This window comes from Salvia miltiorrhiza, unplaced genomic scaffold (assembly GCF_028751815.1).
Source record: "Salvia miltiorrhiza cultivar Shanhuang (shh) unplaced genomic scaffold, IMPLAD_Smil_shh fragScaff_scaffold_140_2, whole genome shotgun sequence".
Taxonomy (NCBI): Eukaryota; Viridiplantae; Streptophyta; class Magnoliopsida; order Lamiales; family Lamiaceae; genus Salvia; species Salvia miltiorrhiza.
In genome coordinates, this window is record NW_026651416.1 from 129,563 (window position 1) to 197,500 (window position 67,938).

At 37.4% G+C, this 67,938-nt stretch overlaps 6 long non-coding RNA genes across 6 annotated transcripts; all 6 read left to right on the forward strand.

The window, feature by feature from the left end:
* The first annotated feature begins 2,853 nt into the window (after positions 1–2,853).
* On the forward strand, positions 2,854–5,084 carry LOC131002474 (uncharacterized). The gene is made up of 3 exons (XR_009094308.1): positions 2,854–3,093; positions 4,248–4,311; positions 4,854–5,084. It is a non-coding gene; the product is annotated as an uncharacterized LOC131002474 (long non-coding RNA).
* A 5,994-nt stretch (positions 5,085–11,078) lies between these two features.
* Positions 11,079–14,280, forward strand: LOC131002475 (uncharacterized). Its single transcript, XR_009094309.1, has 3 exons — positions 11,079–11,271; positions 12,760–12,840; positions 13,438–14,280. It is a non-coding gene; the product is annotated as an uncharacterized LOC131002475 (long non-coding RNA).
* A 5,995-nt stretch (positions 14,281–20,275) lies between these two features.
* Positions 20,276–22,926, forward strand: LOC131002481 (uncharacterized). The gene is made up of 3 exons (XR_009094312.1): positions 20,276–20,468; positions 21,958–22,038; positions 22,636–22,926. It is a non-coding gene; the product is annotated as an uncharacterized LOC131002481 (long non-coding RNA).
* Positions 22,927–23,019: 93 nt separating this feature from the next.
* LOC131002479 (uncharacterized) lies at positions 23,020–33,382 on the forward strand. Its single transcript, XR_009094310.1, has 3 exons — positions 23,020–30,562; positions 30,880–30,958; positions 31,536–33,382. It is a non-coding gene; the product is annotated as an uncharacterized LOC131002479 (long non-coding RNA).
* Positions 33,383–38,426: 5,044 nt separating this feature from the next.
* On the forward strand, positions 38,427–41,234 carry LOC131002482 (uncharacterized). The gene is made up of 3 exons (XR_009094313.1): positions 38,427–38,619; positions 40,109–40,189; positions 40,787–41,234. It is a non-coding gene; the product is annotated as an uncharacterized LOC131002482 (long non-coding RNA).
* Positions 41,235–47,639: 6,405 nt separating this feature from the next.
* On the forward strand, positions 47,640–50,236 carry LOC131002480 (uncharacterized). The gene is made up of 3 exons (XR_009094311.1): positions 47,640–47,818; positions 49,309–49,389; positions 49,987–50,236. It is a non-coding gene; the product is annotated as an uncharacterized LOC131002480 (long non-coding RNA).
* Positions 50,237–67,938: the final 17,702 nt, after the last annotated feature.

The window sequence follows — 67,938 nt, forward strand, 5'->3', positions numbered from 1 at the left end:
TTATCCCCTGTGCCTATATATAGGTCCTCTTTTGACCTATTCAGGGTTCCTTTTTCAGTTCCCAAACTTTATTTTTCAGTTTTCTAGCTTTCAGAATTTTATTGCTTTCTAGTTTTAAAGGCTTGGATCAAGACTGAAGATTCAAGCTGCTACAATCGTTTTTCATTCGGTTTTTATACAATTTAGTTTTTATAATTGCATTCTTCTTAATTATGTTTATGTTTTATTTTATCATGTCTGGCTAGTTTCGTTTAGCTGATTCTAGGGTTTCTAAATAGTTGATTGAATTTATGTGATTTATTTGTTAATACCTTTGTGCCTTCCAGTTTATGATTCATAATTCCTGGTGCTTAATTTCTTGTGAATTATCTGATCAATAGTTTGCATGTTTAGCTATTCGGTTTGAGACCTAGCGGAGATAACTGTTTAGCGGATTCAGGAATGTATGATATGATTTTAACCTTGAGACCTAGCGGAGATAGGTGGATCATAGGGAGCTATTCTTATGAGCTATTGGGAGTTAGTAGATTTTCTTGAGACCTAACGGAGATTGATAATTTACTAATCTACGATCGTTGCTGCTCTAGCGAGAGTGATTGATTAATTAAGTGATCTCTCATCATAACTGGATTAAACTGGATTTATTATGTGGATTTAGTTAATGAATTTACTACCCTAGGATCAGTTGTCTGTTAATATTCGAATTTTCCTACGTGTTTTTAATTATTGTTAATTGCGTTTTAGTATAAGTTAATTAAACCTTTATGCTTTCGTTTACCTGCATACTGTGAGAGTCTGTTTAGGAAATAGCTAAAGTAGTTTCGTTGTGTCAGTCCCTGTGGATACGATACTTGGTTACCAATTTGTGCTACAATTGCACCGTGTTAGTTGCGGTAATTTGTTGCTAATAAAATAGTGATCAGTAGACTAGAAGAATAAAGAAAGATGACAACGAGCCCTTAGTTTTGAAAGATATTTTAATGGACTAGATTAGGATATATATGATATATTCTAATAACCTAATTAATTAGTTATTAGTTGGACTATTGGACTAATTAATTGTAGACAAAAGAAAAGGCCCGGCCCTATTAATCTAGGGTTAATAGGCGGCTATCAGTCTTATAAGAATAAGAATATATTTCTTTTGTCTGACACGTGAAAACACAAGAGAGAAAACACACAGAGCAGTATAGTATTCAATAAGGATTTCCTAGCTTTCCGTGATTGAAACTTGCACTTGGAATTGTTCCTGCATCGAATATGCATACACGTGGATACCTCTAGTAGTGGATTCAACTGCAGGAAACGTCACGATCGTTCTATCACACAACAAGTAAGTTATTCTAACTGTTGTGTGTTTTATCTCTACACATGAATATAATTATAAATCTAGATCTTATCCTTGATTGTATTTCCGCTGCGTATCATTAGATGATGTCAATGATTTCTAACAAGTTTAACTGGATTGACCTTCAACAAATTAGAAGCCACAACAACAAATTCGAGAACATTCATTCTGTAACATACGTCCTGTTTCCTATGATTCAAGTTACACAAAACATATACCCAGATGTCCGCTCAATTAAACTCAAACACATATAATCCAACTGGTATGGATCTAACTGATCCCAACACCATTCTCTCCGAGCGAGGCAGCAGCAACGGCTCCAGGCGGCGGCGTCAGGCGGCGCTGCTTCAGCAGCGGTGACGTAGGGCGACTCCCTGTCGGAGCGACTCTGTAACACCCCGTACTTTTATGAGTAGTAGTAGTGTCGAGACACTACAGAGAGTACTACGGTACTGAAAGATGAGATTATAATTAAGATGAGATGGAGTTATGATGATAAATAGAGATATTGAGCATTAGAGTTACACTTTTTGATGAGACGAGTTATTATGTTAGATGGAAGTATGAGTCTGATAGTATTTTGATGTTTGAGAGTGTTTGGTTAACTTTGGGAATGAAAAAGTTGATGAATTTTCGAGTTTGCTCTTGTCTGCCCTCATTTCTCTGCTATGCCAGAGAATTCGGCATTCCGCTGGCAAGCATTCCGCTGGCGAGCATCCCGCTGGCGAGCATTTCGCTGGCGAGCATCCCGCTGGCGAGCATTCCGCTGGCGAGCATTCCGCTGGCATTCGGTTCCTCTGGCCAATGATTTCGCTGCTCTGACTAGTGATTCCTCTGCTCTGACAGAGAAATCACCATTCCTCTGCTCTGGCAGAGAATTCATTCCTCTGATGGAGAGTTCATTTCTCTGCTCTGAACCGAGAATTCTTTTCTCTGCTCTGTTGGCAGAACTGAGATCGAGTATCTGTGAGTTTAATTGACCTATTGTTAATAGGAACATCTGATTAAGAATAGAGTTGAGATAAGTGAGTGAGAAACCCTATAGAAGGGAGAGTCGATTTGAGAGATGATTGCTGATTGCTTTGATGTGAATTGTATCCGTGTTTTATCGGAGATGGTTTGAGTGATTGTTTACGTGACTACTTGTTACGTGTGGTTGTATGATGATGTGAGTATGATTTGTTTCGTGTTATGTTAACACGGATTATTTTCGAGATTTTGGAGAACGAGATTATTTTTAAAATCGGGAAATATCATACAGCTATTATTATTTTGCATATCAGTATTTTATGAGAAATATTTTACTGAGACATGCGAGGTGATATTTTCGAGTACACTATTTTTGGTGTTATTATTATTTTATTTTGATTTTTACCACATGCTTATATCTGAAATGGCAAGTGGATAAGGAGGTTGGCAAGGGATTAGTATGTAGAGTTATGAGGGAACCATGCATTAATTGGGAATAGTGCTTTGTCCTTAATCACTCTTCCTTAACAAGGCAAGCATCCCACTTCTCCCTCACACTTCAACTCTCGGCCACCTTCAATCTCTCTTTCCCTCTTTCGATTTTTCTCCAAAGATCACCATAGATGCACCTACAAAGCTTCCTAAACACACATCAAGATCAAAATCATCCACCAAATCAAGCTTAAACACTTCCAAATCTTGAAATTTCCAAGAGAACCGTGGAGCTTGATCATGAAGGATGAGAGATAAAAACTTTGATCTTTGTTAATCTTGGGGTAAGTGATCTTTAGTTGCATAGATCTAGCTTCTATGATGTGCTATGTGAGTTTAAATGGAAGATTGAAGCATGAAAACTTCAACTCTTTGTTTTTCTTAATTTTCGAAAGTTTGGAGGAAATTCATGAGTTCTTGAGTTGATTTGAAGACTTGAATGGTTATATGAGTTCTTGAGCATGCTATGATGTTAAGTGATGGTTTAGATTGATGATTAGAAGTGATGAAATGAGTTGTGGTATGAGTTTGTTGTTGAGAGTTATGATGTTATATTCAAGTTAGAGATGTTTTTGAGATATATGATTTTTAAGTCCAAATTGGAGAAATTTCGTAGGCCTACTGATCTACTGTGATCGATGGTTTGTCGATGTCTAATAGCTTTGAAAATTTTATATCAAGTCCCTACATGAGTCTTGAGTACCCTGGTAAACTTTCAAGCCATTTCAACTTCGTTTGATATTTCTTTAAAATACAAAACCTAAACTGTGCATTATTACCGAAAATTTAAGAGAACATGGGAAAGAGTCATTTATTTCAGTAGCTTCCTATGTGATCTAGCTTTCCAAATTTTTATGGTATCAACCTTATTGTGTTAGCTAGATATACACCAAAGTTGAGCCCAGTTTGACAACGTTTACTATTTGTCAAAAATGGTAACTTTTGGTTGCACAAAACTGCCAGAAATGATAGATCGTGGTAAAAACGTCATATCTCTCAAACCACTTGGAGTTTTCGACTCTATTTTTTTTTAAATGGAACTAGACTCGAAGATCGTTCTTTTGGTATGAGTCTCGAGTCCAGGAGATGTCGGAGTTAGAACAGTTTAAATTTTGAAGTTAAGTCGGTGTAAAAACAGAGCATGTTTTGATGATGTTTGTTTGTGATTTCTTATGTGCCTTATGTGATTGTGTTGCCTATGTGTTTGACTGAAGTTAGACGACCCTTATATGAGAGATAAATCGAGACTTAGAACCATGATTTTCTTGAAACCTATCCTTGAACTTAAGGATGTGAGATGAGTGGAGAATTTATATAGAGTTGAGTAAGGAGATAGAATATGAGATAGAGTATGAGTTAAGGCTTGAGAATTTGTCAAAGAGTTTCTAATCGAGATTCATTGTATGACATGAACTTTCGATGATGATGATCCCTGAAGACACGAGCAGAGCAAGGAAGTAAGTAACTCCACTTTGATGGGAGATTTTGAGTAAGGTCTTCAGGTGGGCATTATTTTGAGTATACAGTTTAAGAGCTTTTCTAAACTGTTTTAAATGATGATGAAATTATGAGATGTTTTGATGTTTTGAGATTATGATGATGTTTGAGAATTATTGACTTGCCAATATTTTTATGATGATGTTGAGCTTGTATGTTTACCCTCTACTGATGAGTTGAGATGAGACGATCGGGTCCTAGGCAGTTGATAGCTATCCTGCCAGGGCTAGTGTACACTGAGGTGACTGTGAGCCGTCTTCGGGTCGGCCGGTCACGGTGCTTGAGAAGGAGGCCTACTTCTCAGTACCTTGATGATGATGAAGAGTTGTAGATGTGGTACATACATGTCGAGTACTTGTCTGCAGACACTTAATTATGATGTTTATGGTTAAAACTGCTTGCACAGGTTCTTTTAAAGATATAATTCCTGTGTATTGCTGGAATGTGGCAAGTTCAATTTATAGCTCTATGAGCAGTTTTGTTTTTCGGCGATATGTCCACTGAGTATTTATGTACTCACGCCCTGCATGTATTTCTAAACGTGCAGGATAAGCGGAGGGGGAGTATGGTGCGATGCTGGTGGGGAATGTTTGGGATTGACGTTTTCTTTCTCTGTCATATGACTGTTTTGTAGATAGAGTTTTGATATGAAGTTATGTTATATTAAATCAAGCATTTTACTCACGATTATGTATCTTCATACATATAATCGGTTCACCTTTTGTTATCACACTCTGAATATTTTGACTCTACATAAAAATTGAGCTATACTTGTTTTGCTTTTCATGTTGAGATTCCTGATGTTTATCGAGTTACGACGATGTTGACGATTATTCCCTTTTGATGAATTATGATGATCTTTCCTTAGCATGTTTCTTTGTGAGCTTCCGCTGTTGATCTTTGTATTCTTTCTATCTTTCCCCTTTCTGTTATTAGTCGTATCGATACTCGGTCCCCGCTATTACTAGTGTCGGAATCGGGTTGCGACAGACTCGGCGGGGCTGCTCTGGATTCGAGAGAAGCAGCGACAGCAGCGTCGCGTATGTGTGTGTACGCTGTCAGCGAGACAGAGAGGGGGAAGGGGGAAAGAAGAGAGAGGGGCACCGGGGGCTCAGGCGGACGACGCCGGCTCGTGTCGGACCTTTGTCGGTCTTAGGCAACGGCGGCAGATATAGAGAGAGATGAACCGTGCGTGTGTGTGCTGTCGGTGAGATTGAGAAAGAGAGAGTGACCGATATTTGAGAGAGAGATGGAGAGAGAAAAAAAGAGGAAGCTTAGAGTTTAAGCCCATGTTTGGTACTTTGGTTGAGTGTTTTTTAGAGGTTGAAAAAAGAATCAATTAAGTGAATTATTACTTGTTGTTTGGTTTGGGTAATGAGTTACCCATTATCCTTACTTGAGGGTGTAATCCAATCACTCAATTTGTTACCCCTCAAAATAGGGGGAAATAAAATAAAGATAATCCCTTATTAATAATTCATTTTGTTAAATCAAATACTCAATAAAAGTAATAGTTATTGTTACCATTCCACTCCTTTATTTAATTTCATTCATTTTTCATTTCTCTATTTGAACCAAACGAGCATTAAGGATAATGGAGCGCGAAGTCTGGAATAACAGGGTCAGGGCAAACCCGCCTCATACGATGAGGTTAACCTCATGCAAGATTTTGCGATTGGAGAAATAATGTGTGGCATACAAACGACGACATTTGTTAGGGTTGTGTGGTAGGTTTCTCTCTCTCCTCGACACGATGGGTTCGATTTGTATTATTATAAGCATTAAATTCCATCTCAGACTCGAATACACTTAATTTAGAATCATGAGTACAACTAGCTAGCAAGCTAGGTACCACATGAAAGCTGAAGATGATTCTCCATCATAGAGTAAGTATTTAGAAAGTAAACTGATAGTGAAATTGTCTCTTCTTGTCCATGATTACGACTACTACTATTATTAATTACTGTCATCATACATATATACACCTCCATTATGCTTGCTTGATGCTTCTCATCTTTTTTGGGAGCCCTTTTATATCATATTTGATCTTCACGGTAAACTTTTATTTGACTAATCTCCAAATAATTTTCCGATGATTTGTTCACATTCTAATCAGTTACCTTGTTAACTAGTACTACTACTACGATGATAAATATTGGATTCGATTTTTCTGTTATAATCGTAACCAAATCGAAAAAATTTCGATTAATCGATTAATCGATAACCGAAATTTATCGAATCGGTTCAGTTCGGTTATTGATTATAGAATACTCTAAAATTTGGTAAATCGATTTAACCGATAATCGATCAATTAAAAGTGATTAACCGAATTAATACATATATATATATATATATTATATATATATATACATATATTATATTTTAATTAAAATTTTAAAACTAAAACAAATATCCTAAATTATTAACTCCGTATGATCTGGTATTCGAGAAATTTTGGGAATTTATATGAAAGATTTCAAGGGTTCTTCCTAGGTTTTCTTTTTTCTTCTTTTAATAAAATTCCAATTTAATATGAAAGATTTCTTAAAAATGTAAGTATAGAATTAGAATTAGAATTAGGGAACAGTGTTTATATGGGGATTGACATTTGCAGGGATGAACGAACCATTTGCAGGGATGAACGAACCAGGCTGCTTTCTTTTTGGTATGAGCGTGATGAACAACACCATATGCATCATATTTTGCTACAATTTTTATTGTTTTTCTGTTACGTTTGTTTTACTCGATTTTATTATTTATTTTATTTTAGAGATAATTACATATTAAATCTCAAATTTAGGATATGGTGTTAAATTAAATTTATTTTTTTGCAATTAAGATTCAATTTTATAATTATAATATGTTAGATTTTTAATTGTAAATCGATTAATTCAGTTAATTGATTAACTAAATCGATTAACCTGATTCGATTAATCAGTTAATTGGTTCGGTTATCGATTATAGATTTCAGCATAATTCGGTTACGGTAAATCAAAAATTTGATTCGATTAACACGTAACCAAACCGTTTACCAACCCTAACTACTACTATTAATAAAGCTTATTTGTATTCAAAATCTTTTTTAAATTTAATGCTTTATCAATAGTCTTTGGCTGCAGACTTAATAGTACTCCCTCCGTCCTCCAAATAACTTACTAGGAGGGAGGGGTACAAATTTTAAGATAAAGTTATTCAAATTATTTTAAATAATGAAAAAGTGTTCTAGTTAGTATTGGAAATAGTGAAAATGTGTTATACTCCCTCCGTCCCGCTAATAATGGCACGCTTTCCTTTTTGGGTTGTCCCGCTATTGATGGCACCTTTCCTATTTTGACAAAAATAAGGGGTCACTTGAGACTTAATTAATTCCCTAATTGTCTACCTAAATGAATCTCCCTAATTACTTTGTAACACTCTCTCTCTCTCTAAACTCACGCCCCTTCCATCTCTCTCTACCCCTCTTCTTCATCCCTCCACCACCATCTCCACCGCCTAGCGTCGCCGCCTCCCTCACCTTCCGCCTGCTCCGTGCCGCCGCATCCCTCACCTTCCTCCTGCTCCGCGCCATTGCATCCTCTGCGCCTGCTCCACACCATACTCTTCTCCACCACCTCCTCTTGAAGAACAACCTCTTTGTAAAACCTAAAATCACCAGCGATTGCAATTCACAGAAGAGGCAGCTGTGATTTTCAGAGATGGCGGCGCTACGACGGCTTCTCTACTTGGACGTCCGGAATTTTGTTCGCCGTAGTCCTTCCTTCCCGTTGCTAGTTCCGCCACTACCTCTTTAAATCTGGGTTTGTAAGCTTTGATATTCAATTTCTTAAAATCTGGGTTTGTAATGTTGTGAGAATTTCTTAAAATGCTTCGAGACAGAGATGGCTGGGTTGATGAAAATCGGGATGTGTTGCTGCGAGTGGGATGCGGAGAGGAGGTGGGATTTGAGAGAGGCAGTGGAGAAGTTCTGGAAATGCTTCGGTCTATTGATTTTGGGTGGAAAATGCAGATGTGGGTTTGTAGATTTGTGATTGTTTTGGTCATTTGCAGAGATAATTTTTGGAATTTCCTTCAAGTTTTTACTGAATTTCTGGAGATGCTTTAAAGCCTTAGTCTTTGGTGATTGGAGATGGGTTGATCCGGCCAGGAGCTGTTCTTGGCGGTGGCGACTCCGGCGGCAGAACTTTGGAGGTTGGAGGAGCAAGGAAGGGATATACTAATAATGATTTAAGATTAATTAAAAATAATGAAAAATAACATTAAGTATGTGGTTTACTCTTAATTTTAGTCTCCTTAATACCCGTGCCGAAAAGAAATGTGTCATTATTAGCGAGACGGAGGGAGTAATTAATATTAGAGTGGTGAAAAAGAAAAAAAGTAAGGATAAATGGAATATTATTAGTGGTGGGTTAGTGTCCCAAATTGAATAGAAAGCTATTTCAAGGACGACCCAAAAAGGAAAGATAAGAAATTATTTGAGGGATGAAGTATAAGTTTTATGACTGACAAACTAATGTGAGCGCATATACAAATATATTACTCCCTCCGTCTCACAAAAATATGAACAAAGATAAATGCACGGATTTTAAGAAATGTTAGTTGAGAGTTAAAGTAAGTGGAAAATGGGTCCCACTTTAAAAGGTGTTGTGAGAGTAATGAATTAATTAAGGAAAAGTAGTGGTGGGCCATGATGTACTAAAATAGAAAGGTGTAACGCCCCGCTTTTCCCTAGCTAAATTTAGAGTAGATTTTAAACTTAGATTTAAGATGATTCACGCCGGATTGAGAAAAAGAATTTATTTTAATTCCAACAAAAATTATTTACAAAAGCTTTTGTAAATATTTAGTTATTAAATTTAGAGTGGATTTTGAAAATAGCCACTTTTATATAGTAAAAATAAATTTTACCCACTAATATAAAAACTTAAAAAAATACCCACAGTTACCATTTTACCCTTACATATAAAATTTTTACAAATACCCACGAATTCACAACCAGTGAATTCACAACCAAAATAAATTTTGGTTGTGAATTCAAGCTTTAAAACTCGAATTCACAACTGAATAACAAGTATTGGTTGTGAATTCAAGTTTTAAAGTTTGAATTCACAACTATAAATAGTGTTAGTTGTGAATTCACGTGAATTCACAACCCACACTATTTCAAGTTGTGAATTCACAACTGATAAAACTTGAATTCACAACCAACATTTTTTCAAGTTGTGAATTCACAACCAATTAAACTTTAATTCACAATCAACACTATTTCAATTGTGAATTCACAACCAACGCCGATAATTCAGTTGTGAATTCAAGAACATTTGCACAAAATTGAGCGATTTTCATCAATTTATTCAATCTGTGATCCAATATACTTAGCATTCAATCAAAACAAAGCTTATACAGTTTTTGATATTCCATTAAAAATAAAATTAATGTTGAGCAACATTGATCCCTCCGCCGAGTACGCGGCGAGCAAGCGGAAGCGGCGGCCGGCGGGGACGCCAGATCCGGACGCGGAGGTGGTGTCGATTTTCAGAGAGGGAAGAGTGGGAATAGGGCAGCGGTACCCCAGCGAAACCAGCGGCGGAGGCATCGGACCTTCGCCGGTCCAAGGCGGCAACGACAGAACAGTCTCTAAATTATACTCCATCGTGAGGCTCAGATCTGTTATCATCAGGCAAACGGAGGCCAAACACGCCATGGCTGCGACACCGATTGCACGTGAATTCACGCGCCGTTCGGGTCGCCCCGCCAAGATACGGTTGGACAATCCGATTACCCGACCCAATAGCTCATACAAACAAAAAAGGAGGAGAAAAATAATCATCACAGCCTCTTCAATCCGACGCAAAAACTAGCAAGTTACCCGGAGGGAAAAAAAAGAAAAAGAGACAACGGCCACCCCCACACATGTCCCTTCCCCTCGCTCGTCTCTTTCCCGCTCCGATCTGAAAATCGGTGACTGAGAAAGGGCGAATCAAGCCGGCTCCAGAAATCAACCGTCCACTCCAATTTCCCCAATTAACAACCATTCATTCTAACTAATTTCCCCAATTTTTATACAAAATTGAAAAATACAAATTCGAAATAAATTTTCTCATCTGCTGCGCCGATCTCCAGAGCGCCGGAGATTGCTCCGAGAAGTCGAGGGGCGGCGGAGATCTGATTATATTCAGAACTAGATCTGATTATAAGTCGATGGTGCGCATGGCGGCGTCCTTCGCCACCGCCGAGGTCAGCGTCGCCGACGCCGTCGCCGTCTTCCTCCACTCATCTCCCGCCGAAGCTTGGGACTGCGAGTCGCCGTCAGCTTCGACGCCACCACCGCCGCGCAGCTACTGGCGAGAGAGAGAGAACAGAGCGACCGAGAGAGAGGGACGGAGAGGAGAGAGTGAAATGTGGGTATTTTTTTAACTTTTATCTTAGGGGCAATTTAGTCCATTCAACAAAAAAGTGGGTAAAATTTTAAGTTTTAATTTGAGTGGGTAAAATTTATTTTTGTTATAAGAAAATGGGTACTTTGATATATTAGCACTTAAATTTATATGCATTGCATATTTATTTAATTGAGCATCGATCATTTATACGAACTATTTTATTTAGCGAACACTGAATGATTATTACAGTTTTCATAATACAACCCTGAAAACTTTTTAATTATCAAATCACCTACGCCCTACAACTCCTATCCGCCACTCTACTGCCATCATCATCATGACTTTTTCAACCCTTACCATCAATACCTATTATTACACCCACCTACTCCCTCCCTTCTCCCACCTACTCTCCACACCTCTCTGCCATATCTCAATTATATCAAATCATGGAGACTTTACTCATACCAAAGAGACTTTACTCATTCTACACAAAAGACATGTTGCATTCTTCTCATCTGCATTCAAGAAGGCAAGAACGCACAAAAGAAGCCACCAAGCACCAAGCACCAACCATCATTAACCCTCAAGGTTTTCATCTATGAACTAACTCCCTTGACTAATTCATTTTTATGCATGATTAAGGCATCATATTTTCAGTCTAGCTAATCAATCACAATTAAAAAAAAAAAAGAATCATGTTACATGGTAGCCAACTCATTCATAAATGTGCATTATATGTTGGTATATATATAAATGAACAAATGATTTCAAGTGCTCAGTACAAAATCTGGGAATCAAACTTTAAGAGAAGGGAATTCTTTGTGTATTTGAGTCTCGTTTCTTGTTGTTGAGCGTCGAACTCAGTCGGTCTCGGTGTGGTTGCGGGCTGAGAGAGTCGAGAGGCAGAGGGAGGCTAGGGCTCGGCGGCGGCTCCGCCGTTGTTGTCCGGCCGAGGATGGAGCATGAGAGATGAGGGCGTGCGTGGTGGTGGTGGAGGTTCGCCACTGCCGGAGACGAGGGAGAAGAGAAGGAAGGGAATGGGGTGCAGCTTGGTGGCTGCTACTCGCTGGGAATTTGAGGGCGGCGATGGTGGTGCCGCTGCTGCCCGGCCACAGCTGGAGAGAGAGAGGTGGTCTGGGCTGGGTATTGCTGAGGGTGTCGGCGACGGTGGCTCCGGCTGCTGCTGTCGCCGAGAGAGAGACCGAGGGAGGCGGCGGCGCTCGTCGTCGCCAAGGGGGATTCAAGGAAGAAGTGACCAGAGATGACGCCCTTCGCCGGAGACGCGGCCGCGGCTTGGCAGCGGCAGGGGGAGCCGGAGGAGATTCGAGGGAGAGAGAGAGACGGCAGCCTTCCAGCCGTGAATTCGCCGGAAGAGAGACTGCGGCGGCCGAGCTTTGAGAGAGATTTTGGCGTGAATGGAGAGAGAAGAGAGAGTGAGATGGGAAGGATGCTGCGCAGCTGCGATGTGTGTGGTGTGTGCGTTTGTTTGAAGGGAGAAAAGAAGGAGAAAAGGGTTTGGGGTGTTGGGTTTAGTTTTGGGCCTTGGTTTTCAAAATTTCAGCTGGGCCGACTTCTTTAAAATAAAAAGAGAAGAAAGTTTGGGCCATGTGTTTTAAATGAGTAGAGTTATTTTTGTCAGTGGGCCTCTAATTATTTTAAATCATGGGCTGCCCAATTATTAATTTAATTGGATTTATGCAGATTTTTATTTAAAGGAGATACACTATTTTAATTAATTAGACTTATTAAGTTTGATTAATTATTTTTAATTTGCATAATAATATTATATTATTATTATGTGCATATTTTAAGTAAATTACTTAATAAATGCTAAGCATGACATGAAATTGCATTTATTTTGCAATAAAAGTATTTAATTGGTTTTAATTATAATTCCAATTATTTAAGAAAAATCGAGTAAGGATATTGTTGGTGTCCTTAACTCAAGAATTTAGTTTTCAATTATTTATTTACTAAATTTTGAAAACCCGGCTAAGTGAATCATAAAATAATAAGCACAACACCATGAATTAAGATTAGCTTCACGAGACCTATTAAGAATAGAATTTCTTGTAGGCTTTGTGACCAGGGGGATTAGCGCTGCTTTCCCAAGACAGGTTTATAAGTGATTATGATCTTCAGGCTTTGCCTAACCAGGTGGGCATTACTTTTACTATACGTAAATAGAGATCCCCTGCGTGTCGTAGGCCTCTTATACGAATATATGCATGAGATGATTTTAACTGTTAATTTCAGTTTATTATTATGCCCAAATGATAAATGACTCTTATGAAATAAAAATGAAATGTTTATGAAATGAAATGAAATGTTTATGAAATGATTGACTGCCAAAAATGTTTATGTTTTTATATGTATCCTATCTGTGTTGGTTCGCCAACTTTAAAGGAAATCCAATTGGGATCCTATGCTAGACAAAGGTCGCTAGCTAGGGTTAACGTGTACACTCATGGAGACCGCGAGTCGCTTGCGACCGGTCTTGGCGTCCGTGGTAAGGAGGCCTCCTTCCCGGCGCGTGACAGAAAGGAACAGATATGGATCATATGAAGGAAAATGATCGGCCGATCGACTTTATGAAAATGAAAGAAATATTTTAGTAAGCGCAGGTCATTTAAGAAAACCCCTGTGTGTTACTGTTATGGCAGTTCAATTTATATATGTATGCATGAATGTATTTTCGGCTATGCCCACTGAGTATTTTTATACTCAGCCCTGCATGTATTTCTAAATGTGCAGGTTGAGCAGTTGATGGAATGGAATGATGTTGAGCGGGTGTTCCTTTGACATTTCAAGAAATGTAACCTTGAGTATACATCTTCATATGTATATCTCACACGTTTTCCGCTGCAAAGCTCTTTGATTAGGATAGCTCAATGTTATGAAGTTGTTATACGTGTTATTGGGTAACCCACCTTAATCAGTTCACATTTATGTGTATGTTTTATAAGTATCCAAATAATCATATATGATCCTAGCATTTTATCTATGAGTGACATTTCCATATACTTTAATGTTAAGTAATTGTCCATTTCCATTTCTTATTGTTCACCCCAAGTCATAACCCCGGTTAACCCGTCATTGGGATAGTGGGCTGTGACAGAGTGGTATCAGAGCGGTTCGTTCGCTCTGACCCTAGAAACCTTATTCTAAAGAGTCGAGTCTAGTTTGATTCTTTAGACTTACACGGGTTCATATGGCACCGCTCAACACTCCATTGCATCGTGCTCAATCAAGGAAAGAAGGTAACTGCAGTTTCAACGTTTTAAAGATGTTAATGTTCTAAAATGCTTCATGAATATGTTTATGTGAAGAGCAGGTTATGATGAAATGTTGAATGTTTTGCCTTTCATGGCATATTTTCGCAATCTATGATGTTATGATCAGACGAATGATAGAAAAATTGACATATGTTTTCCCGGAGAACATAGATTGCTATAAGTTGCATGATCACAATTTTAAAAGAACATAGACTACTAGATTAGTAGGATATCTCTACAATCTAGATTCTTAAGGTGATGATGTAGAAGAATGAAAGAGAACTTAGAGCATTTCAGCTCCCTCAAGAAAACAATGATTCTTTTGAACTACGAAGAGGAATGGAAAGATATGTACGAGGTAAAGGAAAAACACAGAATGACGATACGCGACGAATTCAAGGTAAACGTTGCATCAAAGGTTGAACCATAGTCTCTACGTTCAAATGTTCAAGTACGACGGAATATCAAATCGACTTTTGCTACAGGATAGATTTTATGAATAGAGTATTTTGCCTGTGTACGTATGTCTGTGTGTATATGTCTTAAGAGAGGTTTGGGGTTTGAGATCAATAGGATAGGGAACCTTAAGATAAGTTTAATTGTCATAATGAACTTATGTTTTGTTATGTATAGTATGTTCATGGCCCTTCAAGTTCGGGACGATGTTTCTCGTGTGACTGGGAGGTGATGATGTTGGACCTGGCCAGTCCACATGATCCAAATCTCAGTAGACGTCTTTTGGGTTGAAAACCCATGTGTTTCAACTTTCGGTTGAAAAGCCAGATGGGTTCATACTCGAGGTCATTTTGTTCGACCTAGTAGTTAATCATTTCATACCCTCTGGTCATTCTTTTGATTCTCTTGAACAATTTCTACAACACCTTGTTTTGATGTTGTGTTGAGTTTGAGCCTTGCAACTCGTGAGTTGTCATAATAGATCCCCTTGTTTGATAAGACCAAGAAATGTTAGTCTACCGATGTAGTATACTACCCAAACTATGACTTCATATAATTGTGTCTCATTGTGATTGGTTGAGATTAGTTTTTGTCCTATAAATGATATCGACCACTCATTATGATAGAAATTCAGAGTCCAAGCTAAGACCGTAATATAGTGTTCGAGTACGAGGACTTAAGTTAATTGGTCTATGATAGTTTTAAGATAAATTCATAGGAAAGTGTTATTCATGTGATAGGTAACAAGAAATGGGTTGATGACTATTTTAGTCTTTGGAAAAAAGAATACCCCGTAGATGAGCCCTAGGAATGAGGTAGGAGAAAAATGAACCGCCGAAAAAGGACGAGGGAACTTATTCTCAAGTAAATCTCGTGTATATAAATTGGAATTAGGAATCCAATTGATATGAGGAGAGACCCGAATCTATTCTAGATCGGAAAGTTAAAGTACTAAGGAATAAGTCGATACCCTTAGTAATAGTTCTTTGGAAGCACTATGATCAAGAAAAGGCGATGTGGGAACTCGATTCTAGCATGAATGAGAAGTACCCAGAATTATTTTCTGTGGTACAAATTTCGTGACGAAATTTCTTTTAAAGTGGATAGTATGTCATACCCCGACTTTTAATCCCTGATTAAGGGCTTAATTATTAATAATTAGGATTCGGCATCCATTTATAATAAAAACTGGTTTGATTTATCTGATGTGATTTAATCATTATATATGTGTTTTAATGTGCTTAGTTAAAGGAAAATTTTATAAATGTGGTGCATAAGTTTTAATTGGTGAGTTAAGTGTATTTATATGAGCCACATGAATTTTAAATTATGCATGAAGTCATGAATTTTATCTAAATTTGATAGTACATGTAACACCCCGTACTATTCCCTATGTTGTGAGATAGTGTCTTAACACTATTGAGAATACTGAGATGTCAGAGAGATTGACTGTCCTATTAAGAAAATAGGAATAATGAGTTGGAAATAGAGTCGAGAAAGAAAGAGTGAAAAACCTTGATAAAAAAAAAAACTTGATAAAAAAAATCGGTCGGAGAGACGTCTAGTTTGTCTGTGTTTACCGACTGCTTTGACGTGATATTATGTGAAATTACGTGACTGATTGATTATGTGAGTTTTGTTACGTATGTCATTGTGAGCAAGTTATTATGATTTTTATTTGATAACCTTAGCACTTGGAATTTTAATTAAGTTTTCAAAGCAAGTGCAATTTATTTTTACCGAGAAATCAAAGAATGCCGGTTTATGAAAATTTTTCCAAACAAAATATTTTCAAATCATTTTTCCTATGATGAGGAATATTATAATTGAGTGAGTGCACTAATATTAGTGCCATATTTATTTTAAATATTGGTCACAATAGTTTTGTGTTATAGCATTGCATTAATTAGTAATTAGTCTTTTATGATTTTGTTAATGTAGCTTAATGCATGATTTATTCTAGACCACACAACCTTACACACACATGATTATTTTAATCTAATAAGCATGTGATTAATTTCCTTAGCCTTACTTGAAGTGGACGTGTGGTATGAAGATGAAGGGAAGGGATTAGTGTATAGGGGGGACAAGTATTAAATGGTGAATAGAGTTTGGTCTCCAATCATCCTTCCTAAGCAAGACAAATTCACTTCATTTCCCTCATTTTCTTCACCATTCGGCCACTCTCAATTTCTCTCCCTCTCTTCCGATTTTGCTCCAAAAGATCACCATAGATGAATCACCAAAGCTTCCAAGTTCACATCAAGATCAAATCCTCCACCAAATCAACATAAACACCTTTCAATTCTTGAAGATTTCAAGTGGACCGTGGGGTTTGGTTTGAAGAGTGAGAAAGGAAAACTTTGATCTTTGTTTAATCTTGGGTAAGTGATTCTTATTTTTATAGATCTAGATTGTATGATGTTATATGTGAGTATATGATCATGATTGAGCAAGAAAAACACCCAACTTATTTCTATGAAATTTTCGAAAATTAGGGGCTTGAAACCTTACGAAATTTTGTTGTTTGTTTTCTTGAATTGGCTTGAGGTATATGATGATTGATGATTATTGAGTTAATATATATGAATATCTTGATGATTAGCCATGAGATATAGATTTTTCCTATTAGGTTAGTTTACCTAAAATTGGGATGTTGAGATCCTATGGATCAATTGATGTATTGATGATGGATTTGAGTTTATGAGATGATTTAGATGATTAATGATGGATGAGATTGAAGCTTGAGGTTGAGAGGTGAAAAATGAAAAGTGTTAGTTTGAGGAAGAAGATGACATACATGTGTATCTATATGTGATCTTGTTTTATGATGTTGATTTGTGCTAATTGGTAACCTAGGATGTTAGATCTATGATTTGATCAATAGGTTATACATGATTAGTGATATTTTCAAAAGAGTTTAGTTTAATAAAAATTAGGACTTTTTGCCTATGTGTTATTAAAGTGATTTTGGCTTAAGATATATGTATTTGAGCATGATATTAGTGTATAATTATGTTTGAGTAAGTCTTTTGTTGGCTAAGAAAATTTTTGACTTAGTTTAGTTTATATGAGTTTTTGAGTTTTCATATTTTGAGAAGTCGATGATTGATAAAATGAGGTCTAATTGCTTTATGACCATTATGTGAAAGTTTGTCATGTTTTATTAAGAGTTTTATGATGATACATGAAGTTTCATTAGAGTTTAGTACATGATAAAAGGGAATCTATATGTGTATAATGATCTATATGATGAATGAGATCGTGTTTGAGTATTTGAGTAATTTTGATCATGAAAATGAGAAGAGAATTTTAATGATGCGTTCATTGAAACGTTTTACTAGAGATTTGAGGTTATGATGTAAGAAGAGAGTCAAGATTTGAGTATGATGAGCATTATTTTGTGCTTGAATGTTTGTGAGTGTTATATGTGTTTAAAATGAGCTTTAATGAGTTTCCTTGAAGGAATGTTGAGTTGAGTATTTTAAGAGTTTGAGATGAGATTTTGGTGAATTTCGTAGGCCTACTGACCTACTGTGATCGACGTTTTTTTTTCAATGTCAAAAAGCTTTGAAATTTTAATACCAAGTCTCTACATGAGTCTTGAGAACATCGGTAAAATTTCAAGTCAATTGGACTTCGTCTATTATTTTTATAAAATACAAAACCGAAACTGCACATTACTACCGAGAGTTTCAGAGAGCAGGGGAAAGAGTCATTCATTTCAGTAGCTTCCTGTGTGATCTAGCTTTCCAAAATTTTATGGTATTAACCTTATTGTGTTAGCTAGATATCCACAAAATTTGAGCCCAGTTTGACAACATTTACTATTTTTCAAAAATCCAAGTTTTCGATTGCTCAAAACTGCCGAATATGGTAAACTGTAGTAAGACAGTCATATCTCCTACAATACTTGGAGTTTTTGACTCTATATTTTTTTATATGAAAATAGACTCGAAGATCTTTCTTTTGGTATGAGTCTCGAGTCCAGGAGGTGTCAGAGTAAGAACAGGTTAGATTTTGAAGTTGAGTCAGTGTAAAAACAGAGTATGTTTTGATAATGTTTGATTGTGTTTTCTTATGTGCCTTATGTGATTGTGTTATCTATGTGTTGAATGAGATTAGACGAGCCTTATATGAGAGATAAATCGAGACTTAGTACCATGATTTTCTTGAAACCTATCCTTGAACTTAAGGATTTGAGATGAGTGGAGAGTTCATATAGAGTTGAGTAAAGAGATAGACTATGAGATAGAGCATGAGTTAAGGCTTTATGAGTATGGATTTTAAAAGGATTAAAATGTTTTAAATCAATTCCTTTTTAATGGAGTTTAAAATGCTTATTTAAGTCATTTATAAATGAATAATGAGAAATGCGTAAAGAAGTTCGTAAATGAATCGCGGCATGAGATTTTCAATTTCCCTAGTAAACTAAGGAGATATTATGAAGGAACAAGCAATGAACGAGACTCTCACCACCGAGTCACTACAACAAATTGGAGAAGGAAAAAGTTCACGCACAAACAAGATATGTACACCACCTCAAGATGGAGGTAAAGAAAAAGGAAATGGAAGGAAAGCACTAGAACTAAACTTAAGGTATAACCCAACCCCAAGGCTAGTAGGCTCAAGCTAAGAGAGTGAATGCTTTGACTAAAGTGCCAGAAGCTACAGCAAGAATAAAGTTGGAACGCCACCACAATGGAAACTTAGAAACCCCCATTAAATAATCATTTGGAAATGAGAAAATGAGTTTACATGGCAGAAGGAGTGCCATTAATCTTTAAGTGAAAGTTACCAAGATGATGAGAAAAGTTTGATATTAGAATTCCCTAGTCAAATCTGAGAAGGTGACTTAGGACGAAGGAAACAATTAAGGTAGTTCACCACTTTACTAAGATGAAGTGGGTGAAAGAATGTTGTTAGGTCCTGAACTGGTCCAACAGATGGTTGAGCAGGTCGACCACATCAAGCAAAGAATCAAAGAAACTCAAGATAGACAAAAGTCTTACGCCGATAAACGCCGATCGGAATTAGAATTTAATGTTGGGGATCGAGTTTTCCTCAAAGTCTCTCCCTCAAAGGGAGTTATACGTTTTGGAAAGAGGAGCAAGTTACGACCCCGTTATATAGGACCTTTTGAGATCCTAGATAAGTTAGGCCTTTGTAGCCTATAAGTTGGCTCTGCCACCAAGCATTGTGGATGTATACAATACGTATAGCACCTCGCAATTAAGAAAGCATGTGATTAAGTAAGATAAAGTAGTCCTAGCCAGGACCTAAGTTGTGATGAGAAATCAGTCCAGATACTTGATCGCAAGATTCAAGTTTTACGAGGCAATAATATTGTTCTCGTCATGTAGTGGAACCATCACAGGATGGAAAAGGCCACAAAAGAGATGAATGAAACGAATGACTAGTATCACAAGATAGAATACCAGATATGCAATTCCGAGGACGGAATTTTTATAAGGAGGGAGGAATGTAACGCCCCGCTTTTCCCTAGCTAAATTTAGAGTAGATTTTAAACTTAGATTTAAGATGATTCACGCCGGATTGAGAAAAAGAATTTATTTTAATTCCAACAAAAATGATTTACAAAAGCTTTTGTAAATATTTAGTTATTAAATTTATATGCATTGCATATTTATTTAATTGAGCATCGATCATTTATACGAACTATTTTATTTAGCGAACACTGAATGATTATTACAGTTTTCATAATACAACCCTGAAAACTTTTTAATTATCAAATCACCTACACCCTACAACTCCTATCCGCCACTCTACTGCCATCATCATCATGACTTTTTCAACCCTTACCATCAATACCTATTATTACACCCACCTACTCCCTCCCTTCTCCCACCTACTCTCCACACCTCTCTGCCATATCTCAATTATATCAAATCATGGAGACTTTACTCATACCAAAGAGACTTTACTCATTCTACACAAAAGACATGTTGCATTCTTCTCATCTGCATTCAAGAAGGCAAGAACGCACAAAAGAAGCCACCAAGCACCAAGCACCAACCATCATTAACCCTCAAGGTTTTCATCTATGAACTAACTCCCTTGACTAATTCATTTTTATGCATGATTAAGGCATCATATTTTCAGTCTAGCTAATCAATCACAATTAAAAAAAAAAAAGAATCATGTTACATGGTAGCCAACTCATTCATAAATGTGCATTATATGTTGGTATATATATAAATGAACAAATGATTTCAAGTGCTCAGTACAAAATCTGGGAATCAAACTTTAAGAGAAGGGAATTCTTTGTGTATTTGAGTCTCGTTTCTTGTTGTTGAGCGTCGAACTCAGTCGGTCTCGGTGTGGTTGCGGGCTGAGAGAGTCGAGAGGCAGAGGGAGGCTAGGGCTCGGCGGCGGCTCCGCCGTTGTTGTCCGGCCGAGGATGGAGCATGAGAGATGAGGGCGTGCGTGGTGGTGGTGGAGGTTCGCCACTGCCGGAGACGAGGGAGAAGAGAAGGAAGGGAATGGGGTGCAGCTTGGTGGCTGCTACTCGCTGGGAATTTGAGGGCGGCGATGGTGGTGCCGCTGCTGCCCGGCCACAGCTGGAGAGAGAGAGGTGGTCTGGGCTGGGTATTGCTGAGGGTGTCGGCGACGGTGGCTCCGGCTGCTGCTGTCGCCGAGAGAGAGACCGAGGGAGGCGGCGGCGCTCGTCGTCGCCAAGGGGGATTCAAGGGAGAAGTGACCAGAGATGACGCCCTTCGCCGGAGACGCGGCCGTGGCTTGGCAGCGGTAGGGGGAGACCGGAGGAGATTCGAGGGAGAGAGAGAGACGGCAGCCTTCCAGCCGTGAATTCGCCGGAAGAGAGACTGCGGCGGCCGAGCTTTGAGAGAGATTTTGGCGTGAATGGAGAGAGAAGAGAGAGTGAGATGGGAAGGATGCTGCGCAGCTGCGATGTGTGTGGTGTGTGCGTTTGTTTGAAGGGAGAAAAGAAGGAGAAAAGGGTTTGGGGTGTTGGGTTTAGTTTTGGGCCTTGGTTTTCAAAATTTCAGCTGGGCCGACTTCTTTAAAATAAAAAGAGAAGAAAGTTTGGGCCATGTGTTTTAAATGAGTAGAGTTATTTTTGTCAGTGGGCCTCTAATTATTTTAAATCATGGGCTGCCCAATTATTAATTTAATTGGATTTATGCAGATTTTTATTTAAAGGAGATACACTATTTTAATTAATTAGACTTATTAAGTTTGATTAATTATTTTTAATTTGCATAATAATATTATATTATTATTATGTGCATATTTTAAGTAAATTACTTAATAAATGCTAAGCATGACATGAAATTGCATTTATTTTGCAATAAAAGTATTTAATTGGTTTTAATTATAATTCCAATTATTTAAGAAAAATCGAGTAAGGATATTGTTGGTGTCCTTAACTCAAGAATTTAGTTTTCAATTATTTATTTACTAAATTTTGAAAACCCGGCTAAGTGAATCATAAAATAATAAGCACAACACCATGAATTAAGATTAGCTTCACGAGACCTATTAAGAATAGAATTTCTTGTAGGCTTTGTGACCAGGGGGATTAGCGCTGCTTTCCCAAGACAGGTTTATAAGTGATTATGATCTTCAGGCTTTGCCTAACCAGGTGGGCATTACTTTTACTATATGTAAATAGAGATCCCCTGCGTGTCGTAGGCCTCTTATACGAATATATGCATGAGATGATTTTAACTGTTAATTTCAGTTTATTATTATGCCCAAATGATAAATGACTCTTATGAAATAAAAATGAAATGTTTATGAAATGAAATGAAATGTTTATGAAATGATTGACTGCCAAAAATGTTTATGTTTTTATATGTATCCTATCTGTGTTGGTTCGCCAACTTTAAAGGAAATCCAATTGGGATCCTATGCTAGACAAAGGTCGCTAGCTAGGGTTAACGTGTACACTCATGGAGACCGCGAGTCGCTTGCGACCGGTCTTGGCGTCCGTGGTAAGGAGGCCTCCTTCCCGGCGCGTGACAGAAAGGAACAGATATGGATCATATGAAGGAAAATGATCGGCCGATCGACTTTATGAAAATGAAAGAAATATTTTAGTAAGCGCAGGTCATTTAAGAAAACCCCTGTGTGTTACTGTTATGGCAGTTCAATTTATATATGTATGCATGAATGTATTTTCGGCTATGCCCACTGAGTATTTTTATACTCAGCCCTGCATGTATTTCTAAATGTGCAGGTTGAGCAGTTGATGGAATGGAATGATGTTGAGCGGGTGTTCCTTTGACATTTCAAGAAATGTAACCTTGAGTATACATCTTCATATGTATATCTCACACGTTTTCCGCTGCAAAGCTCTTTGATTAGGATAGCTCAATGTTATGAAGTTGTTATACGTGTTATTGGGTAACCCACCTTAATCAGTTCACATTTATGTGTATGTTTTATAAGTATCCAAATAATCATATATGATCCTAGCATTTTATCTATGAGTGACATTTCCATATACTTTAATGTTAAGTAATTGTCCATTTCCATTTCTTATTGTTCACCCCAAGTCATAACCCCGGTTAACCCGTCATTGGGATAGTGGGCTGTGACAGAGTTGTGACATCCCGTCCTTTTCATAAGAAATATAGAAGACCATTAAAATTAGAATACTATTGATACACGCCCGACATTTAATAAATTATATTATTTCAAAGGGATTTTTATAAATTGAAGTTCATTACTATTATTTTATTGATCAAAGACCTTGAGCCCGTTATTAAGGTATATGAAAAATATTTTCACAAGTATATACATATATTTTATTTAATTATTTAGCTATTTATTTATTTTTATTGGGCCTCAAGCCTAATAATATTTATTTGTGAGTTATTAAAATTTTCTTGGGCCTCCAGCCCAAAAATTTGTGAGATCAACCCTGGCCCAAAATTTGGAGATCAATGTGAGGAATCGAAACATGCGTGTGTGATTGTAAGAAACTGAAATATTTTCCTTTCTCTCCAAGTTTAACTGTGCAAGATATTTTTCACAATTTGATATTCTATTCCCAAAAACTTTGGCTTTGTTTCAACCACGTCAATCGTTCCAGCTTCATAAATTACCCCAACTTTTCTTATGCTCTTCCACCGCCAGAATCACTTCCTCAAGCAGCAGTATGAAGCAATCAACATAGTAACTCTTTCTATTTCTCAATCAAGATTCCAGCTGGATTATCACAAAAGATTAACACACGAAATCCAAATACCCAACTGTTTCTATTAAAGAAATACCTTGACCAATGCACCAAAAATCAAAACTTTACAAATCTGAGAATTTCTTTTTGCTGCCTTTGGATTTGGGAATGAGTGAGGAAGAGAGGGGACGGTTGTCGGAGGCCCGATGCTGGGCGATGCTGCAGCGGCCGGCGCCGCATGGGTGGTGGCAGCCCGTCGCTGCTCACGGTGAAGGCAGGGGAGGCGGCGCGGTTCGAGGCAGGACGGTGCGAGGCGGCACCCGACGCCGCTGAACTCGGCCGAGGCAGACGAGCGACGGCGGTGGCGTTTCCTCCATGGCCATCTGCCTTCAGACACGGGCACGAGAAAGGGAGAGGCAGATGGGAGAATGGTGAGAGAGGGAGAACGACGAGCGAGGGAAGGGTGGTGGCCGGCGACGATCTCATCGGGAAGAGGGGTAGCGGCGTGACTGGATGAGAGAGGGGGAAGGACGGTGAGTTAGAAAGGAGAGAGTGAAGGGAGGAAAGGAGAGAAAGAGAGGGGTGACGGAGCCGAAGGCGGCGCCCTTCGCCGGGGAAAAAGGAAGAGGCGGCGACGCTAAGCGCCGCGTATGTGTTGAGCGTGTTCTGGAGAGATCGAGAGTGAGTAGAAGAGAGAGAGGTCCGATTGGTTAAAGGGAGAGAGAAAGGGGCTCATTTGGGCTTTGGAATTGGACTTGTTTATTCTATTCTTCTTGGGCTTCATTATTTTGAAGATGGGCTGCATTTCTTTTAATTGGATCTGCAAGTATGTTCACTAGTCTTATTATTTCTCTATAAGTTTATGTTCTTATATTTTGATACAATCTTTAATTATTATTTTGGGCCTATAAATGTTTTAATAAATTTTATTAATTTTCTTTCAAGGTTAAGGATTTATATTTTTAAATTATTAATTATTTTATAAGTTTTAAATTTATTAAGTTATTAATTATGTATTAAAAGTTTATGAATTCACTCAAGGAGTTTATTAAAACGGGCAAAGTGTATCAATAGTTAGCGATTCCATTTACTTAGAAATTAGAATGATACCTCGAGACCTATTAAGAATATAATTTCTTGTAGGCTTTGTGACCAAGTGGGTTAGCGCTGCTTTCCCAAGACAGGTTTATATGTGTATGATCTTCAGGCTTTGCCTATCCAGGTGGGCTTTATTTTACAAATGTATCTTGAGTTATATAAGCTCTGATATTTCATGAAAGTTAATTGTTTATCCAATATAAATATTTTTATGTGCGTTCTGTACTGTTTAATGCTCGCATAAGCATCGATCGAGATTCTCATTTGACCTAACACGTTAGATGAGGATTGTGTACACAAGGTTAGTTGCTCAATGGGTTGATCGCCATTTGGGCACTAACGAAGCTAAGCAGACGTTATAAGGGTGCTTGTCTGGATGTGTTCCGAAGCACAGATATGATTATTGATCTGACCGGGTGCGTCCCGAGATTGATAAATGGGAGAAAAGAAAGCGATCCGTCGGTGGCTAGAGGTCCGGGATCATAAGCAGCGAGTAACAATCAAACGTCACATGGCGCGCCACTTAATGAGAAAAATGTTTTGTCATGCTTAGAAGTGGATTTCTATTTTTAAAACCTTCTGAGTTATGATTATGATATTGGATAAACTGCTCTATTTAAGTATTTCATAAAATATTTATAAACTGCATAACCCACTGAGTACACTAGTGCTCAGCCCAAAATATTTTCAAATATTTTCAGGTTGATCAGCTGGTGCAGATGGGGTTGAGCCGAAGTTAGGGATCCTCTTCGTATTTCACTTCCGCTAACGACTAGCTTGCTATCTTGTCTTTCAATCCCCTAAACTCAGAACTTCTATTATATGATAAAATAATATTTTGTTGAGCTTAGACACTTAATTCATATTTCAATTAGTGAAGCCATATTTGATTATGATCAGAGTCACGAAACTAAACTTATGCGCTCCTGGAAAGTTGAATATTGTTAATCGATTATGTCGCTCAATGCCCATTCATTTATTTTATTTTATTTTATCTTTATTTTATTAATCTCTTCGAAACACAGATACCTAATCCTTTTGGGTAAATCTTCATAATTGATCTGCTTATATCACATTATTTTCTTATTTCTTTTGTTTGGGAAGTTGGGTCGTTACAAGTGGTATCAGAGCACAAGTTTTCTTTCGTGCCTCTGACTACCGCTAGTTAAATTATTTCGAGTCTAGAATAGTACCTCTAGACTTCTTAGCATTTATGTAACCCTCAGCTCACCGTCTCACTGCCTGATCAACAAAGGTACGTTTTAAATTTTTTCAAGTAAATTATTTTATTCCAAGAAAGGGCGCGCAAAAAGATTACCTTGTGAAATGCTTGAAGGATTCACAAATGCAAAGAGTTAATGTTTATGCCAAGAAAGAAGAGTATCATTTTTTTGGACCAATGAGTCCTTACAAGAAGCAAAGTATGTAGTCATGATGGGACTCTCCGAGCCCACGTGATCTATTTTCAGAAGAAGAATATTATGATGAGTCTCTTTGAGCTCACATAAGCATGTTGAAAGAGAAAAGATTTGTTGTTTATGATTGATTCTATGAATCATTTATGATTAAAGATATGTTATGATTTTTTTTACTTCGTGCATGTTAAAAAATATTTCAGATGGCATAAATGACACTATTTGTCAACTTAGGTTATTTATGACCTTTTTGACTTGACAGTTATGAGTAGGTTGACTCAGTCAACTAAAGCTATGAGCTTATAAGAGTATGATTTACCCCATAGTTAGAGGTGCATTAGCTAATGCTATGACAGGATTTCGATCCATATGAACTAGACTTTTGTCTAGAGAACTTTAGAATGATGAGGTATAGAATCTTGAAGAACATAAAATGCTTTCAGAATACCTATGATGCCCATAGAACAGAGAAACTTAGTTAGATTTAGCCTTGCGCTATTTCGGGTTGAATGATATTGGTTCTTCTTTATAGATGGACAAAACAGGCGAGAAATTTCGCAAGCATTGGACCCCAACGTACTTGCAAGAACAGTATGAAGAGAAGCTCCATAGCTAAATCGGGAAGCTATAGAATTTTCTGAGGGATTTCGTAGTAGAATCACGACACACAGGATGAATGCATGCAAGGGAAGAGTATTAGACATCAAATCATCAATAAGACTCGTGCAACACCTTTCTCTAATGAATGAAAAACAGGGACAACCAACATATGCGCAAGATTAGTGATTTACGATTTTCCGCAGCTGACTAAGAGCACCAAGCCAAGGCCATTGACATCAGGAGAGGGTCCTAAGAACAATATTGAGGAAGCTATCACAAGAGATTCATGAGAGAGCAATTGCCTGCATACATTATTAGTTTAGTAGTGGCGACAATTGTTTAGAATAACCTTACTTTTGATAAGAACACCTCACTTTTTGACTGCAAGGTTGAACTCGTCCACAACCTACCTATACCTTGCCTAGACACCCCAATTCATTTAATAAATTCTCGTACTACCTAAACACTTGGAGTACTCTATTATATTCATTATACTGAAAGTCTTTTTTTTGAGGCATATGATACATAAGTGTTTTGATCATGCTTTAACGCGTGTTATTCAAACTTTTCTTCCCGTAACACGCTTATTTATTATGGTTAGTTTACATCTGAAGTTGTTCAATCTTATTAACTAAAAGAACCTTTTTGAGGGGCACTATTATTTTGAATATTATGAAAGTCCTCTCTTGAGGCATATATATCAATAATTTATTCATACTTTATGCGTGTTGTTCAAATTTTCTTTCACGTAGCACGCATAGTCTCATGATTGATTCACATATGATTGTTAAGCCCTATTAACCAATTGAACCTTTAAACCACATCATGGATACGACAATAAGAAGACGTGGACGACGACGAGTAATTGTCCCTGATGAGCCTGCACCACAAGTAGCACCAGACGGTTTAGGTGATCCTATAGATGCCGAGAAGTAAATCAAAGCAATAGGAGAATTTCACCGAGAATGACTTTAAGGCAGAGTTATATGAGAAATACATACTAGAATATTACCGACAGAGAAACAGATGAGTTCTGGAACCTGGGGCAGAGGGCTGGAATGACGACTGAGTATGGCAGGACTTTCAACCAACTGCTACGATATGCTCAACTCCTATTGGATACTGACGAGAAATGCGCGGAAAAGTTTAGGAACAGATTTCGTCATGAGATATCGATTTCCTTAACAAGTCAGGGAGGTCTCACTTATGCACAAACACTGAGCGGAGCTCTCACAATTGAGTCATTGCTACCAAGCAAATGAAGAAAGATATAGCACTATTCGTAGAACGGTGCCTTGCATGCCAACAAGTCAAAGCACTAGACCGGAAACCATATGGGACATTGCAACCACTACCAATTCCCGAATGGAAGTGGGAACATATCGACATGGATTTTGTGATAAGCTTACCACAATTAGCGCGTGGAAACAATGCCATTTGGGTAATTGTAGATCGCCTGTTGAAGACAACGCATTTCCTTCCCATGCAAATGACCTTTGGGATGGAAAAGCTTGCAAAGTTATATGTCAAAGAAATTGTGCGCCTTTACGGTGTACCAGTATCAATCACATCTGATCGTGACTCCAGATTCACATTAAGATTCTGGAAAAGTTTGCAGGAGGTAATGGGCACCAAACTAAAATTCAGCACAACATACCACCCCCAAACAGACGGCCAATCTGAGCGAACAATTCAGATATTAGAAGACATACTTCGAGCAATTGTTGCAGACAAATGTGGAGATTGGGAGGACCTACTACCTCTCGTAGAATTTGCCTACAACAACAGCTACCAGACAACAATTAGAATGGCCCCTTACGAGGCACTATATGGGCGAAAATACAGATCGTCACTTTACTGGGATGAAGTAGGCGAACGAAGCTGTTAGGACCAAAACTAGTTTAGCAGATGATCGAAAAAGTTGACCAGATTAAGCAGAAGATCAAAGAAGCACAAGATAGATAACAATCATATACTGATACACGAAGAACTGAACTAGAATTCAATGTTGGGGATTGACTATTTCTCAAAATTTTCCCTACAAAATGAGTTATTCGTTTTGAAAGTAGTGGTGAATTGTGACCCTGCTATATATGACCTTTTGAGATTCTAGATAGAATGAGAATGCAGCCTATAGGTTGGCAATACCACCTAGCATTGGGAATGTGCACAATGTGTTTCACGTTTTGCAATTACAAAAGTACGTGTTTGGTCCAAAGCACGTAATAAAGAATGATGAAGTAGTTCTAGTCTAAGACTTGAGCTATGAGGAAAAGCCCGTACAAATACTTGACCGAAAGGTTCAAGTTCTAAGAAACAAGCAAATCCCTCTGGTTAAAGTGCTTTGGCACCACCATTGGATAGAAGAAGCAACATGAGAATTAGAAGAGAAAATGAAAGCTCAATACCCCGAACTGAATTACCAAGGTATGTAAATTTCGGGGACGAAATTTTTTTTAAGGAGGGAGGTATGTGACATCCCGTCCTTTTCATAAGAAATATAGAAGACCATTAAAATTAGAATACTATTGATACACGCCCGACATTTAATAAATTATATTATTTCAAAGGGATTTTTATAAATTGAAGTTCATTACTATTATTTTATTGATCAAAGACCTTGAGCCCGTTATTAAGGTATATGAAAAATATTTTCACAAGTATATACATATATTTTATTTAATTATTTAGCTATTTATTTATTTTTATTGGGCCTCAAGCCTAATAATATTTATTTGTGAGTTATTAAAATTTTCTTGGGCCTCCAGCCCAAAAATTTGTGAGATCAACCCTGGCCCAAAATTTGGAGATCAATGTGAGGAATCGAAACATGCGTGTGTGATTGTAAGAAACTGAAATATTTTCCTTTCTCTCCAAGTTTAACTGTGCAAGATATTTTTCACAATTTGATATTCTATTCCCAAAAACTTTGGCTTTGTTTCAACCACGTCAATCGTTCCAGCTTCATAAATTACCCCAACTTTTCTTATGCTCTTCCACCGCCAGAATCACTTCCTCAAGCAGCAGTATGAAGCAATCAACATAGTAACTCTTTCTATTTCTCAATCAAGATTCCAGCTGGATTATCACAAAAGATTAACACACGAAATCCAAATACCCAACTGTTTCTATTAAAGAAATACCTTGACCAATGCACCAAAAATCAAAACTTTACAAATCTGAGAATTTCTTTTTGCTGCCTTTGGATTTGGGAATGAGTGAGGAAGAGAGGGGACGGTTGTCGGAGGCCCGATGCTGGGCGATGCTGCAGCGGCCGGCGCCGCATGGGTGGTGGCAGCCCGTCGCTGCTCACGGTGAAGGCAGGGGAGGCGGCGCGGTTCGAGGCAGGACGGTGCGAGGCGGCACCCGACGCCGCTGAACTCGGCCGAGGCAGACGAGCGACGGCGGTGGCGTTTCCTCCATGGCCATCTGCCTTCAGACACGGGCACGAGAAAGGGAGAGGCAGATGGGAGAATGGTGAGAGAGGGAGAACGACGAGCGAGGGAAGGGTGGTGGCCGGCGACGATCTCATCGGGAAGAGGGGTAGCGGCGTGACTGGATGAGAGAGGGGGAAGGACGGTGAGTTAGAAAGGAGAGAGTGAAGGGAGGAAAGGAGAGAAAGAGAGGGGTGACGGAGCCGAAGGCGGCGCCCTTCGCCGGGGAAAAAGGAAGAGGCGGCGACGCTAAGCGCCGCGTATGTGTTGAGCGTGTTCTGGAGAGATCGAGAGTGAGTAGAAGAGAGAGAGGTCCGATTGGTTAAAGGGAGAGAGAAAGGGGCTCATTTGGGCTTTGGAATTGGACTTGTTTATTCTATTCTTCTTGGGCTTCATTATTTTGAAGATGGGCTGCATTTCTTTTAATTGGATCTGCAAGTATGTTCACTAGTCTTATTATTTCTCTATAAGTTTATGTTCTTATATTTTGATACAATCTTTAATTATTATTTTGGGCCTATAAATGTTTTAATAAATTTTATTAATTTTCTTTCAAGGTTAAGGATTTATATTTTTAAATTATTAATTATTTTATAAGTTTTAAATTTATTAAGTTATTAATTATGTATTAAAAGTTTATGAATTCACTCAAGGAGTTTATTAAAACGGGCAAAGTGTATCAATAGTTAGCGATTCCATTTACTTAGAAATTAGAATGATACCTCGAGACCTATTAAGAATATAATTTCTTGTAGGCTTTGTGACCAAGTGGGTTAGCGCTGCTTTCCCAAGACAGGTTTATATGTGTATGATCTTCAGGCTTTGCCTATCCAGGTGGGCTTTATTTTACAAATGTATCTTGAGTTATATAAGCTCTGATATTTCATGAAAGTTAATTGTTTATCCAATATAAATATTTTTATGTGCGTTCTGTACTGTTTAATGCTCGCATAAGCATCGATCGAGATTCTCATTTGACCTAACACGTTAGATGAGGATTGTGTACACAAGGTTAGTTGCTCAATGGGTTGATCGCCATTTGGGCACTAACGAAGCTAAGCAGACGTTATAAGGGTGCTTGTCTGGATGTGTTCCGAAGCACAAATATGATTATTGATCTGACCGGGTGCGTCCCGAGATTGATAAATGGGAGAAAAGAAAGCGATCCGTCGGTGGCTAGAGGTCCGGGATCATAAGCAGCGAGTAACAATCAAACGTCACATGGCGCGCCACTTAATGAGAAAAATGTTTTGTCATGCTTAGAAGTGGATTTCTATTTTTAAAACCTTCTGAGTTATGATTATGATATTGGATAAACTGCTCTATTTAAGTATTTCATAAAATATTTATAAACTGCATAACCCACTGAGTACACTAGTGCTCAGCCCAAAATATTTTCAAATATTTTCAGGTTGATCAGCTGGTGCAGATGGGGTTGAGCCGAAGTTAGGGATCCGCTTCGTATTTCACTTCCGCTAACGACTAGCTTGCTATCTTGTCTTTCAATCCCCTAAACTCAGAACTTCTATTATATGATAAAATAATATTTTGTTGAGCTTAGACACTTAATTCATATTTCAATTAGTGAAGCCATATTTGATTATGATCAGAGTCACGAAACTAAACTTATGCGCTCCTGGAAAGTTGAATATTGTTAATCGATTATGTCGCTCAATGCCCATTCATTTATTTTATTTTATTTTATCTTTATTTTATTAATCTCTTCGAAACACAGATACCTAATCCTTTTGGGTAAATCTTCATAATTGATCTGCTTATATCACATTATTTTCTTATTTCTTTTGTTTGGGAAGTTGGGTCGTTACAAGAGTGGTATCAGAGCGGTTCGTTCGCTCTGACCCTAGAAACCTTATTCTAAAGAGTCGAGTCTAGTTTGATTCTTTAGACTTACACGGGTTCATATGGCACCGCTCAACACTCCATTGCATCGTGCTCAATCAAGGAAAGAAGGTAACTGCAGTTTCAACGTTTTAAAGATGTTAATGTTCTAAAATGCTTCATGAATATGTTTATGTGAAGAGCAGGTTATGATGAAATGTTGAATGTTTTGCCTTTCATGGCATATTTTCGCAATCTATGATGTTATGATCAGACGAATGATAGAAAAATTGACATATGTTTTCCCGGAGAACATAGATTGCTATAAGTTGCATGATCACAATTTTAAAAGAACATAGACTACTAGATTAGTAGGATATCTCTACAATCTAGATTCTTAAGGTGATGATGTAGAAGAATGAAAGAGAACTTAGAGCATTTCAGCTCCCTCAAGAAAACAATGATTCTTTTGAACTACAAAGAGGAATGGAAAGATATGTACGAGGTAAAGGAAAAACACAGAATGACGATACGCGACGAATTCAAGGTAAACGTTGCATCAAAGGTTGAACCATAGTCTCTACGTTCAAATGTTCAAGTACGACGAAATATCAAATCGACTTTTGCTACAGGATAGATTTTATGAATAGAGTATTTTGCCTGTGTACGTATGTCTGTGTGTATATGTCTTAAGAGAGGTTTGGGGTTTGAGATCAATAGGATAGGGAACCTTAAGATAAGTTTAATTGTCATAATGAACTTATGTTTTGTTATGTATAGTATGTTCATGGCCCTTCAAGTTCGGGACGATGTTTCTCGTGTGACTGGGAGGTGATGATGTTGGACCTGGCCAGTCCACATGATCCAAATCTCAGTAGACGTCTTTTGGGTTGAAAACCCATGTGTTTCAACTTTCGGTTGAAAAGCCAGATGGGTTCATACTCGAGGTCATTTTGTTCGACTTAGTAGTTAATCATTTCATACCCTCTGGTCATTCTTTTGATTCTCTTGAACAATTTCTACAACACCTTGTTTTGATGTTGTGTTGAGTTTGAGCCTTGCAACTCGTGAGTTGTCATAATAGATCCCCTTGTTTGATAAGACCAAGAAATGTTAGTCTACCGATGTAGTATACTACCCAAACTATGACTTCATATAATTGTGTCTCATTGTGATTGGTTGAGATTAGTTTTTGTCCTATAAATGATATCGACCACTCATTATGATAGAAATTCAGAGTCCAAGCTAAGACCGTAATATAGTGTTCGAGTACGAGGACTTAAGTTAATTGGTCTATGATAGTTTTAAGATAAATTCATAGGAAAGTGTTATTCATGTGATAGGTAACAAGAAATGGGTTGATGACTATTTTAGTCTTTGGAAAAAAGAATACCCCGTAGATGAGCCCTAGGAATGAGGTAGGAGAAAAATGAACCGCCGAAAAAGGACGAGGGAACTTATTCTCAAGTAAATCTCGTGTATATAAATTGGAATTAGGAATCCAATTGATATGAGGAGAGACCCGAATCTATTCTAGATCGGAAAGTTAAAGTACTAAGGAATAAGTCGATACCCTTAGTAATAGTTCTTTGGAAGCACTATGATCAAGAAAAGGCGATGTGGGAACTCGATTCTAGCATGAATGAGAAGTACCCAGAATTATTTTCTGTGGTACAAATTTCGTGACGAAATTTCTTTTAAAGTGGATAGTATGTCATACCCCGACTTTTAATCCCTGATTAAGGGCTTAATTATTAATAATTAGGATTCGGCATCCATTTATAATAAAAACTGGTTTGATTTATCTGATGTGATTTAATCATTATATATGTGTTTTAATGTGCTTAGTTAAAGGAAAATTTTATAAATGTGGTGCATAAGTTTTAATTGGTGAGTTAAGTGTATTTATATGAGCCACATGAATTTTAAATTATGCATGAAGTCATGAATTTTATCTAAATTTGATAGTACATGTAACACCCCGTACTATTCCCTATGTTGTGAGATAGTGTCTTAACACTATTGAGAATACTGAGATGTCAGAGAGATTGACTGTCCTATTAAGAAAATAGGAATAATGAGTTGGAAATAGAGTCGAGAAAGAAAGAGTGAAAAACCTTGATAAAAAAAAAACTTGATAAAAAAAATCGGTCGGAGAGACGTCTAGTTTGTCTGTGTTTACCGACTGCTTTGACGTGATATTATGTGAAATTACGTGACTGATTGATTATGTGAGTTTTGTTACGTATGTCATTGTGAGCAAGTTATTATGATTTTTATTTGATAACCTTAGCACTTGGAATTTTAATTAAGTTTACAAAGCAAGTGCAATTTATTTTTACCGAGAAATCAAAGAATGCCGGTTTATGAAAATTTTTCCAAACAAAATATTTTCAAATCATTTTTCCTATGACGAGGAATATTATAATTGAGTGAGTGCACTAATATTAGTGCCATATTTATTTTAAATATTGGTCACAATAGTTTTGTGTTATAGCATTGCATTAATTAGTAATTAGTCTTTTATGATTTTGTTAATGTAGCTTAATGCATGATTTATTCTAGACCACACAACCTTACACACACATGATTATTTTAATCTAATAAGCATGTGATTAATTTCCTTAGCCTTACTTGAAGTGGACGTGTGGTATGAAGATGAAGGGAAGGGATTAGTGTATAGGGGGGACAAGTATTAAATGGTGAATAGAGTTTGGTCTCCAATCATCCTTCCTAAGCAAGACAAATTCACTTCATTTCCCTCATTTTCTTCACCATTCGGCCACTCTCAATTTCTCTCCCCCTCTTCCGATTTTGCTCCAAAAGATCACCATAGATGAATCACCAAAGCTTCCAAGTTCACATCAAGATCAAATCCTCCACCAAATCAACATAAACACCTTTCAATTCTTGAAGATTTCAAGAGGACCGTGGGGTTTGGTTTGAAGAGTGAGAAAGGAAAACTTTGATCTTTGTTTAATCTTGGGTAAGTGATTCTTATTTTTATAGATCTAGATTGTATGATGTTATATGTGAGTATATGATCATGATTGAGCAAGAAAAACACCCAACTTATTTCTATGAAATTTTCGAAAATTAGGGGCTTGAAACCTTACGAAATTTTGTTGTTTGTTTTCTTGAATTGGCTTGAGGTATATGATGATTGATGATTATTGAGTTAATATATATGAATATCTTGATGATTAGCCATGAGATATAGATTTTTCCTATTAGGTTAGTTTACCTAAAATTGGGATGTTGAGATCCTATGGATCAATTGATGTATTGATGATGGATTTGAGTTTATGAGATGATTTAGATGATTAATGATGGATGAGATTGAAGCTTGAGGTTGAGAGGTGAAAAATGAAAAGTGTTAGTTTGAGGAAGAAGATGACATACATGTGTATCTATATGTGATCTTGTTTTATGATGTTGATTTGTGCTAATTGGTAACCTAGGATGTTAGATCTATGATTTGATCAATAGGTTATACATGATTAGTGATATTTTCAAAAGAGTTTAGTTTAATAAAAATTAGGACTTTTTGCCTATGTGTTATTAAAGTGATTTTGGCTTAAGATATATGTATTTGAGCATGATATTAGTGTATAATTATGTTTGAGTAAGTCTTTTGTTGGCTAAGAAAATTTTTGACTTAGTTTAGTTTATATGAGTTTTTGAGTTTTCATATTTTGAGAAGTCGATGATTGATAAAATGAGGTCTAATTGCTTTATGACCATTATGTGAAAGTTTGTCATGTTTTATTAAGAGTTTTATGATGATACATGAAGTTTCATTAGAGTTTAGTACATGATAAAAGGGAATCTATATGTGTATAATGATCTATATGATGAATGAGATCGTGTTTGAGTATTTGAGTAATTTTGATCATGAAAATGAGAAGAGAATTTTAATGATGCGTTCATTGAAACGTTTTACTAGAGATTTGAGGTTATGATGTAAGAAGAGAGTCAAGATTTGAGTATGATGAGCATTATTTTGTGCTTGAATGTTTGTGAGTGTTATATGTGTTTAAAATGAGCTTTAATGAGTTTCCTTGAAGGAATGTTGAGTTGAGTATTTTAAGAGTTTGAGATGAGATTTTGGTGAATTTCGTAGGCCTACTGACCTACTGTGATCGACGGTTTTTTTTCAATGTCAAAAAGCTTTGAAATTTTAATACCAAGTCTCTACATGAGTCTTGAGAACATCGGTAAAATTTCAAGTCAATTGGACTTCGTCTATTATTTTTATAAAATACAAAACCAAAACTGCACATTACTACCGAGAGTTTCAGAGAGCAGGGGAAAGAGTCATTCATTTCAGTAGCTTCCTGTGTGATCTAGCTTTCCAAAATTTTATGGTATTAACCTTATTGTGTTAGCTAGATATCCACAAAATTTGAGCCCAGTTTGACAACATTTACTATTTTTCAAAAATCCAAGTTTTCGATTGCTCAAAACTGCCGAATATGGTAAACTGTAGTAAGACAGTCATATCTCCTACAATACTTGGAGTTTTTGACTCTATATTTTTTTATATGAAAATAGACTCGAAGATCTTTCTTTTGGTATGAGTCTCGAGTCCAGGAGGTGTCAGAGTAAGAACAGGTTAGATTTTGAAGTTGAGTCAGTGTAAAAACAGAGTATGTTTTGATAATGTTTGATTGTGTTTTCTTATGTGCCTTATGTGATTGTGTTATCTATGTGTTGAATGAGATTAGACGAGCCTTATATGAGAGATAAATCGAGACTTAGTACCATGATTTTCTTGAAACCTATCCTTGAACTTAAGGATTTGAGATGAGTGGAGAGTTCATATAGAGTTGAGTAAAGAGATAGACTATGAGATAGAGCATGAGTTAAGGCTTTATGAGTATGGATTTTAAAAGGATTAAAATGTTTTAAATCAATTCCTTTTTAATGGAGTTTAAAATGCTTATTTAAGTAATTTATAAATGAATAATGAGAAATGCGTAAAGAAGTTCGTAAATGAATCGCGGCATGAGATTTTCAATTTCCCTAGTAAACTAAGGAGATATTATGAAGGAACAAGCAATGAACGAGACTCTCACCACCGAGTCACTACAACAAATTGGAGAAGGAAAAAGTTCACGCACAAACAAGATATGTACACCACCTCAAGATGGAGGTAAAGAAAAAGGAAATGGAAGGAAAGCATTAGAACTAAACTTAAGGTATAACCCAACCACAAGGCTAGTAGGCTCAAGCTAAGAGAGTGAATGCTTTGACTAAAGTGCCAGAAGCTACAGCAAGAATAAAGTTGGAACGCCACCACAATGGAAACTTAGAAACCCCCATTAAATAATCATTTGGAAATGAGAAAATGAGTTTACATGGCAGAAGGAGTGCCATTAATCTTTAAGTGAAAGTTACCAAGATGATGAGAAAAGTTTGATATTAGAATTCCCTAGTCAAATCTGAGAAGGTGACTTAGAACGAAGGAAACAATTAAGGTAGTTCACCACTTTACTAAGATGAAGTGGGTGAAAGAATGTTGTTAGGTCCTGAACTGGTCCAACAGATGGTTGAGCAGGTCGACCACATCAAGCAAAGAATCAAAGAAACTCAAGATAGACAAAAGTCTTACGCCGATAAACGCCGATCGGAATTAGAATTTAATGTTGGGGATCGAGTTTTCCTCAAAGTCTCTCCCTCAAAGGGAGTTATACGTTTTGGAAAGAGGAGCAAGTTACGACCCCGTTATATAGGACCTTTTGAGATCCTAGATAAGTTAGGCCTTTGTAGCCTATAAGTTGGCTCTGCCACCAAGCATTGTGGATGTATACAATACGTATAGCACCTCGCAATTAAGAAAGCATGTGATTAAGTAAGATAAAGTAGTCCTAGCCAGGACCTAAGTTGTGATGAGAAATCAGTCCAGATACTTGATCGCAAGATTCAAGTTTTACGAGGCAATAATATTGTTCTCGTCATGTAGTGGAACCATCACAGGATGGAAAAGGCCACAAAAGAGATGAATGAAACGAATGACTAGTATCACAAGATAGAATACCAGATATGCAATTCCGAGGACGGAATTTTTATAAGGAGGGAGGAATGTAACGCCCCGCTTTTCCCTAGCTAAATTTAGAGTAGATTTTAAACTTAGATTTAAGATGATTCACGCCGGATTGAGAAAAAGAATTTATTTTAATTCCAACAAAAATGATTTACAAAAGCTTTTGTAAATATTTAGTTATTAAATTTATATGCATTGCATATTTATTTAATTGAGCATCGATCATTTATACGAACTATTTTATTTAGCGAACACTGAATGATTATTACAGTTTTCATAATACAACCCTGAAAACTTTTTAATTATCAAATCACCTACACCCTACAACTCCTATCCGCCACTCTACTGCCATCATCATCATGACTTTTTCAACCCTTACCATCAATACCTATTATTACACCCACCTACTCCCTCCCTTCTCCCACCTACTCTCCACACCTCTCTGCCATATCTCAATTATATCAAATCATGGAGACTTTACTCATACCAAAGAGACTTTACTCATTCTACACAAAAGACATGTTGCATTCTTCTCATCTGCATTCAAGAAGGCAAGAACGCACAAAAGAAGCCACCAAGCACCAAGCACCAACCATCATTAACCCTCAAGGTTTTCATCTATGAACTAACTCCCTTGACTAATTCATTTTTATGCATGATTAAGGCATCATATTTTCAGTCTAGCTAATCAATCACAATTAAAAAAAAAAAAGAATCATGTTACATGGTAGCCAACTCATTCATAAATGTGCATTATATGTTGGTATATATATAAATGAACAAATGATTTCAAGTGCTCAGTACAAAATCTGGGAATCAAACTTTAAGAGAAGGGAATTCTTTGTGTATTTGAGTCTCGTTTCTTGTTGTTGAGCGTCGAACTCAGTCGGTCTCGGTGTGGTTGCGGGCTGAGAGAGTCGAGAGGCAGAGGGAGGCTAGGGCTCGGCGGCGGCTCCGCCGTTGTTGTCCGGCCGAGGATGGAGCATGAGAGATGAGGGCGTGCGTGGTGGTGGTGGAGGTTCGCCACTGCCGGAGACGAGGGAGAAGAGAAGGAAGGGAATGGGGTGCAGCTTGGTGGCTGCTACTCGCTGGGAATTTGAGGGCGGCGATGGTGGTGCCGCTGCTGCCCGGCCACAGCTGGAGAGAGAGAGGTGGTCTGGGCTGGGTATTGCTGAGGGTGTCGGCGACGGTGGCTCCGGCTGCTGCTGTCGCCGAGAGAGAGACCGAGGGAGGCGGCGGCGCTCGTCGTCGCCAAGGGGGATTCAAGGGAGAAGTGACCAGAGATGACGCCCTTCGCCGGAGACGCGGCCGCGGCTTGGCAGCGGTAGGGGGAGACCGGAGGAGATTCGAGGGAGAGAGAGAGACGGCAGCCTTCCAGCCGTGAATTCGCCGGAAGAGAGACTGCGGCGGCCGAGCTTTGAGAGAGATTTTGGCGTGAATGGAGAGAGAAGAGAGAGTGAGATGGGAAGGATGCTGCGCAGCTGCGATGTGTGTGGTGTGTGCGTTTGTTTGAAGGGAGAAAAGAAGGAGAAAAGGGTTTGGGGTGTTGGGTTTAGTTTTGGGCCTTGGTTTTCAAAATTTCAGCTGGGCCGACTTCTTTAAAATAAAAAGAGAAGAAAGTTTGGGCCATGTGTTTTAAATGAGTAGAGTTATTTTTGTCAGTGGGCCTCTAATTATTTTAAATCATGGGCTGCCCAATTATTAATTTAATTGGATTTATGCAGATTTTTATTTAAAGGAGATACACTATTTTAATTAATTAGACTTATTAAGTTTGATTAATTATTTTTAATTTGCATAATAATATTATATTATTATTATGTGCATATTTTAAGTAAATTACTTAATAAATGCTAAGCATGACATGAAATTGCATTTATTTTGCAATAAAAGTATTTAATTGGTTTTAATTATAATTCCAATTATTTAAGAAAAATCGAGTAAGGATATTGTTGGTGTCCTTAACTCAAGAATTTAGTTTTCAATTATTTATTTACTAAATTTTGAAAACCCGGCTAAGTGAATCATAAAATAATAAGCACAACACCATGAATTAAGATTAGCTTCACGAGACCTATTAAGAATAGAATTTCTTGTAGGCTTTGTGACCAGGGGGATTAGCGCTGCTTTCCCAAGACAGGTTTATAAGTGATTATGATCTTCAGGCTTTGCCTAACCAGGTGGGCATTACTTTTACTATACGTAAATAGAGATCCCCTGCATGTCGTAGGCCTCTTATACGAATATATGCATGAGATGATTTTAACTGTTAATTTCAGTTTATTATTATGCCCAAATGATAAATGACTCTTATGAAATAAAAATGAAATGTTTATGAAATGAAATGAAATGTTTATGAAATGATTGACTGCCAAAAATGTTTATGTTTTTATATGTATCCTATCTGTGTTGGTTCGCCAACTTTAAAGGAAATCCAATTGGGATCCTATGCTAGACAAAGGTCGCTAGCTAGGGTTAACGTGTACACTCATGGAGACCGCGAGTCGCTTGCGACCGGTCTTGGCGTCCGTGGTAAGGAGGCCTCCTTCCCGGCGCGTGACAGAAAGGAACAGATATGGATCATATGAAGGAAAATGATCGGCCGATCGACTTTATGAAAATGAAAGAAATATTTTAGTAAGCGCAGGTCATTTAAGAAAACCCCTGTGTGTTACTGTTATGGCAGTTCAATTTATATATGTATGCATGAATGTATTTTCGGCTATGCCCACTGAGTATTTTTATACTCAGCCCTGCATGTATTTCTAAATGTGCAGGTTGAGCAGTTGATGGAATGGAATGATGTTGAGCGGGTGTTCCTTTGACATTTCAAGAAATGTAACCTTGAGTATACATCTTCATATGTATATCTCACACGTTTTCAGCTGCAAAGCTCTTTGATTAGGATAGCTCAATGTTATGAAGTTGTTATACGTGTTATTGGGTAACCCACCTTAATCAGTTCACATTTATGTGTATGTTTTATAAGTATCCAAATAATCATATATGATCCTAGCATTTTATCTATGAGTGACATTTCCATATACTTTAATGTTAAGTAATTGTCCATTTCCATTTCTTATTGTTCACCCCAAGTCATAACCCCGGTTAACCCGTCATTGGGATAGTGGGCTGTGACAGAGTGGTATCAGAGCGGTTCGTTCGCTCTGACCCTAGAAACCTTATTCTAAAGAGTCGAGTCTAGTTTGATTCTTTAGACTTACACGGGTTCATATGGCACCGCTCAACACTCCATTGCATCGTGCTCAATCAAGGAAAAAAGGTAACTGCAGTTTCAACGTTTTAAAGATGTTAATGTTCTAAAATGCTTCATGAATATGTTTATGTGAAGAGCAGGTTATGATGAAATGTTGAATGTTTTGCCTTTCATGGCATATTTTCGCAATCTATGATGTTATGATCAGACGAATGATAGAAAAATTGACATATGTTTTCCCGGAGAACATAGATTGCTATAAGTTGCATGATCACAATTTTAAAAGAACATAGACTACTAGATTAGTAGGATATCTCTACAATCTAGATTCTTAAGGTGATGATGTAGAAGAATGAAAGAGAACTTAGAGCATTTCAGCTCCCTCAAGAAAACAATGATTCTTTTGAACTACGAAGAGGAATGGAAAGATATGTACGAGGTAAAGGAAAAACACAGAATGACGATACGCGACGAATTCAAGGTAAACGTTGCATCAAAGGTTGAACCATAGTCTCTACGTTCAAATGTTCAAGTACGACGGAATATCAAATCGACTTTTGCTACAGGATAGATTTTATGAATAGAGTATTTTGCCTGTGTACGTATGTCTGTGTGTATATGTCTTAAGAGAGGTTTGGGGTTTGAGATCAATAGGATAGGGAACCTTAAGATAAGTTTAATTGTCATAATGAACTTATGTTTTGTTATGTATAGTATGTTCATGGCCCTTCAAGTTCGGGACGATGTTTCTCGTGTGACTGGGAGGTGATGATGTTGGACCTGGCCAGTCCACATGATCCAAATCTCAGTAGACGTCTTTTGGGTTGAAAACCCATGTGTTTCAACTTTCGGTTGAAAAGCCAGATGGGTTCATACTCGAGGTCATTTTGTTCGACCTAGTAGTTAATCATTTCATACCCTCTGGTCATTCTTTTGATTCTCTTGAACAATTTCTACAACACCTTGTTTTGATGTTGTGTTGAGTTTGAGCCTTGCAACTCGTGAGTTGTCATAATAGATCCCCTTGTTTGATAAGACCAAGAAATGTTAGTCTACCGATGTAGTATACTACCCAAACTATGACTTCATATAATTGTGTCTCATTGTGATTGGTTGAGATTAGTTTTTGTCCTATAAATGATATCGACCACTCATTATGATAGAAATTCAGAGTCCAAGCTAAGACCGTAATATAGTGTTCGAGTACGAGGACTTAAGTTAATTGGTCTATGATAGTTTTAAGATAAATTCATAGGAAAGTGTTATTCATGTGATAGGTAACAAGAAATGGGTTGATGACTATTTTAGTCTTTGGAAAAAAGAATACCCCGTAGATGAGCCCTAGGAATGAGGTAGGAGAAAAATGAACCGCCGAAAAAGGACGAGGGAACTTATTCTCAAGTAAATCTCGTGTATATAAATTGGAATTAGGAATCCAATTGATATGAGGAGAGACCCGAATCTATTCTAGATCGGAAAGTTAAAGTACTAAGGAATAAGTCGATACCCTTAGTAATAGTTCTTTGGAAGCACTATGATCAAGAAAAGGCGATGTGGGAACTCGATTCTAGCATGAATGAGAAGTACCCAGAATTATTTTCTGTGGTACAAATTTCGTGACGAAATTTCTTTTAAAGTGGATAGTATGTCATACCCCGACTTTTAATCCCTGATTAAGGGCTTAATTATTAATAATTAGGATTCGGCATCCATTTATAATAAAAACTGGTTTGATTTATCTGATGTGATTTAATCATTATATATGTGTTTTAATGTGCTTAGTTAAAGGAAAATTTTATAAATGTGGTGCATAAGTTTTAATTGGTGAGTTAAGTGTATTTATATGAGCCACATGAATTTTAAATTATGCATGAAGTCATGAATTTTATCTAAATTTGATAGTACATGTAACACCCCGTACTATTCCCTATGTTGTGAGATAGTGTCTTAACACTATTGAGAATACTGAGATGTCAGAGAGATTGACTGTCCTATTAAGAAAATAGGAATAATGAGTTGGAAATAGAGTCGAGAAAGAAAGAGTGAAAAACCTTGATAAAAAAAAAAAACTTGATAAAAAAAATCGGTCGGAGAGACGTCTAGTTTGTCTGTGTTTACCGACTGCTTTGACGTGATATTATGTGAAATTACGTGACTGATTGATTATGTGAGTTTTGTTACGTATGTCATTGTGAGCAAGTTATTATGATTTTTATTTGATAACCTTAGCACTTGGAATTTTAATTAAGTTTTCAAAGCAAGTGCAATTTATTTTTACCGAGAAATCAAAGAATGCCGGTTTATGAAAATTTTTCCAAACAAAATATTTTCAAATCATTTTTCCTATGATGAGGAATATTATAATTGAGTGAGTGCACTAATATTAGTGCCATATTTATTTTAAATATTGGTCACAATAGTTTTGTGTTATAGCATTGCATTAATTAGTAATTAGTCTTTTATGATTTTGTTAATGTAGCTTAATGCATGATTTATTCTAGACCACACAACCTTACACACACATGATTATTTTAATCTAATAAGCATGTGATTAATTTCCTTAGCCTTACTTGAAGTGGACGTGTGGTATGAAGATGAAGGGAAGGGATTAGTGTATAGGGGGGACAAGTATTAAATGGTGAATAGAGTTTGGTCTCCAATCATCCTTCCTAAGCAAGACAAATTCACTTCATTTCCCTCATTTTCTTCACCATTCGGCCACTCTCAATTTCTCTCCCTCTCTTCCGATTTTGCTCCAAAAGATCACCATAGATGAATCACCAAAGCTTCCAAGTTCACATCAAGATCAAATCCTCCACCAAATCAACATAAACACCTTTCAATTCTTGAAGATTTCAAGAGGACCGTGGGGTTTGGTTTGAAGAGTGAGAAAGGAAAACTTTGATCTTTGTTTAATCTTGGGTAAGTGATTCTTATTTTTATAGATCTAGATTGTATGATGTTATATGTGAGTATATGATCATGATTGAGCAAGAAAAACACCCAACTTATTTCTATGAAATTTTCGAAAATTAGGGGCTTGAAACCTTACGAAATTTTGTTGTTTGTTTTCTTGAATTGGCTTGAGGTATATGATGATTGATGATTATTGAGTTAATATATATGAATATCTTGATGATTAGCCATGAGATATAGATTTTTCCTATTAGGTTAGTTTACCTAAAATTGGGATGTTGAGATCCTATGGATCAATTGATGTATTGATGATGGATTTGAGTTTATGAGATGATTTAGATGATTAATGATGGATGAGATTGAAGCTTGAGGTTGAGAGGTGAAAAATGAAAAGTGTTAGTTTGAGGAAGAAGATGACATACATGTGTATCTATATGTGATCTTGTTTTATGATGTTGATTTGTGCTAATTGGTAACCTAGGATGTTAGATCTATGATTTGATCAATAGGTTATACATGATTAGTGATATTTTCAAAAGAGTTTAGTTTAATAAAAATTAGGACTTTTTGCCTATGTGTTATTAAAGTGATTTTGGCTTAAGATATATGTATTTGAGCATGATATTAGTGTATAATTATGTTTGAGTAAGTCTTTTGTTGGCTAAGAAAATTTTTGACTTAGTTTAGTTTATATGAGTTTTTGAGTTTTCATATTTTGAGAAGTCGATGATTGATAAAATGAGGTCTAATTGCTTTATGACCATTATGTGAAAGTTTGTCATGTTTTATTAAGAGTTTTATGATGATACATGAAGTTTCATTAGAGTTTAGTACATGATAAAAGGGAATCTATATGTGTATAATGATCTATATGATGAATGAGATCGTGTTTGAGTATTTGAGTAATTTTGATCATGAAAATGAGAAGAGAATTTTAATGATGCGTTCATTGAAACGTTTTACTAGAGATTTGAGGTTATGATGTAAGAAGAGAGTCAAGATTTGAGTATGATGAGCATTATTTTGTGCTTGAATGTTTGTGAGTGTTATATGTGTTTAAAATGAGCTTTAATGAGTTTCCTTGAAGGAATGTTGAGTTGAGTATTTTAAGAGTTTGAGATGAGATTTTGGTGAATTTCGTAGGCCTACTGACCTACTGTGATCGACGTTTTTTTTTCAATGTCAAAAAGCTTTGAAATTTTAATACCAAGTCTCTACATGAGTCTTGAGAACATCGGTAAAATTTCAAGTCAATTGGACTTCGTCTATTATTTTTATAAAATACAAAACCGAAACTGCACATTACTACCGAGAGTTTCAGAGAGCAGGGGAAAGAGTCATTCATTTCAGTAGCTTCCTGTGTGATCTAGCTTTCCAAAATTTTATGGTATTAACCTTATTGTGTTAGCTAGATATCCACAAAATTTGAGCCCAGTTTGACAACATTTACTATTTTTCAAAAATCCAAGTTTTCGATTGCTCAAAACTGCCGAATATGGTAAACTGTAGTAAGACAGTCATATCTCCTACAATACTTGGAGTTTTTGACTCTATATTTTTTTATATGAAAATAGACTCGAAGATCTTTCTTTTGGTATGAGTCTCGAGTCCAGGAGGTGTCAGAGTAAGAACAGGTTAGATTTTGAAGTTGAGTCAGTGTAAAAACAGAGTATGTTTTGATAATGTTTGATTGTGTTTTCTTATGTGCCTTATGTGATTGTGTTATCTATGTGTTGAATGAGATTAGACGAGCCTTATATGAGAGATAAATCGAGACTTAGTACCATGATTTTCTTGAAACCTATCCTTGAACTTAAGGATTTGAGATGAGTGGAGAGTTCATATAGAGTTGAGTAAAGAGATAGACTATGAGATAGAGCATGAGTTAAGGCTTTATGAGTATGGATTTTAAAAGGATTAAAATGTTTTAAATCAATTCCTTTTTAATGGAGTTTAAAATGCTTATTTAAGTCATTTATAAATGAATAATGAGAAATGCGTAAAGAAGTTCGTAAATGAATCGCGGCATGAGATTTTCAATTTCCCTAGTAAACTAAGGAGATATTATGAAGGAACAAGCAATGAACGAGACTCTCACCACCGAGTCACTACAACAAATTGGAGAAGGAAAAAGTTCACGCACAAACAAGATATGTACACCACCTCAAGATGGAGGTAAAGAAAAAGGAAATGGAAGGAAAGCACTAGAACTAAACTTAAGGTATAACCCAACCCCAAGGCTAGTAGGCTCAAGCTAAGAGAGTGAATGCTTTGACTAAAGTGCCAGAAGCTACAGCAAGAATAAAGTTGGAACGCCACCACAATGGAAACTTAGAAACCCCCATTAAATAATCATTTGGAAATGAGAAAATGAGTTTACATGGCAGAAGGAGTGCCATTAATCTTTAAGTGAAAGTTACCAAGATGATGAGAAAAGTTTGATATTAGAATTCCCTAGTCAAATCTGAGAAGGTGACTTAGGACGAAGGAAACAATTAAGGTAGTTCACCACTTTACTAAGATGAAGTGGGTGAAAGAATGTTGTTAGGTCCTGAACTGGTCCAACAGATGGTTGAGCAGGTCGACCACATCAAGCAAAGAATCAAAGAAACTCAAGATAGACAAAAGTCTTACGCCGATAAACGCCGATCGGAATTAGAATTTAATGTTGGGGATCGAGTTTTCCTCAAAGTCTCTCCCTCAAAGGGAGTTATACGTTTTGGAAAGAGGAGCAAGTTACGACCCCGTTATATAGGACCTTTTGAGATCCTAGATAAGTTAGGCCTTTGTAGCCTATAAGTTGGCTCTGCCACCAAGCATTGTGGATGTATACAATACGTATAGCACCTCGCAATTAAGAAAGCATGTGATTAAGTAAGATAAAGTAGTCCTAGCCAGGACCTAAGTTGTGATGAGAAATCAGTCCAGATACTTGATCGCAAGATTCAAGTTTTACGAGGCAATAATATTGTTCTCGTCATGTAGTGGAACCATCACAGGATGGAAAAGGCCACAAAAGAGATGAATGAAACGAATGACTAGTATCACAAGATAGAATACCAGATATGCAATTCCGAGGACGGAATTTTTATAAGGAGGGAGGAATGTAACGCCCCGCTTTTCCCTAGCTAAATTTAGAGTAGATTTTAAACTTAGATTTAAGATGATTCACGCCGGATTGAGAAAAAGAATTTATTTTAATTCCAACAAAAATGATTTACAAAAGCTTTTGTAAATATTTAGTTATTAAATTTATATGCATTGCATATTTATTTAATTGAGCATCGATCATTTATACGAACTATTTTATTTAGCGAACACTGAATGATTATTACAGTTTTCATAATACAACCCTGAAAACTTTTTAATTATCAAATCACCTACACCCTACAACTCCTATCCGCCACTCTACTGCCATCATCATCATGACTTTTTCAACCCTTACCATCAATACCTATTATTACACCCACCTACTCCCTCCCTTCTCCCACCTACTCTCCACACCTCTCTGCCATATCTCAATTATATCAAATCATGGAGACTTTACTCATACCAAAGAGACTTTACTCATTCTACACAAAAGACATGTTGCATTCTTCTCATCTGCATTCAAGAAGGCAAGAACGCACAAAAGAAGCCACCAAGCACCAAGCACCAACCATCATTAACCCTCAAGGTTTTCATCTATGAACTAACTCCCTTGACTAATTCATTTTTATGCATGATTAAGGCATCATATTTTCAGTCTAGCTAATCAATCACAATTAAAAAAAAAAAAAGAATCATGTTACATGGTAGCCAACTCATTCATAAATGTGCATTATATGTTGGTATATATATAAATGAACAAATGATTTCAAGTGCTCAGTACAAAATCTGGGAATCAAACTTTAAGAGAAGGGAATTCTTTGTGTATTTGAGTCTCGTTTCTTGTTGTTGAGCGTCGAACTCAGTCGGTCTCGGTGTGGTTGCGGGCTGAGAGAGTCGAGAGGCAGAGGGAGGCTAGGGCTCGGCGGCGGCTCCGCCGTTGTTGTCCGGCCGAGGATGGAGCATGAGAGATGAGGGCGTGCGTGGTGGTGGTGGAGGTTCGCCACTGCCGGAGACGAGGGAGAAGAGAAGGAAGGGAATGGGGTGCAGCTTGGTGGCTGCTACTCGCTGGGAATTTGAGGGCGGCGATGGTGGTGCCGCTGCTGCCCGGCCACAGCTGGAGAGAGAGAGGTGGTCTGGGCTGGGTATTGCTGAGGGTGTCGGCGACGGTGGCTCCGGCTGCTGCTGTCGCCGAGAGAGAGACCGAGGGAGGCGGCGGCGCTCGTCGTCGCCAAGGGGGATTCAAGGGAGAAGTGACCAGAGATGACGCCCTTCGCCGGAGACGCGGCCGCGGCTTGGCAGCGGTAGGGGGAGACCGGAGGAGATTCGAGGGAGAGAGAGAGACGGCAGCCTTCCAGCCGTGAATTCGCCGGAAGAGAGACTGCGGCGGCCGAGCTTTGAGAGAGATTTTGGCGTGAATGGAGAGAGAAGAGAGAGTGAGATGGGAAGGATGCTGCGCAGCTGCGATGTGTGTGGTGTGTGCGTTTGTTTGAAGGGAGAAAAGAAGGAGAAAAGGGTTTGGGGTGTTGGGTTTAGTTTTGGGCCTTGGTTTTCAAAATTTCAGCTGGGCCGACTTCTTTAAAATAAAAAGAGAAGAAAGTTTGGGCCATGTGTTTTAAATGAGTAGAGTTATTTTTGTCAGTGGGCCTCTAATTATTTTAAATCATGGGCTGCCCAATTATTAATTTAATTGGATTTATGCAGATTTTTATTTAAAGGAGATACACTATTTTAATTAATTAGACTTATTAAGTTTGATTAATTATTTTTAATTTGCATAATAATATTATATTATTATTATGTGCATATTTTAAGTAAATTACTTAATAAATGCTAAGCATGACATGAAATTGCATTTATTTTGCAATAAAAGTATTTAATTGGTTTTAATTATAATTCCAATTATTTAAGAAAAATCGAGTAAGGATATTGTTGGTGTCCTTAACTCAAGAATTTAGTTTTCAATTATTTATTTACTAAATTTTGAAAACCCGGCTAAGTGAATCATAAAATAATAAGCACAACACCATGAATTAAGATTAGCTTCACGAGACCTATTAAGAATAGAATTTCTTGTAGGCTTTGTGACCAGGGGGATTAGCGCTGCTTTCCCAAGACAGGTTTATAAGTGATTATGATCTTCAGGCTTTGCCTAACCAGGTGGGCATTACTTTTACTATACGTAAATAGAGATCCCCTGCGTGTCGTAGGCCTCTTATACGAATATATGCATGAGATGATTTTAACTGTTAATTTCAGTTTATTATTATGCCCAAATGATAAATGACTCTTATGAAATAAAAATGAAATGTTTATGAAATGAAATGAAATGTTTATGAAATGATTGACTGCCAAAAATGTTTATGTTTTTATATGTATCCTATCTGTGTTGGTTCGCCAACTTTAAAGGAAATCCAATTGGGATCCTATGCTAGACAAAGGTCGCTAGCTAGGGTTAACGTGTACACTCATGGAGACCGCGAGTCGCTTGCGACCGGTCTTGGCGTCCGTGGTAAGGAGGCCTCCTTCCCGGCGCGTGACAGAAAGGAAAAGATATGGATCATATGAAGGAAAATGATCGGCCGATCGACTTTATGAAAATGAAAGAAATATTTTAGTAAGCGCAGGTCATTTAAGAAAACCCCTGTGTGTTACTGTTATGGCAGTTCAATTTATATATGTATGCATGAATGTATTTTCGGCTATGCCCACTGAGTATTTTTATACTCAGCCCTGCATGTATTTCTAAATGTGCAGGTTGAGCAGTTGATGGAATGGAATGATGTTGAGCGGGTGTTCCTTTGACATTTCAAGAAATGTAACCTTGAGTATACATCTTCATATGTATATCTCACACGTTTTCCGCTGCAAAGCACTTTGATTAGGATAGCTCTATGTTATGAAGTTGTTATACGTGTTATTGGGTAACCCACCTTAATCAGTTCACATTTATGTGTATGTTTTATAAGTATCCAAATAATCATATATGATCCTAGCATTTTATCTATGAGTGACATTTCCATATACTTTAATGTTAAGTAATTGTCCATTTCCATTTCTTATTGTTCACCCCAAGTCATAACCCCGGTTAACCCGTCATTGGGATAGTGGGCTGTGACAAAAGGTTCATGTTTTTGTGAGACACCCCAAAATGGAAAAACGTTCATGTTTTTGTGAGACGGAGGGAGTATTAAATAACGGCTATATTGAAAAAAGAAGAGAAAAAAAAGAAACGTAAAGAAGCCTTGAAAGCACAACGGGGCAGACTAAGGGCCGAGCCTCGTTAAAACCTTTATAGGAAAACCCATATGGGGAGAACCCTATAAAGGAAAAAGAGTACTCGCCCACAGTAAACCTCCAAAAAAGGAAACAAAGAACAAAGAGCGGAAAAAAAATATACATATACAAATTAAGATTACTTTTCATTTCTCACTACATTTATGCATTCTCAATTGAACCTTGGCCAATATATATATATATATATATATATATATATATATATATATATATAGGGTTGCATTCTACAGAAACAAAAGGTATTGAATGCAAAATAAAAACATTGAACATGACAGTTAATGTTGTTGAACGTATAAAATGATTTGTTGACTTTTGGGGGCTAGGGGATTTGATGGTTGTTCATGTTCAACACAAATCCGCGTTGAACGTTGAACAAACGAACACTGACCGTTAGATTAGATAAGATCAACGGCTGAGATTCTGTCTCCTTTCTCTGTCTATATTTGCGTTTCTATAGATCTTTGCCCTATATATATATATATATATATCTGTGTGCGTGTGGGGGGGAGGGGCTAAAATAAAAACACCTCTTAGAATATAAAATAGGAACCATTTTCACCTCTTAGATCATCAAGGTCTACGGTTCATTCATCACCTTATTGGATGAATTCATGGTCCCACGTCTGAATGTCATATGTAGCAAAAAATGTATTTTTTGCAATTCATACATTTACACAGAGAATTCATACATGTTCAAAATAGAATTCATATACTTTAACTTGTTCGTATTTTATATGTTAAAAAATATTTATACTGTAGCCCTCCCATATATATATATATAGGAAAATGTTCAACTGATAAGCACAAATATGTTGAGATGTGAGAAGCAATCTAAATAGGTGTGAAAAAGTAATATATTTTGATGAACATGTCAATTAATTCTTATAACGCGCGTTTGGTTTGGGGTTCGATCCCTGGCGGTGGCGTGTTTTTTAACAAATTAAATAGATTTGTATGTTCATCAGTTATATTGGTATGTTCAAAAAATTTATTGATATGTTCATTAATCTCATTTCTTACGAAAATCAACTTCTCAATAGAACCATATATATATATATATATATATATATATATATGATGTGTTCATTAATTGTGTTGTAAAGTTAAGAGTAGGATGTTTCATCTGTTTATGAATGTCGATGGGTTTAAGCAGAGATATAGGAGAAGAGAGCAAAAGTATTGTATTTCATCTTGCGTGAATCTTACAATGAAGGGCAAAATCTTATTTATAAGGTATACAAGGAAGGTAGAAAGGTCTTTTATAGGGTCGTACGTGCTCTAGGGTAGTTAGGAGAACAATCCCGTACAAACAACTTTCTGATATGTCAGTATCTTGTCAGTCCTTTATCTGAAATGCAGCGCTGCCGTTATTGCATCATGTCGTGTTTCCAGCTCTGCCCACCCCCTGAGCAGAATTATCCCTGGTTAAGTGCAAATGTCTGTATTGGGCGCGGATAGCTAGCGGATGTGTCAGTGGTTTGTCGGATTCTATCTGTTGTGCAGTGCGGACATACTCCAGTACAGTCAAGTCTAGCAGCGCTGACCGTTCACTTAGTAGAAACACCATTAAAAGTCTGCTTATACTTCCGCTGAGTGCGACTCTTCAGAGAGTGTTAATTGGAATGGTTCTACTCTGCTAACTTTCAGCTCTGACCATTGTTGTCACAGCCCACTATCCCAATGACGGGTTAACCGGGGTTATGACTTGGGGTGAACAATGTAAAATTGAATCTAAAGGGGGTTTGTTAAGTAATCAATATTAACAACAACAAACTAGTGATATATATATATATAACCGCTTGGGTAGTTTACAAACGAGCTTGCCATAACGACTAGACCTCAAATGGAAATTAAACAAGCTGAAGTAGTAATAAGTTCAAGTAGAACCGATAAATAAGTCAGAGTGTTTGCAGCGGAAAAACGTGTGAGTTATGCATATGGAGATGCATACTCAAGGTTTCATTACATGACCATAAAAAGGGAATCCGCTCAACACCGATCCATTCCATCGCCTGCTCAACCTGCACATTTAGAAATACATGCAGGGCTGAGTATAAAAATACCCAGTGGCATAAGCCGAAAAAAAATAACATACATACATATATAAATTGAACTGACAATAATAACACACAGGGGTTTTCTTGAATAGCCTGCGCTTACTAAAACATTTCTTTCATTTTCATAAAGTCGATCGGCCGATCATTTTCCTTCATATGATCCATATCTGTTCTTTTCTGTCACGCGCCGGGAAGGAGGCCTCCTTACCACAGACGCCAAGACCGGTCGCAAGCGACTCGCGGTCTCCATGAGTGTACACGTTAACCCTAGCTAGCGACCTTTGTCTAGCATAGGATCCCAATTGGATTTCCTTTAAAGTTGGCGAACCAACACAGATAGGATACATATAAAAACATAAACTCAGTCAATCATTTCATAAACATTTTCATTTTCATAAACATTTTCATTTTCATAATAGCATTGAACATATAAGCATTTCATAAAAGCTGAATAACGGTTAAAACTTGTCATGCACATATATTCGTATATGAGGCCTACGTCACGCAGGGGATCTCTATATACGTATAGTAAAAGTAATGCCCACCTCAAACGTTCTTAAGCTAGCGTGGAGTCGTTTCTTCTTCGACTTCACTTCCTGTCGCCCGGACCTTTATTGATGAAGAGTCGGTAAGTTCGCGAAGAAAATTGTCACAAGACAAAGTCTAATTCTACGTGTCTAGGGTATATTTTAGTGTTTTAGGGTTCTAGCATCCATAATTCGTTCCATTAGAGATAGTCAAAAACCATCATACCTCGTATAATCTCATTCAAACACATAGGCAACACTAACACATAAGGCACATAAGAACCACAATCAAACATCATCAAAACATGCTTTGATTTTACACTGGCTCAACTTCAAAATTCAATTTGTTCTGACTCCGAAGTCTCCTAGACTCGAGACTCATACCAAAAGAAAGATCTTCGTGTCTAGTTTCAAAAAAAGTAGAGTCGAAACTCCAAGTGGTTTGAGAGATATGACGTTTTTTTACCACGATCTACCATGTTCGGCAGTTTTGAGCAATCGCAAACTTGGATTTTTGAAAAATAGTAAACGTTGTCAGACTGGGCTCAACTTTGGTGGATTTCTAGCTAACACAATAAGGTTAATACCATAAAAGTTTGGAAAGCTAGATCACAGAGGAAGCCACTGAAATGAATGACTCTTTCCCCTGTTCTCTGAAATTCTCGGTAGTAATGTGCAGTTTAGGTATTGTATTTTAAAGAAATATCAAACGAAGTTGGAATGGCTTGAAATTTTACCAGGGTACTCAAAACTCATGTAGGGACTTGCTATAAAACTTTCAAAGCTATTAGACATCGACAAACCGTCGATCACAGTAGGTCAGTAAGCCTACGAAATTCTCCAATTTGTACTTAAAACTCATATATTTCAAAAACATTTCTAACCTGAGTATAACATCATAATTCTCAACAACAAACTCATACCAAAACTCATTTCATCACTTCTAATCATCAATCTAAACCATCACTTAACATCATAGCATGCTCAAGAACTCATATAACCACTCAATTTTCACTTTCTTCACGAACTTCAACTTTCCAACCCTAGTAATTTTCGAAATTTACCAGCTTGAATTAGGAGTTATTTTCATGCTTTGATCCTCCATTTACATGCTCACAAAGCTTAGATATAAGTAGATTCATGTGTTTAGAAGCTTACTTTTATGATTTGTGTAGAGAAAAGTATAACTCCACCTTCTTGATTCCTAGCTCGAACCTTCAACCCAGCTTTTGTTCTATGGATCTAAAAGTGTTTTCAGCTTGATTTAATCGGTGGTTATGGCATACAAGTTGCTTGTGAAGCTTTTTACTAACTCATCAAAGGTATTGGGTGAAGACAGTCGAGAGAGAAGAGAGAGAAGAAGAGGAAAGAGAGAGGAAAATGACGTCTGTTATGAGGAATGAAAGAGAAGGGTGTTATTTACATAACCCCATTTACTTAGCCATCAAGTATTGGATAAATAACACATGTTTAATTATCCATTTGCATAAAATATCTTATCCGTTAACTATGTTTATCCACTTGCTTTGACTCATCTCTCTCTCACGTCAGTTCCGCACCAGAGCAGAGAAATGAAAAACTCGCCAGAGCAGAGGAATCAAAACTCGCCAGAGCAGAGGAATCAAAACTCGCCAGAGCAGAGGAATCAAACTCGGCAGAGCAGAGGAATCAAAACTCGTCAGAGCAGAGGAATCAAACTCGGCAGAGCAGAGGAATCAAAACTCGTCAGAGCAGAGGAATCAAACTCGGCAGAGCAGAGGAATCAAAACTCGCCAGAGGGATCGCACTCCGCCAGAGGAATCCCACTCCGCCAGAGGAATCGCACTCCGCCAGGGGAATCACACTCCGCCAGAGGAATCGCACTCCGCCAGAGGAATCGCACTCCGCCAGGGGAATCACACTCCGCCAGAGGAATCGCACTCCGCCAGAGGAATCACACTCCGCCAGAGGAATCGCTCAACCCACTAATTAAACTTTATGCACTATAATGATAAAAATATTTTTAAATCTCAAACGATTCAAATATTAATAAGAACTAAGCACATCAAAACACATGTATAACGATTAAAATACATCAGATAAATCAAACCAGTTTTATTATTAATGGATGCCGAAACCTACTTATTAATAATTAAGCCTTTAATCAGTGATTAAAAGCCGGGATATGACATACTATCCCCCTTAAAGAAATTTCGTCCCGAAATTTGTACCTCAGGGAATAATTCTGGGTACTTCTCCTTCATGCTAGACTCGAGTTCCCATGTCGCCTCTTCTTGATCATGGTGCTTCCAAAGGACTTTTACTAAGGGTATCGACTTATTCCTTAGTACCTGAAGTTTCCGATCTAGAATAGATTCGGGTCTCTCTTCATAGCTCATATCTGGGCTAAGAATAACGTCGTTTCTTTGGATCACGTGCTTTGGATCATAAACATATTTCCTCAACTGCGACACATGAAACACATTATGCACATTGCCAAGGTTTGGCGGCAACGCCAGCCTGTAAGCTACGGGGCCCACCCTTCCTAGGATCTCATAGGGTCCTATAAAACGGGGTCTAAGCTTACCCTTTACGCCAAATCTTGTAATCCCTTTAGAGGGAGAAACCTTCAAAAAGACTTTATCCCCACACTCAAACTGTAAGTCGGTTCGACGTTTGTCGGCATAAGACTTTTGTCTATCCTGGGCCTCTTTAATACGTTGTCGAATCTGACGGACGATTTCAATCATCTCGCCTACTGTATCTGGCCCCAAGATTCTTCTCTCGCCCACTTCATCCCAGTAAAGCGGCGATCTACATTTCTTCCCGTATAACGCCTCATAAGGTGCCATGGCGATAGTTGCTTGATAGCTGTTGTTGTAAGCAAATTCGATTAGTGGCAACACACGCTCCCAATCTTCTCCTCTATCTAGTACGACAGTCCTTAACATATCGTCTAGCGTTTGAATTGTCCTTTCGGACTGACCGTCGGTCTGCGGGTGGAAAGCTGTGCTGAAATTCAACCTTGTCCCCAATTCCTTTTGCAAGCTTATCCAGAATCTGGAGGTAAACTTAGAGTCTCTGTCGGACGTGATTGTCTTCGGCACCCCATGTAAACGCACGATCTCCTTGATATAGAGTTGGGCCAACTTATCTGATCCATACGTGATAGGGATAGGCAGAAAGTGTGCACTTTTCGTGAGTCTGTCAATAATGACCCATATCGCCGTGTTACCCCGTCTTGTTTTTGGCAATCCTGTAACAAAGTCCATTGCAATATCGTCCCACTTCCATTCTGGAATCTCCAAAGGTTGTAACTCACCGTAAGGTCGTTGGTGTAAAGCCTTTACTTATTGGCAGATTAGGCACTTTTCAACGAATAAAGCCACATCTCGTTTCATTCCTTCCCACCAGAAATTCTCTTTTAGATCTTGATACATCTTAGTGCTTCCTGGGTGGGCAACATAAGGAGTGTCATGGGCTTCGCTCATGATCTTGTTTTTGAGTTCTTCATCATGAGGGATGCATATTCTCTTTTCAAAGAAAATAGCATTATCGACTTCTTCGTGATAGTTCTTGAGATTTCCTTCTCTTATCTTTACTCGTAAATTCTCCAACTTTTCATCTTTCCTCTGAGCTTCTACCACCATTTTCCTCAAATTCGGTATAATCGCGACCACCCCCGCTATTGTAGCAGGTGGTTTTATCACCTCTAATCTCATCCTATTAAAATCTCGTATGAGCTCTTCTTCCTTTGTAAGGATGTATCCCAGTTTCGATGGGACCTTGCGGCTCAACGCGTCGGCTACTACATTTGCCTTCCCTGGGTGATAATTTATACCACAATCATAGTCTTTCACTAATTCGAGCCACCTTCGCTGTCTCATGTTGAGATCCTTCTGCTCGAAAAAGTATTTTAGACTTTTGTGATCGGTGTAAATCTCACACCTGACACCATATAGATGATGTCTCCAGATTTTTAGTGCGTGCACTACCGCCGCTAGCTCCAGATCATAGGTCGGATAATTCAATTCGTGTGGCCTAAGTTGCCGCGATGCATATGCAATCACTTTGCCTTCCTGCATCAAAATGCATCCTAGTCCATTCTTTGATGCATCCGTGTAGACCACATACTCCTTGTCTGGTTCCGGAATTGTTAGCACTGGCGCCGTAGTTAGCTTCTCTTTGAGCAGTTGAAAACTCTCTTCGCACTCGTTAGTCCAATTGTACTTAATTCCTTTCCTGAGCAACTGCGTCATCGGCCTTGCTATCTTGGAAAATCCCTCAATAAATCTTCGATAATAGCCAGCCAATCCCAAGAAACTTCTGATCTCGTTTGGGGTAGTTGGCGACCTCCACCCTTGTACTGCTTCCACTTTGGCGGGGTCCACCTTGATACCTTCTGAAGACACAATGTGTCCCAGAAATGTAACTTCTTTGAGCCAAAACTCACATTTGCTGAATTTGGCATAAAGGCATTCATCCCTTAGCGTTTGCAACGCAGTTCTCAGATGTTCCCTGTGTTCTTCTTCATTCCTGGAGTAGACGAGAATATCATCAATAAACACCACGACGAACTTATCCAAATAAGGATGAAATACTCTGTTCATGAGGTCCATGAATACAACTGGCGCGTTTGTTAGTCCGAACGGCACAACTACGAACTCGTAGTGACCATATCTTGTTCGGAATGCCGTTTTGGGTATATCTTCATGTCTAACCTTTAATTGATGATACCCAGACTTCAAATCGATTTTGGAGAAAACACTCGCGTCCTTGAGTTGGTCGAATAAATCATCGATTCTGGGTAATGGATACTTGTTCTTAAGCGTTAGCTTGTTCAGCTCTCGATAATCGATGCACAACCTCAAGGTGCCATCTTTCTTCTTGACAAACAGCACCGGCGCTCCCCATGGGGACACACTAGGCCTGATGAAGCCTAGGTCCAGCAACTCTTGTAATTGGATCTTCAACTCCTCCAATTCCTTCGGAGCTATTCTGTACGGTGCTTTTGATACCGGCGCTGCTCCTGGCTCTAGATCGATGGTGAATTCTACTTGTCTGTCAGGTGGTAAACCTGGCAAATTTTCTGGGAAAACATCTTGAAAATCCCGCACGATCTCTACATCTTCCATTGTCTTTTCGGTCTCAACTTCCCCGTTCAGGTATACGAGGAAGGCTTGGCAATCTTTCTTGTTCATCATCTTTCTTGCCTGTAAAGTTGAAATAATCGGCACTCTGTTCCTTCTGCATATTCCGTGGAAACTTAAAGCGTCCCTTCCTGGAAAGTGGAAAGCGATTCTCCGTTCTTGACACAATATCGTGGCATAGTTCTCCGCTAGCCAGTCCATCCCCAGGATTATATCAACGTCCTCCATCGATATGACGTGTAAGTTATTCGCTATAACCTTAAACAATCCTATGGTTAGCTCTAGGTTCGAGCAAGCATGTGTTACTACTGCCATCCCTCCTATTGGTGAAGAAATTCTCAAGTCCTGATTAGTCTTTTCAGGTTGGAGCTTTAAAGTTTTTACACATGCACTTGCAATAAAAGAATGCGAGGCACCTGTGTCGAACAGAAGTATAACAGGTGTGTCGAGTAATGTGCCCATACCTGCCAAATTCCCTTGGTTGTTTTCTTGCTTATTCTTGTGCAGGGCATAGGCTCTTGCTTGTGAAATTTGCGGTGGACGTGCCACAGGTCGATGCTGTTGTTGTGGTGATGGATAGAGTAGCTGTTGACCTTGAATAGCCCTGAGTGGTTGTACTTGGCCTGGCTGATTCGGCCCTCTCATTCCTCCCTGTGGTTTTCCTTGGCAGTCTCTGGCAAAATGGCCCTTTTGGCCACACTTAAAGCAGGTATTGCTACCAGCCAAGCATATGCCGTGATGTGACTTGGAGCATTTGGGACACAAAGGTGCCCTGAGCTGGCCCTGATTGTTTCCAGCTGATCCTGGATTGACTGGTCGTCCTTGCCACTGCCCTTGTGGCATCATATTTCCTTGCCATGGCCTCTTGTTATCTTGGTTGTTGTAGTAACCCCTATTATTGTTGTTGTTGCCTTCCCATTTTCTCTTCCCACGATCGTTGTTTCCCGGAGCTTGAGTCTGGGTTGAGCGGTCTTCAGGCATAGCTGCCTCAACATCCAGAGCTCTGCTAAGTGCCTCAGAGTGGGTGAGATTACCATGACTAGCAAGTGCCATCTTGATCTCGTGCCTAAGGCCTGAACGAAACTTCTCGGCCATCTTTTCATCAGTGTCGATCAAATGAGGGGCATAGCGAGACATGTCGCAGAATGCGCGATCGTATTCCGTCACGGACATCTTGTTTTGCTTTAGATTGAAAAACTCTATCTCCTTCTTCTTTCTGTAGCTCTTGGGGATGTATTTATCATAAATCTCCATCTTGAAGTCTTCCCAAGTCAGGTTTTCCAGTTGTTCGGGGGTCATTGTCCTCTTCTTGGTTTCCCACCAAAAATCTGCCGACCCAGTGAGTTGGAATGCAACACAAGAGAGTCTCTCTTGATCAGTGCAATGAAGAAAGTCGAAAATCCTTTCCATCGCCCTAATCCAGATTTCGGCATCAGTCGGGTTGCCGGTCCCGTTGAATGTTGGCGGGCTCTGTTTAAGAAAAAGTTCTTCAACCCTTCGTGGGGGTTCATTTCCTGCACCCATGTTGTTTCTTGGGGCTCTTCTGGGAGGCATTGTGTGCTTCAAAGACCAAGACGATCATCAATAACTTATGATGTGTAGTACAACGGTAACAATAATAATCTATAAGGGTCATACTATCATACTAATCAATTTGCAAAGTTATGGTTTGGGTGATATACTAGGTCAGTATACTAATACTTCTTAGTTTTATCCATCAAGGAAACATACTATAACAACTCAAAAGTTGAAAGGCTCAAAATCATTACATCAACAAGCAAGGTGTTGTAGAAACTGTTGAAACACATGGGTTTTCAATCCAAAAGACGTCTATTGAGATTTGGATCATGTGGACTGGCCAGGTCCAACATCATCACCTCCCAGTCACACGGGAAACATCGTCCCGATCTTAGAAAGCCGTGGACAACTATTCATAATATCTATCGTGTAGTAAAAGTCAATTTGATGTTCCGTCGCATGTAAACATTCGAACGTAGAGACTATGCTCAAACCCTTGATGCAGTGTTTGCCTTGAATTCGTCTTGTATTATCATTCCGTGCTTTTCCTTCAACGCGTACATGTCTTTTCATTCCTCTTTCATTCTTCTAAATCATTACCTTAAGAATCTAGATTGTAGAGATATCCTACTAATCTAGTAGTCTATGTTCTTTTAGAATAGTGATCATGCCACTTACAGCAATCTATGTTTTCTGGAAAAGCATGTGTCAATTCTCTATCATTCTTCATATCATAACATCATAACTGCAATGATATGTCATGAAAGGCAAATCATTCAACATTTCATCACAGCATGCTCTTTACATAAACATATTCATAAAACATCTTAGAACAATAACATCTTTAAAACATTGAACTATAGTTACCTTCTTTCCTTGATTGAGCACGATGCAATGGAGTGTTGAGCGGTGTCTTATGAACCCACGTATGTGGGGTGAACAATGTAAAATTGAATCTAAAGGGGGTTTGTTAAGTAATCAATATTAACAACAACAAACTAGTGATATATATATATATAACCGCTTGGGTAGTTTACAAACGAGCTTGCCATAACGACTAGACCTCAAATGGAAATTAAACAAGCTGAAGTAGTAATAAGTTCAAGTAGAACCGATAAATAAGTCAGAGTGTTTGCAGCGGAAAAACGTGTGAGTTATGCATATGGAGATGCATACTCAAGGTTTCATTACATGACCATAAAAAGGGAATCCGCTCAACACCGATCCATTCCATCGCCTGCTCAACCTGCACATTTAGAAATACATGCAGGGCTGAGTATAAAAATACCCAGTGGCATAAGCCGAAAAAAAATAACATACATACATATATAAATTGAACTGCCAATAATAACACACAGGGGTTTTCTTGAATAGCCTGCGCTTACTAAAACATTTCTTTCATTTTCATAAAGTCGATCGGCCGATCATTTTCCTTCATATGATCCATATCTGTTCTTTTCTGTCACGCGCCGGGAAGCAGGCCTCCTTACCACAGACGCCAAGACCGGTCGCAAGCGACTCGCGGTCTCCATGAGTGTACACGTTAACCCTAGCTAGCGACCTTTGTCTAGCATAGGATCCCAATTGGATTTCCTTTAAAGTTGGCGAACCAACACAGATAGGATACATATAAAAACATAAACATTTTTGGCAGTCAATCATTTCATAAACATTTTCATTTTCATAAACATTTTCATTTTCATAATGGCATTGAACATATAAGCATTTCATAAAAGCTTAATAACGGTTAAAACTTGTCATGCACATATATTCGTATATGAGGCCTACGTCACGCAGGGGATCTCTATATACGTATAGTAAAAGTAATGCCCACCTCATACGTTCTTAAGCTAGCGTGGAGTCGTTTCTTCTTCGACTTCACTTCCTGTCGCCCGGACCTTTATTGATGAAGAGTCGGTAAGTTCGCGAAGAAAATTGTCACAAGACAAAGTCTAATTCTACGTGTCTAGGGTATATTTTAGTGTTTTAGGGTTCTAGCATCCATAATTCGTTCCATTAGAGATAGTCAAAAACCATCATACCTCGTATAATCTCATTCAAACACATAGGCAACACTAACACATAAGGCACATAAGAATCACAATCAAACATCATCAAAACATGCTCTGATTTTACACTGGCTCAACTTCAAAATTCAATCTGTTCTGACTCCGAAGTCTCCTAGACTCGAGACTCATACAAAAAGAAAGATCTTCGTGTCTAGTTTCAAAAAAAGTAGAGTCGAAACTCCAAGTGGTTTGAGAGATATGACGTTTTTTTACCACGATCTACCATGTTCGGCAGTTTTGAGCAATCGCAAACTTGGATTTTTGAAAAATAGTAAACGTTGTCAGACTGGGCTCAACTTTGGTGGATTTCTAGCTAACACAATAAGGTTAATACCATAAAAGTTTGGAAAGCTAGATCACAGAGGAAGCCACTGAAATGAATGACTCTTTCCCCTGTTCTCTGAAATTCTCGGTAGTAATGTGCAGTTTAGGTATTGTATTTTAAAGAAATATCAAACGAAGTTGGAATGGCTTGACATTTTACCAGGGTACTCAAGACTCATGTAGGGACTTGCTATAAAACTTTCAAAGCTATTAGACATCGACAAACCATCGATCACAGTAGGTCAGTAAGCCTACGAAATTCTCCAATTTGTACTTAAAACTCATATATTTCAAAAACATTTCTAACGTGAGTATAACATCATAATTCTCAACAACAAACTCATACCAAAACTCATTTCATCACTTCTAATCATCAATCTAAACCATCACTTAACATCATAGCATGCTCAAGAACTCATATAACCACTCAATTTTCACTTTCTTCACGAACTTCAACTTTCCAACCCTAGTAATTTTCGAAATTTACCAGCTTGAATTAGGAGTTATTTTCATGCTTTGATCCTCCATTTACATGCTCACAAAGCTTAGATATAAGTAGATTCATGTGTTTAGAAGCTTACTTTTATGATTTGTGTAGAGAAAAGTATAACTCCACCTTCTTGATTCCTAGCTCGAACCTTCAACCCAGCTTTTGTTCTATGGATCTAAAAGTGTTTTCAGCTTGATTTAATCGGTGGTTATGGCATACAAGTTGCTTGTGAAGCTTTTTACTAACTCATCAAAGGTATTGGGTGAAGACAGTCGAGAGAGAAGAGAGAGAAGAAGAGGAAAGAGAGAGGAAAAGGACGTCTGTTATGAGGAATGAAAGAGAAGGGTGTTATTTACATAACCCCATTTACTTAGCCATCAAGTATTGGATAAATAACACATGTTTAATTATCCATTTGCATAAAATATCTTATCCGTTAACTATGTTTATCCACTTGCTTTGACTCCTCTCTCTCTCACGTCAGTTCCGCACCAGAGCAGAGAAATGAAAAACTCGCCAGAGCAGAGGAATCAAAACTCGCCAGAGCAGAGGAATCAAACTCGGCAGAGCAGAGGAATCAAAACTCGTCAGAGCAGAGGAATCAAACTCGGCAGAGCAGAGGAATCAAAACTCGTCAGAGCAGAGGAATCAAACTCGGCAGAGCAGAGGAATCAAAACTCGCCAGAGGGATCGCACTCCGCCAGAGGAATCGCACTCCGCCAGAGGAATCCCACTCCGCCAGAGGAATCGCACTCCGCCAGGGGAATCGCACTCCGCCAGAGGAATCGCACTCCGCCAGAGGAATCACACTCCGCCAGAGGAATCGCTCAACCCAGTAATTAAACTTTATGCACTATAATGATAAAAATATTTTTAAATCTCAAACGGATTCAAATATTAATAAGAACTAAGCACATCAAAACCCATGTATAACGATTAAAATACATCAGATAAATCAAACCAGTTTTATTATTAATGGATGCCGAAACCTACTTATTAATAATTAAGCCTTTAATCAGTGATTAAAAGCCGGGATATGACAATTGTCCTTTGCTAGGTTCCGGATACATGTACACTTTACTCCTCATCAATATATATGGAGTAGAGCATATAGATCTCCTTCCCTTAGGTAGTATATAGATCCAAATAGGACCACATACTTTCTTCATGTGGCGCACGATCTTCCAAGGCAAAATATGCGCAGGGGTAAAAAAAATGAATATTAATTTTTTTTTTATTTTTTAAAAAATTTATGAAACTGACATATTTTCCATGCATATTATTACACATAAACCTGCATAATTTTACACACAAAAATGCGATAAATCCAATTTTTTCCCCCGTCCACCCCATCCCCACCCCCGCCCGCCCCACCCAAGGGTTCTACCGAAACCCAACCCTGTATAGGGGTGGGCTATGGTATAAACACAATTCTTAAAATATAAAATACGAACTAGTTAAAATGTATGAATTCTATATAGAACACGTATAAATTAGTGCTATAAATGTATGAATTGCGAAAAAAGTAATTTTTAGCTACCTATGGGATTCAAACTCTGGAGCACGAATTCATCGAATAAGGTGATGAATGAACCGTAGATCTTGATGATCTAAGGGCTGAAAATAGTTTTTATTTTATATTTTAAAATGTATTTTTATTTTAGCCCACATATATATATATATATATATATATATATATATATAGGGGGCCGCTCCAATGAGACCCTCTAATTTTAGTGAGATCTAGGGCATGATCTGGTGCGTTTATTTTATCAATCCTATGGCTGATATTGTATTTGGAGGGTGATTTTTTTTCGTAGGGTTCGAATCCTGGAGGGAGCAGAATATTTTAAATTTTGTTATTCATCAGTATATACTGCATTGTTCATCAGTATATACGGCCCTGTTCATCAGTATATATGTCTTATTCATTACGAATTTTTTAAATTTTATTTTTCATCAGTATATACATCTTGTTCATTAAATATACATTTTGTTCATTAGTATTATATGTATTATTCATTGTACTTATGTTACACGAAAAATAGGGGGTCTCACTGGAGCGCGCCCCTATATATATATATATATATATATATATATATATATATATATATATATATATAGGGGTGCACTCCAATGAGACCCCCACTTAAGTGTAAGGACTAAGATCAATTAATAACCATAGGATTACATTGATCCAACCGTTTAGCTTTTTTTGGGAATTATTTAATCCGATTTTAACTTAAAAATGCCTTATGTGTTCACACTAATAAAAGGGGTTTTGAGTAATTTAAGCATTACACGGTCTCAACTAAACCCACAAAAATAGGTGGTGAAATAATTGCTCCTAATTAAATGACAGCTCACATTTACTCAATAGTTTAGGCGGTGATTTCTTTTTTTATCTAATTTTTGGTTTTTTCATTTTAGATTTGCTTCCTTATTCATTTTCTTTTAGGGTTTTCTTCCTTTACAATTATTCAGCTCAGCGGCGAAATACAAGGTTGGCGAAATACAAATCTTAACATTATTTGGTGAACAACTCACATTTACAAGGTCTAATTAAATGACAGCTCACATTTACTCAATAGTTCAATACGAATTAGTGCTTATTCATTAAAAATTACACTACTGTTTACAAAAAAACATTTGTATAAAATAATATATTAATAACTAACCATTAATATTAGTTAATAAAAGGATAAAAAAATTAGGAAAACTGAAAAGTACATAAAACATTAATAAATAACTCGATAAAAAAGTAAATTATTTATTAAAATATACTACTATATTTTACAGTATATAAAAAAATAAAAATTAAACATTATCATTGACATGATTTAATCCAACATAATATACACATAATATAATCCACCTGATGCCACATGAAAAATAATTCTGGCCATATATACATTCAACTCTAAATGATGATCGATTGCGTTTTTTATTTGAATGGACAGCTAAGGGGTCAGGCTTTTCCCTTAAGCCTTCTCGATTGCAATAAATCCACCTCTTGCAAATCGTTCCATCCTTCGTTCGTCTGATTGAGCATTTTCTAGTTTCAAATCCACAATTACTAGCATAATAATCATAAAATTCCTCTCCTACTTTCAAAGTAGGAAATACTAGACCAACCCGGGGTTTCAGAGAATCATCGCATTCAGGAAAAAACAAATCTTGACGTGAATCATCTTCGGAATCATTAACAGGCACTACATATATAAATTACATAATAGTATTAGAAAACGTATTGAACAATACATGGTTGTACATAATAAGAAAACAAAAATATTACTAACCATGTTAGCAAAAGATAATCTATTGTATTGAAAATTAAGAATTTGATAATAAATAAAAAAAATCATAAATATTAGGGTTTTCTGTGCAAAAACAATTACTGAACAAATACAAAAATCATGAAAAAAAAAATTTAAATTGAACAAATACAATATAACATTATAAACTAATGTAAATTCATGCATAATATCCAAAAGATAATGAATAACAACATACTGTTGACAAATAACAAACCTTCGATTAATTTTTCTTTACCCTTGCTTTTATCTTGAGGAATGGTACATGCGCTCTCTACTTTGCCAGAATCAGGTTCTGCAAAAAAAAAAAAAGATTACACATATGAAAACTGCAGAAACTGACAACAATGGAACGATAAGTGTATGAAAATAAAAAAGAATAAAAATTGCAAATTAAAGAGAAATCAAGAAACGAAAACTACAAAAACTATTAAACTTCCAAACGATAAAAAAAATTATGAACAAATAACAAAATAATAAACTTACCGAAGTTCTCCATGAACAAGTATATGAGCAAAAAGATTTCGGATTGCAAAATAATATTTTATGAAAAGAAACAAAAACTGCCTAATAATGAAGGAACGGGAAACTAAAATAGCAGATTAAAAATAATTATTAAAAACATCAAAGATATGTATCAAATAAAAATTAACATAAATAAAAAAAGAATTAGATATGCAAAGCGTGAAATATATGAAAAGAATCTACAAAAGATATGTAAAATTTGGCAATGACAAATTTAGCCATTATGGAATTATATAATAAATAAAATCAGAAAAAAATCTAACCATAGGATTAAAATAATAAACGCACCAGATCGTGCCCTAGATCTCACCAAAATTAGGGGGTCCTATTGGAGCGGCCCCCTATATATATATAGGGAGAGGTTTAAGAAAGAACCATAAATAAAAAAAGAACAGAGAACCATTTTCAGTCATTCGATCATCAAGATCTACGGTGGATGCATCATCTTGTTGGATGAATATAGAACCTGGGTTCGAATCCTAAAGAGAGCATTTTTTTTAAAAAATTTTTAGTGCATTAATTTTAACAGCGAATGCATTAATTTTTTACAGTGAATGCATTAGATTTGATGGTTCTCCCGTTCTCACAAATAATGTAGTTCTCTCTAGAACCACACCATATATATATATATAGGGGAGGGCTACAGTGAAAACACTTCTTAAAATATAAATATAAACGTTTTTAATGTACGAATTTTATCCAACAGGGTTACGAATTCATCCAACAGAGTTACGAATTGCGAAAAATAAATTTTTGTTACCTTTGGGATTCGAACTCAGGACCACGAATTCATCCAACAGGGTTACGAATCAACCGTAGATCTTGACGATCTAAGGGCTCAAAATCATTTATATTTTATACACTTAAGAGTGTTTTTATTCTAGCCCTCCCCTATATATATATATAGGGGAGGGCTAGGGTGAAAACACCCCTTAGTGTATAAAATAGGAATGATTTAAGACGATTGATCTTGATGAATTAATGGCTCAGATATGTTTTTATTGTGCATCCGGGATTCATAAACATTGTGCCTTCAATTCGTACATTTTCATTAGTAAAGGACTAAATGGGCATTTAAATTGTAACTTCCGTCTCCTACCAATCGGTTCCAAAATTGATGCCAATTAAATATGGAAAACAAGATTTTCCATATCTGATTACATATATAGTTTAGCAATTAACTTGATTTTTCATTTTGCTTCGGTCTCTCTCTCTCTCTCTCTCATTATCATTTTGAACTGAGCCCTAGTTGCGCCTGCTCTTCTCGTCTTCCCCAGTCAACCTCATAACAGTGAGATTTACGGCCGCCACCTATAGCGATTCGATACCTCCATTCGAAATCGGGTGTGTGAAGAAATTGTAGATTGTCTGATTTCGTAACTTCGCTGTCGATATTCGATCTGCAATTCAGAGCAACTAGGATTTTTAAACTCAGGAACTTTGGGTATGGCTGGGACGA